The 60,446-nt window shown below is 38.9% G+C and overlaps 2 protein-coding genes across 4 annotated transcripts in view; both read left to right on the forward strand.

The window, feature by feature from the left end:
- The first annotated feature begins 1,059 nt into the window (after nt 1-1,059).
- LOC110539757 (lipase member K) lies at nt 1,060-28,434 on the forward strand. 3 transcript variants are annotated; one of them, XM_060367640.1, is made up of 12 exons: nt 1,060-1,242; nt 2,252-2,308; nt 7,807-8,061; nt 8,547-8,659; nt 10,222-10,339; nt 12,158-12,356; nt 13,002-13,111; nt 14,131-14,267; nt 17,812-17,958; nt 19,976-20,047; nt 23,656-23,727; nt 26,964-28,434. In XM_060367640.1, exons 4-12 carry the CDS (start codon nt 8,558-8,560, stop codon nt 27,201-27,203), a joined length of 1,197 nt encoding a protein of 398 aa, XP_060223623.1. In that variant the 5' UTR covers nt 1,060-1,242; nt 2,252-2,308; nt 7,807-8,061; nt 8,547-8,557; the 3' UTR covers nt 27,204-28,434. The 3 variants fall into 3 exon arrangements, with proteins under 3 accessions (XP_060223623.1, XP_060223732.1, XP_060223676.1); XM_060367749.1 differs by lacking the exon at nt 19,976-20,047; XM_060367693.1 differs by lacking the exon at nt 7,807-8,061.
- A 17,400-nt stretch (nt 28,435-45,834) lies between these two features.
- Lipn (lipase family member N) overlaps nt 45,835-60,446 on the forward strand; it is a 17,228-nt gene continuing 2,616 nt past the window's right edge. Inside the window, exons 1-9 of the mRNA XM_021657975.2 lie at nt 45,835-45,921; nt 47,068-47,183; nt 47,701-47,818; nt 50,028-50,226; nt 51,888-51,997; nt 54,355-54,491; nt 56,549-56,695; nt 58,227-58,298; nt 59,144-59,215. Coding sequence (XP_021513650.1) covers nt 47,076-47,183; nt 47,701-47,818; nt 50,028-50,226; nt 51,888-51,997; nt 54,355-54,491; nt 56,549-56,695; nt 58,227-58,298; nt 59,144-59,215 — 963 coding nt within the window. The 5' untranslated portion in view covers nt 45,835-45,921; nt 47,068-47,075. The remainder of the gene's footprint in view (nt 45,922-47,067; nt 47,184-47,700; nt 47,819-50,027; nt 50,227-51,887; nt 51,998-54,354; nt 54,492-56,548; nt 56,696-58,226; nt 58,299-59,143; nt 59,216-60,446) is intronic.

The following is a 60,446-nucleotide window of genomic DNA, read 5'->3' on the forward strand; positions in this document are numbered from 1 at the left end:
TATGTTTTTACAATGACATCCAACTTTTTTGTTTGTTTTTTTTTAGGCTTTTTATTTTTTTTTGTTTTAAGACAGGGCTTCTCTGTGTAGCACTGGCTGTCCTGAACTCTCTTTGTAGACCAGGCTGGCCTCAATCCATCTGTCTCTGCCTCCCAAGTGCTGAGATTAAAGGTATATACCACAACTGCCCGACATCCAATTATTTTAAGCTACGTTTTATTTTTAAAGTAACTCAAGCTAATACAGTCGTTAAAAAATATACAGTCCATAAATTGATAGAAAAAGAAAGATCACTTTATCTAATAACTAATAATTATCATCATTTTAGAGTGGTCATTCCAGTCTTTTTTACAATCATACCTTTTTATTTATTTGCCTTTGACAATTAAAATAATAAAATTTTATTAATATTTGCAACAGCTTATTAAAATTTGTTTTTGTTCTTTTGTTTTGTTCTGAAGTGATATTTTAAAAATCGTAGTGCTTGTTCAGTTTTAAGATGGCATAACACTCTTTATCATACTTGTAAATATATAGTAGGGATATATGTTATGATTCATTGTATATCTTAGCAATTTAAAATTAATTAGTTACACTTTATTTTCTGTGAGAGCAGTAGATGGTAATTTGACACCTCATATCTTCTACTAGAAAAATCTTTTTATTTAATAGGATGAAAATTTAATAGAAATTTTAGACCTGCCTCTTTCTCAATGAAACAGATTTTTTATTAAATTTTTTACTTTCAGAATATATGCGAGTGGGGTAAAGCTATGCTCAGATAGTGCCATTTACTTACTTAAAACAGCTCTTTCTGCAGCTGTATCATTATTCACCTAGGAGTGCATCAGTAACACGTACTTTTATGCTGGGTACAGCGGTGAGTTTGAGGCCAGCCGGGGCTATAGAAAGACAAGGAAGAGGGATGGGATGGAAGAAAGAAGACAGAAAGATTATCTGTATTATCTGCCTGCTAACTGGTAAAGTACCTCTCCATTCAGCCTTTCTGTTAAAGCAAACAATTGGAAACTGATTTGCAGAATAATTTCATTGGAAAAATAGTAATTATTACACAGAAATCTTTTCTTTCCCCAAGGTAAACTTTCAGGATTATTTCATTTCTTAGAGCATCTCAGAGGATTTTGCAGTTCAGAGTGACTGACATCAAGATAAAGAAAAAGAGTGACTGAGGCAAATAGATTCTCATCTGGTAAAAGTTGTGAACTTACTACTGGCTTTAATGTAAGTTATATTGCATCAGCTATATAAAGCCCTGGGCCTAGATTCTTGCCCCATGGTTCTCCCCTTGGGGACAAATACCAGAACACACAGAAAAGGAAAATATTGACCATCTCTGGGAACAAAGGAATCAGAACACCAAAATATCTTGGTTCACACACCAAAAATATCACCAAAGTGGATATAAAGCAGAAACTAGTTTATGCCATAATTTTCTTCTGATTGTGTCTATCTGGGGAGAAAGAGATGAAGGAGACTCACCTGCATTTCTTGATGAAGTACTACAGGCTTATGAGAAAGGACAAGTTGACAATAGAAAGGCATATGGGTTTATTTGATCAAATTTTAGTGTGACAGAAATGAAGACCCCCAAAGGCCAGTTAGATGGTTCATCAGTTAGAAGGACTTGCTGCCTGGACAGGTCACCACAGCTCAACCCCTGCACTCTACAGAGTGCCAAGAGAGAATGAACCCCATAAGCTACCCCTGACCTCCACACATGCACCTTGGCATGTTCAAGCGAGTATTTGAAATTGTTTTACAAGAAAAATGTGAAGAGTTCAGTACCTGAGAAAAACTGTTTATATCCCTGATGATAAATGGGCATCTGTGTAAAAAGGTGTTTTGACACAGGGCATGATGTAATGGTAACAAACTGAGGAGGAAAACCCCAGGAAAGACTATGTAACATTCTTTTTCGCTTCTCTGCATCATTCTCTCCTCCCAGCTATATGGCAGGGCTTCTCTGGACTAATCATCAACACAGGAGGGAGATGACAAAGTAGTTTTTCTTTATGCCCTGTTTGACAGAGGAATTCTAATTTAATGGCCTGCCATAGGCAAGAAGAATTTTGGTTTCTCTCTTTTGTTCAGGGTAGGAAGGAGGTAAGACACTGAGAAAAAGATGCCTTTAGTTATATCAGACTTCATGTCTTCCATAGGTCTATAATTAGATGCCTGCATATAGGATTTCTTTGTCCTATTGATGAACTGACTATTGTCTTCCATACAGACTAACATTGTGACATATCTTGAACAACACTTTGTCTAGAAACCTGTGTTATCTGAAGTAAGTATTCCCACTTCTTTAGAGCTACTGTTTTAGTGGTGTGCTTTCTTCCTTTTCCCTTTGTCTTTTTAAAATTCATTAATTTCTTTAAATTTATTACAATTTATTCATGTTGAATTCCAGCTGTAGCCCTCTCCCTCATCCCTTCCCAATTCCACCCTCCCTCCCTTTTCTCTCCCCATTGCTTATATAAATCAGGCCATTGGGCTTTACTTTTAACATAGTTTAACTATTTTTTGTAATAATCTTTGATTACTATTGCTCTCTCCCAAGACTAGTATCTTATCATTGTTCCTGTAAAATTATATAAATTCTTGGTTAGTTTATTTCTCCTATTGTATGAAGTTACAAAAATGAAGATGCAGTTTAATCTGTTGAAAATTCACTTAATACAGTATTGCTATGTGCTTTCTGCTAATATCTCCTGGGAAAGACACAGAAATAAATAATTCAAGTGACCTTTGTGTCTAATGTCCATTTACCTAGAGCTAAACTTGGGGATCACTCAGACATAAACAAGCCAAGAACTGAAATGAAAACAGCACTGAGGCTGCCTACACTTTTGTTGCTTTCATACAAAAACCAATCCTTCCTGCCTGCATTCTTTCCTTACTTTTCTTCCTCGCTCCTTCATTCCTTTCTTTCCTCTCTGTTATTTCCTTCCTATTTCTTCCTTATTCCCATCCTTCCTTCCTCTTTTCCTTCTTTCCTTCTCTCTCTCTCTTTGAATTACCTTTTCATCCTAGGGATAAAGATTTCTCATTTTTTTATGGTTCTTAACTCATCAATCAATAAACTATTAATCAGGCATAGTGGCACACACCTGCAGTCCAAACGCTTAGCAGAGAGAAGCAGTAAAAACTTCTCAAGTTGGAGGCCAGATTACTCTAGATAGTGAGTTTCAAGATAACCAGGGATGTGCTGTGAGACTCCTCTCAAAAAAAAGTGAGAAAGGAAGACAAAAATAAAAGGAAGGGAGGGAGGGAGGGATGTAAGGTGTCAATGACTAGATGACTAGGAATATCTAATTATTGTTTCCTTTTACATACACCTAATGTTCATAACAATTCTCTCAACTTTCTTGGGCTATGAAAATGTCATACATATACCTGATTTGAATTTGCTTGTGCATGTTCAGAGTGGCCTTGTTTTAATGACCTAACTACAAGGATGTTTTCCTATTTCTGAGCCCGATCTCTTTCAGTTTTCTCACTGATCATTTTACCCTCAAACCTGTTAGGATAACCTTGTTCCTGATTTGATCATCTAAGGTGTTGTGTTGTACAGAATCTAAAATCAGTTAATATCTTGAGAATAGTTTTATGAGTAAGACTCAGTTAAAAGAAGATAGAGTAATCTTGTCCAAATGCCAAATTAACACTTATTAGCTCTGGAAAAATAATAATTATAATGATTTAGATCAATACATGTGTAAAATTATAAGTTAAATAGGCAAGATTCTCTATATCATCAAAATGAAAATTATTGTTAGAAGTAATAAGAACATACAGATTCTTAATTCTTTTCATGATCCTGTTCAGAAGTAGTAATATTACAAAATGTGCAGCCCAGTTGTGTTTTACAATTTATTTGAAAGAATTGAGCAATACCCAGTTTCAGGAAGGCTAGAAATGCAAAATGTAACATTATAATTACAGATAAAGTGTGTACACTGCTAACACTAGCTGTCAACTGGGCACAGCCTGGCGTCACCTGTAGGAAGTCTCAATTGAGGGATTTCCCAGCTCAGACTGGCCTATGGCCATGTATCCTCCTACTTTACTTTCTGTCACTGTGATAAAGACCATAAGCAAGAACAATTTGGGAAGGAAAGGGTTTCCTTCATCTTATAACTCCCAAGTGGTAACTCTTCAACACTAAAAGAAGTCAGGACAAGAACTCACAGCAACACACTTGGGAACACAGGCTTAAGCAGAGGCTGTGCAGGAATGATGCTTACTGGCTTGCTTTTCACAGCTTCTTTAGCCTACATTTTTTTTTGTTTGTTTTAATAAAGAAAGAGTTTATTGGGGTTTTTCAAGTCAGTGTGTGAATCTGTGACCATCACTGCTAGGACCATGACAGCAAGCAGGCAGACATGATGCTGCAAAACTAGCTAAGAACTTGCATCCTGATATTCAAACTCCGGAGTTGGGGTTGGGGGATACAGACAGCATAATTGGAAATGGCACTGGCTTTTTGAAACCTCAAAGCTCACCTCCATTGATGCACCTGCTCACTTTATATCCTACAATTGTATACCTCCCAGAACGACCTGGTCAATGTAGCACTACCCTCAGTGAGCTGGGCCTTCCCACATCAATCGTTAACCCTAAAGAAAATTGGAATTCCCTACAAAAAAAAAAAAGATCTGATGAGGACATTTTCTTAATTGAAGTTCCTCCTTCCAAGTGATTTTTAGCTTGTGTGAAATTCACAAAAAAACTTCTAACCAAGACAGCATGTTTATAGGGGATTGCCTTTAGTGTTAATTAATATAAGACACTATTCCCTGGGCAAGTGGTTCTGGGCTGCATCAGAAAACTAGCTAAGCATGAGACTGAATGAACCAGCAAGAAGCATTCTTTTATGATTTCTTTTCTAAACACCTGCCTGAGTTTCTGCCCTTCTTCTCAATGATGAAGTATGACCTAAAATTATAAACCAAATAAATACTTTCTTTCCTTAAGTTATCCACTTGTTTGTCACAGCAAAAGAAAAGAAAACCATACTGGTTTAAAGGTAATACTTGCTTAAGAGGCCAATAAAGTGGCTGAAGAGCCAAAATACACAGAGCTGAAAGAATCACTGAGTAAAATAACAATAGTGACCACTTTTTGAAAGCCAAGCATTGTTCAACGTTTTCTAGATATTATCTTTCATCTCTGTATTACATCAGGATGCATTATCTTAAGCCAAATCTACATGTAGGTATTAACTATGATCCTGATGGCATAGACAAGGGAGTTAAACTGACTGGAAGAGTCACATGTTAATAGCAACACAGAGAACCAATGCATTCTCTCTCAGGTATGTACCTGAAGTCAGCGCGGGGATGGACTGAGAGCCCAGTAGCCATGTCTAATGGCCATCCCTGCTCTCTGAAGCCGAGTCTCAGATCTAAAATTTGTAGGCTGCCATAACCACTGAGAAAAAGAGCCAGAAAAAAAACTTTTTGTGTGTGTGTAGAATTCATCATTAGCTTCCTTTGCCACTGAGAAAGCCATCTCCTGGCTATAGCAGACAGAGAAGACAAATAGGCTTTCTTAGCAAAAGGATATCTTTGGGCAGTGTGGGCCAGTCTTATGTTGTTATAGAATGTTACCAGAGGTAGCAGTTCTGATTTTTTTTTCCAATAAAATTCAAGTAGAACTGTTGGAGCTGCCTGAATAGTGATGTCTCTACCTAAAGCAACCTGTGAATAATGGGAGTTCTTATTTGAGAAGCCATACTTACATTTGATCTTTTCTTTGACTATACAGACATTTTTAAACAAAATGAATTTATAAAGAAAGAAATACTAAACTAGCTTTTCTGCACGTTACTTATAAAATCTGTTATAGTATGATGAAGTGGCATAATTCAAACAATAACATTTTAAAGACAAATAAAACTACAGAAAAGTAAACAAAGTTATATGGTATTGTGATTGCAAGAGTCTGTCTAGCTTTAACACTGTAAGTTATGATGATCAAGTAAATCAGCTTTATGGTATGCACCTGTGACACTCTGATCAAGTTATAGCATTATATGTGATATATATATATATTGCACATATGCACACTTTGTGGAACACTGTTATAATCCAGCAGGCCCTGGCGATTATTCTCTTCCAATTAGAGCGGCTTTAACCCTTATAAGAGACCCTTGGAAGACTGGGTTTCTAACACCCCCTTGTAAAAGAAGAAACAAAAACGAAGTTCAGGAGTTAGGGTTAGGGGTTCATGAAGAGCGGGACTCAAGGGGTTAAAGAAAGCTCAGGAGGCGCTGCATGAGAGACCCACAGGACAGTCATGAGGGACCATGACACCACTGACAAGAAACTCATGAGGGGAGATGAAAGGGGTGTGAGAGCGTCACAAGCAGCTCAGGAGTCAGTACCTGAGATACAGAGGTTGTACGAGTAGATAATGACTGCTGGGGAGAGACCTCTTTGGTGGTGGAACCACATACAAACAGCCCGTGTTCCTGAAGGCAGCCTCCATCTACTTTCCTGTAAGAGCCTCATGGACTGAATCCAGGTTGTCAGACTTGGTACTAAGCCATCTCACTGGCCCCCTGTGGTGGGTGGTCCTGATTCTAGTCTTTAACAGCTCTCCACATGAACCTCACATTGGCTTCACTCATGGATTGTCTCTCTGTGTGCTGTTTCCCCTTAGCATCCTTACAGAGTTTACCATCATTTATTTTCTCAGTGATGGCTGCTCAGGCTTAGGTAGCATGGAATCCATGTGTCGTTTTGATTTTTATTTACCTAACAGTTAAGGATATTGAGATCTCTGTATCTATTTATTAGCTTCTTGTAGAAAATTGTCTGATCAATTCATTCGTTCATTTACTGAATTATTTGGGAGGTTGGTAATTGGTTTTGAGTTTATGTATTCTGGATGTTAATCCTTTGAAGGATGTACAGCTGACAGAGATTTACTCACATTCCATAGGCTGTCCTTCTCCTCTATTTTCTTGGCTGTGTAGAAGCTTTTTTAGTTTCATGTAATCTCATTTCTAATACTTGCTGGCAATTGAAACTTTTTTCAGAAAGTTTTTTTTTTTTTTTTTTTTGCCAGTTCCTGTAACTTCAAGTGTTTTTTTCTAGCAGTTTCAAAGTTTTAAAACTTATATTAAGGTATTCAATCAGCTTTAAATTGACTTTTAAACATTGCACTTTATGGCTGAATAAATTTATTCTTCTTCATTAATAATTTATTTTGCTAATCTTATGTAAAATTATACTGTTAAATACATCAAAAAGTATATTTAATGCATGGTACGCATATTCCTTATCCTTTCTTTTAGTTATATTTTTAAATAAAATTACTGAGTGAAAGAATAAAATGTTTTTAAGTGTGTAATACGGGTTGACAAACTTATTTCCATAATGATGTTGTCAAGGCTTACTAGTACATTCAGGAAAATGGGGGAAAAATAATACAAAATAATGGGACCAGAGTAACTGTGATAGAGCTGGAAGTCAAATGGCTTTGAAGTGGAAGGTTTTGCTTCCTTTGCAAACTCGGTTGTGATGTGTGAATACGTGCTTTGTTTCGGTCCCACGTGTGGGATGTGCAAATGTGTGTCCACCGCCCTCCCTATGGAAAACAACCCCATGGAAAATAGCCCCCATGAAAAGGGGTGTGATGTTTGTCAGCTGGAAACCACCTTCTTTGAGGGGTGTGGGTTTCTTGAGCTGGAAAACATCCTTGTGAGGACTCGGAGAAGGGATAAATCAAAGCCCACAGACAGCGAGACAATGCTTGTTCCGTCTCTGCACTTTGCAGCTGTTCACGTCGCTTGGCTGGTTTCCGAAGAGAGAAACATTCCAGAGAACTTTTCGTGCTGCTTTGGTGGAGTTTTGGCATTTTGGCAGACCTGGGCCATTTGGGTGGAGTCTTGCTGCTTCTGCTGAGGGGTGCCGCCACTGTTGCTGTGGTTTGCTGCTTTGCTGTTTCACTGGGCTGCTGGTATCCTGAGGACCGAGACTGGGATATCCCCAAAGAACCTCACAACCCTAATCAGCAGAAAGCAGATAAAAGGTCTACAAGTCCCTTTTCCTACTAATTTACCTACGGTCGGGGGTTGGAAAGGGAGGTAGAGAAAAGGCTGGAAAGTAGGTGTTTGAAAAATATAAGCCTACATGGCTTCATAAAAAGATAAAACAAAGTAGTTTATCCAATTCTTAGAAATAATCGATGTTCTATGAACAACGTATAAGTCAGTACAGTTTTATCTAGCTATCCATCATTTCTGCCATCCAATTACCTACTTAAGACTTGATAGATTATTTTTCTCATATCTTTTCCCTTCCTTCCCACCCCTTTTTCCCTACTTCTTTTTCTTATCTAAGGTTACTATTTGACGATTTTTATGGAATGAATCCTTAATAACTCACTGCGTTGCCTGTTAAAATACAGCCTAGACATCTATATTGCTCAGCAGTCCTATTTAAAAAAAATCACACCAATTTTTCTTTTGCAAAATTTCTCCTTGATGACAACTGCATTGATATTTCCTTTCCCAGGCACACTCCAAATGTGGTGGCTTTTGGCAGCAGCGTGTTGTGTGCTTCTCCATGGACCCATACACGGCTATAAGCAGAGAAGCATCACAAATCCGGAAGCCAATATGAACATAGTAAGTCATTCATTGAAAAGAAGACACTAATACAATGAATTATTCATTAATCACCATTTTAGGTATAATTTGTATATTAAGATTTTCCCTAATTCTAAATCTGGACTTTCTCTTTTGGTCCTTACCAAAACTAATTAATCCTAGAAATTGAAAGTTTTGACCCACATTGGAGCAACAACCCTTGCAGTCTGAGCTCACACCTAGCGGGAGCTTCCTGAAGAGAAAATTCAAGATTCATTTGTGATCTCCTGCACATACCCTTGAATTTTTTTCTGGGGCTTTGTGTAATCCGCCTTATGATTTTGTGAGCTATAGCAGTGTTCTTTTGGGATTCAATAAGCCAAGATTGGTTTGCATATCTTTAAGTCTAAAGAAATTCCTGCCGGCAGTGAATTGGAATACTGATAGGTTAGAAAGGTGGAGGACAGATGTCCGCTCTGTGCTGCCTGATAGTGGATTAATGAATGGAACAGCGCACATACCATGCCATGCAGTGTGTCTTCAGAAACTGGGCTTTTAAGCTCTTCTGAGTAACAGCATAACTTACACATGCACTGTGTGGCTCCTACGAGAAAATGTGTAACCCTGTGATAAAAGTATTGACTTTGCAACTAAAATTACTGTTTCATTAATCAGTCATTCATCTCTCCCTAACATTATCTTGGATAAATCACTAATTTTGCTGATCTTCAATATCCTTAACTATAAATGTTTATGAGCTCTATCATAAACACTCCTCAGCAGGATTGATGAAGTAGAGTAAGCATATACCTTGTAGCATTTGTTTCTTCTTCCATGCATGACTGTGGATAGGGTAGTTTCCGATGACCTTCTAACTCATACTGTGTTTCTTTATGCTTTCCTTTCTGTCCAAAAGGCTGGCCTATAAGGAATACATCAAAACCTCCCTCAAACTTTGTAAATGTGTATATATCTATATCTATCTATCTATCTATCTATCTATCTATCTATTTCTCTCTATATATATATATATCCATATCCAATTAGCCAATGGAAGTCCTGAGCATAGGGTATAAAGAAAGAGAAGAGTAAGATCAAGGTTTCTTATTTCTTTGTTTGTTTTTGTTTTGCAATTGTCCTTGCTCTATTCTTGGGTAGTTAGCTTAGTCAGCCATCTCCCTTGGTATAGTCTTTCCCTTTACCTTCCTGGATTCTAATGACCACTTCCTTTCATATCCCTTTGCAGTCAAATTGATAGGAGCTGACTTGTCATTAGCCACAAGATGCTTCCCAATTGCCTGCAGTTTCCCTCCTTAGCCAAGTATTTACATGTCGTGTTGCCAAAACATCTTGGGAATGAACTACTTGTGGTTGAAGCACTAAGCCCACAAGCATCTTAAACGCTGGCCTGAGGATGCTAAATGTTGAGTCCCTCCACCATTATGTTACCCCTTTGTCTCCAGTCCTGTCCTGAAATCTGAAATACTTCCCAAGCTGTCATGATTTCTCCTGCTTTTTGCTGTTGTCTAATGCACACATTGGGGAGCAGTAGGTTGATAGTTATGGGAGAGAGAACTGAGTTGTGGGTATATGCTTTTCAGAGTCAAATTATTTCTTACTGGGGCTATCCTTACGAGAAGTACGATGTTGTAACAGAGGACGGTTATATCCTTGGAACTTACCGGATTCCTCATGGGAAAGGAAGCTCAGAGAAAACAGGTACGGTTTACTTTGCTTTGAAATCAAAAGGCCTGAGATAGAAATGCCTACATGTCCTGGAAAGCTTTCACCTGATGACAGGTCATAGTCCTTTCTATCAGAGAAGAAAATGTGTCCCCACCTCTATTTAATTCACACAACTCTTAAAAACCTTTTCCCGTTTTTATATATACTGTCAAGCAGACAGCATATATTCTGTCTATTTTATATAGACTGTCAAATGGACTTTCCCTTTCTCCATGCCTTTGTCACTCCAACAAAAACAAAATTCCCAAATGAAGAGAACTATGTCCTCATCATAATAGCACCTCTATAGTTTAGAAGCTCAAGAGGCATCCTTGCCTTGTTGTCTCGCTGACATCCTAAAAGCAGTCACCAAAATCTATCAGTTTGCCTTCCAAACCAAAGCTTTAATGAGATTCAAATCCAGGTTTGGACATAATCTCTTCCATTATAATACATGGTAACTGAGGTCAACTGTATGTAAAACCACGTCTCCATGCAAATCAGTGTGCTTTTATTCTCTTAAGAAAATATGATCCACTGATAGTGGAGGTCCTCCTCCCCTTCCATCTGACCCTAGCTTATCAGGTCTCAACAGGACTGGCTGCAATGTCCTCCTCTGTGGCCTAGGAGGATGGGATTGGGAGGGAATGAGGGAGAGGGCTACAACTGAGATACAAAGTAAATAAATTGTAATTAATATAGAAAAATAAAAATTTAATTGAAAAAAAGAAGAAAAGGGAAAGCATGATCCTTGAACTCAGTGGCTGGCTCTTTGATCACTTCCCTCTGAGGGGGGAGCAGCCTTACCAGTCCACAGAGGATGACAATGAAGCCAGACCTGATGAGATTTGATAGGCTAGGGTCAGATGGAAGGGGAGGAAGACCTCCCCTATCAGTGGACTTGGAGAGGGGCAAGGGAGGACAAGAAGGAGGGAGGATGGGTTGGGAAGGGATTAGGGAAGGTGCTTCAGCTGGGATACAAAGTGAATAAATTGTAATTAATAAAAATAAATACTTATAATTTAGAAAAAAGAAAGGGTGATCCTATTAACGCTGTCCTCACACTTCATTGAGGAGCCCTTTCCAGCTCTCTGCTTTGTGGAAAAACACTTTACTGTTTCCAACGATAATAAAACTGCCATTTATTGAACACGTGCTGAACTCCAGTCAGCTTTATTATCGTTTGGATTATTCCAGTAAAGCCTAAGAGTTTTAATAAGATGCTTCTTTTGATTAAATGTATTTATTTTAATTTTTTATATATGAATATTTTGCCTGCAAATATGCTCATGCCCCTCACATGTGTCTGGTGCCTCTAGAGGCCAGAGGATAGCCCGATTACCCTGGTCCTGGTGTTACATGTGCTTGTGATCTGCCTTTGTGGGTACTGAGAATCCAACCCCCCCAGGTCCTCTGCAAGAGCAATCAGTGCTCTGAGTCTGAGCTCTAAAAATCCCTATCCTCCAATACTGAATTCTTAAATCTCCCCTTTGAGAGGTCATTTGCTATTATTCTTCAACATGTAAATAATGCGAATAATTTACATAGCAAGGTAGATTTTGAACCAGAAAAATCTGGCTCTAACGAACACCTATGACACACTACTTCATTTATAATCTTCACTTTGTAAATAAGGTAAGTACGATATAGCTGCATATCCAAGGAAAGAGTCCCTGGAAGACTGGATTCTAGGCTTACCTGGGGCAAAAGTCTACCTCTTAACCTTGCTCATGTGTAAAGAAGTCAGAAAGCTGAGTTTGTGAGCGGGCTGAGGGGATCAGGTAGGAAGCCGTTGTTGTCTGTGTTTTTCAGTTCCGAAGGCAGTCGTGTACCTGCAGCATGGCTTGATTGCATCCGCTGGTAACTGGATTTGCAACCTGCCCAACAACAGCTTGGCGTTTCTTCTAGCAGACAGCGGTTATGACGTGTGGCTGGGGAACAGCCGAGGAAACACCTGGTCCAGAAAACACCTGACACTGTCGCCAGACTCACCTCAGTACTGGGCCTTTAGGTGAGAGGAACCTGTTCGTGAATGAAATGTTCACTCACTTAGAAGCCTAAATTCTTCTTGGTTCCCCTTCTCTGTCCAAATGCACCCCATGGACTCTGCAAAAAGCAAACTAGAATTTCCTCGCCCATCCATCTCAGGAGAAACGCTCTAGTTAGAGCTTCGATGCTTGTTTTTAAGCCGTTTCCTTCCTGGTGTGACTGACGAGGGTGGGGTGGAGTGGGAGCGTGTCCCTGTGGACTGACCGAAAGGTGGCCAAGTGGCAGAGAGCTGCTCCTGAAGCCTGAGGTGCTGAGTCACGGGGCAAGGCTTGCACTTCCTCCATGGAGATCACTAAGGCCAGTGGTTCCGTGGCCTCATTCCTGAATTCTTTCTGGGAGCCAGCATTTCCTAAATCTTCTCTGGGATACGTGGAATGTGACTGAGCCTCACGGAAACATTATCAGCAGGCTTTGGCATCAGACTCCTCTTATTCCAGTGACCTGACAGCGTTGCCGTTGCAATGAAGACGGCAACATGAGAAGTTGTCCTGACGTGCGCTGCTCTTACCCTCTCATGTAGAGCCAAAGCCGAGTGTCTACAGCTGCAAGGATTGTTTGCAAACAGCCACACATCACTTCTAATTCCGTTGTTCCTTTTCTTTGGCAGTTTGGATGAGATGGCTAAATATGATCTTCCAGCCACGATCAATCTAATCCTAGAGAAAAGTGGACAGAAGGAGCTCTTCTATGTGGGCCACTCACAGGGAACTACCATAGGTGTGTTTGGGGGCAGATGCAATCAGAGTCAACGATTTCCTTCTGTGTTTGTGTGTGAGGGGTCGGGTTGTGTGTTTTGCTCTAGTTTGGTCTGTAGTCTCTAGTTTGGGAGCTTTGAGAAACCTCCAGGTAGGTTCTGAAGAGCAAATAAAACAAGGATGACCATGAGAAATTTGTCCCGACACTCAGTTTAGAGGTTGACAGGACTTAATTTGTGTTCCCAGCAAACATAGAGATCCCGAGTTATATTCTGAAGAAACAAAGATAAACATGGAGCCCTTTTCCTCCTGGAATCTCTCACAGTCAAGAGAAGGACACTGAAGCAAAAACGTAGGATTATGGAACTGATTTTATGCTGTAATCAGTGTGGGTTTTTTTTTTTTTTTTTTTGCTAGGGAGGCAATGAGTTAAGATAGAGAGTATGATGAAAGAGCAATGAGACATCTCAGGCCTCTCACAAACATTTGAGACTGTAATATCCATATTTCTTAGATTATTAAATTCAGGAGATTTTTTTTCCAAATGGTGAAAATACCAAGCCTCACTTTAAGATTCATTTTTATATTTTTCCATGTAATATTTTAATGCATATGAAACTATGTAGATGCTTACATAATCTCATATATATCATAGAACAGTCCTTCTCTGTAGATTGCTATCCTCACTTACATAGTGAAGAAAATGAGGTTCATAAAAGAAGGTAACTTTCACAGTTAATGAGTTAGATGCCAAGATGGTAGCTTAGTTTTATATTGCATCAAGATCAAGCCAACATGGTCCCTCAGGTTTAATATACATGCTCCACAGAATGTCACCGAACCTCCCAACACTCTCTCTACACGCACTCTTACTTTCCACAAGAGTTGGGGCTATCCGTAAGAAATTTAAAAATTCTTCCCCATAAATAGTACTCACATTTTGTTTTCTTTTGTTTTGTTTTCAATATAGCTACCTTTAAGTGATTTGCAATGAAGAGATAACTGGAAGTTTGTGTGAACTAATGCCTTCTTTCCCTGCAGCATTCATAGCATTCTCTACAAATCCAGAACTGGCTAAAAAGATTAAGATATTTTTTGCACTAGCTCCAGTGGTCACGGTAAAATACACTCGAAGTCCTATGAAAACATTAACCACCCTTTCCCGGCAAGCTGTCAAGGTATGTGGACTCTTCAGGTTTAAAGGGGATGGATCTATAAATCTCCCTGTTTCCATAGATAATGGGAAGAGAAGTGTGGCATGTTTAAATAGATATTCAAACAGTGATGTAAAAGGTGATCGAGGGGTGCATGAAGGTTTGCTGACGGTGTGCTGTCCAATCAGCGGACTCAGGGTCCTGATGCCTTCTGCCCCAGTGTCTTCATCTCTGTCTACAGAACATCTCTCCCAATCACACAGCTAAAGTGAGACCTGACTTGATATTTCTGAGGAATTCTATTCCCATTCCAACTTCAGTTCCCTTTTCACATCTTCAGTGGCTCTTATCAGTAGGACTGTTGATAAGAGGCTTTCTAACTATCGTGAAGCAACCACCCGTCATTTTGACATGAACTGCAGGTGGGTTGGTTCGTGGACAATTTTGTGGAGTTGGTTCTCTCCTTCCAACATGTCACGTGTTACAGGGATCAAATTCAGGTCATGAGGCTTAAATAACAAGTGCCCTTACCTGCTGAGACATGTCGCCAGACCAATAATATGTTAGTTTGGTAGGCTTTTTTTTTCCTGCTGTTGTTTGTTGCTGCTGTTGTTATTGTTGTCTTTCATTTGTTGATCTGTTATATTATACCTTTTTCATCTGCATATTTCAGCCCATGAATCCTTTTTGATGAATTCCATTTAATTGATACAAATTATCTTTTCAATGTGTTGTATTTGGTTTACTAGGCTTTGTACTAAGGGTAATTCTATCTTTTCATCAGGGATATTTGTCTGTAATTTTCTAGTTTTGTTTCCTTGTCTGTTTTGGGTGATAATATTGGCTTCATAGAATGAATTTGGAAGACCTTCTTTTTCACTTTAAATAATTTTAGAAATTTTGGTATTACCGCTTCTGTAGATGCTTAGAATTCACCAATGAAGGCATTGGTCATGAGCTTTTCTTTGATGAGAAACTGTTCTTTTTCAGTTTCTATGGTTAGCTGTTATTGACCTGTTCAGGTCTCTATTTATTATTCTGTATCGATATTCTGCATCAATGAGCTCACTCAATTCTTTTAGGGTACCAATGTTGGACATCTAGTTGTTTGTAGTTGGTGATGACTGATCTTTGTATTTCTGACACGGATCCTGGGAAACAAATTCACTGCCTCTCTGTGTGCTCATGACCACTGAGCCATCTATCCAACCCAAGAATTTTCATCTTTAAAAATTCAGAGGTTTTTAGTTGTACCTACCACATGATCTATTCCAGAAAACGTTCCGTATAGTGACTTTTCATTGGCAGTATTTGTTCTTGGGATTGCTTCATTGTTCTCATTCAATTTAGTTCCATCCACTTAAAGACAGGTATAAGGATTAGAGCTGCATAGAGTTAGGCATCTGCTTCCTGCCCTCTGTGGCTGTGAGTAAGCTATTCAGTCATCCTAAATTGTGCTTTTAACGTCTGTAAAGTGGGTAGAATTTGCCATGCTAGGATGTTCATTGAGATAATATGTGCAAGCATCATTCCTGGCCAATAGCAGGCTCATCACATATTGCATAAGATGTTAACGTATTAATCAAGCTTACTTTAGATGTCAGTGCATAGCATTTGGCATTCAGTTACTGCTACTCCCTTCCACATCCCACCCTGCCTCTGGGCATTTTTTTTTCTTTTTATTCTTGATTCTATACTTTCTTTTGAATCTGCAGTTTATACCTGCTTTACTCGATTGCTAACGTTGTTTTCATTTCTTAAAATAAAAGCTTGCATTCAGATAAGCTGAGCAACATATCTCAAATCATCCTGCTATTAGACACTAGAGCCAGAACCTCAATATTATTCTTATTGGACAACTAAAGGAAGGTGATGGTTTTTGCTTATATTTAGTGATTACTGTTTGGATGGTTGTGTTTTGTCTGAGCTTCTCTCATTTAAAACTGAAGTCCACACTGTGAATACATGTTGCTACAATTATTAAATAATGATGGGGATAGGGACAACTAGTTATGTAGAGTTACAGTTTGGTAAGTAGAGTAATTACTATTATTGCATATTAATCATGGCAAAGTGAAGAACAGGACAGAATGAACTAGATGATATCTGCAATGGCCTATTATTGCCTGAAAAATTGAGAAACTTGAATGAGTTTAACTGAATGTCATTCTTCCTTCTCTTTCATTCCCTTCTTTCTCCTTCCCCTCCTCCTTCTCCCCATCCTGCTCTAATTCCTCTTTCTTCTCCTCCTGCTCTCCTAGTTCTCATTTCTTTCTCCTCTCTGTCTTCCTCTTCTTTGACAGAAAAAAACATATTAATTTGATTATGGTATCTTATATATTATGTTGAGGTTTCAAAGACTAATAAATATTCTATTAAGTGGGAATTCCCTTCAATTCTTTAATAGAAAACACTTTTTTTTCAAACTCAGAATTAAAGTAAGTTATACCATGTAGAAATTTACTGAGCTTATAGGACATTACTGCAATAAAAATAAATGTGCATTGTTATTGTTTTTATTGTTGTTGCAATAGTCAGTGAATAAATGATTTTAGAAAAAAGGTCTGTGCCAGTTTTTTGTTTTGTTTTTGTTTGTTCATTTTTTTGTTGTTGTTTTTGTTTTTGTTTTTTCCTTTGTGGTTCTCTTGGTTTTTGTTTTTGTTTTGTTTTTGAGACAGAGTTTCTCTGTGTATCCCTGGCTATCCTGGACTCTCTTTGCAGACCAGGCTGGCCGTTAACTCACAGTGATCTGTCTTGCTCTGCCTCCCTGAGTGCTATGATTAAAGGTGCCTGCTACAGTGCCCAGCTTGTGCCAATTTGCATAGTCAATAGTTGTTTCTAAAACTTTTAAGAACTAAAATTGGTCTTTTCACCTCCTCTGTAACTTAATGATACGGAATTCACTCTGATGAAATCAAAGCAAAATCTGACTAACACACAGGGATTCAATATTTTCCTTTGTTGTGATATGATAGATTTCTAGAATGCAACAGGTATACTCAACAAACATATTTGCAGCCTTGCCTGAAATTTCATTAGTAGAGTTTCACTACTTATGGTAGAGCTTTTGTTTCTGGGGGAGTGTTGAAAGGTCATGAAAAGAAAGGCTCATAGCATATTCCAGTTACTACTTAGTAAGAGTTGCTGTTCCGAAACTGTTTGCTACATTCTAGGAACTCCATTAGGTGTTCCTCAAACGTGACCTAACTTCACAATGATTCTGCTTAGGATGTGCCAATTTTTTTCCATTTTACAGTTATGAAAATTTTGGGACTAAACTGGAAAATAGGAACTAAATTCTTCCTAAGTTGTAAGAAAGAGAGTCTAGAACTATGTAGGACTAATTTACCAATTCCTGTGCCAGCTGTTCTCTAAGGGGACATAATCTCAATATCCCAATGAAAGATTGTCATAAAAATTATCAGGACAGTAGGAGTACTGCAGAGACAAAATTTTACAGACCTCATGGTTTCACCTCCTGTGTAGTCCCTGCCTAAATGAACAAGCATTCTCTACTCTTGACATCTGTGTCTATCACATTTAATGGTCCTTTACACCCCTCTTGCAGGTATTGTTTGGTGACAAAATGTTCTCCACTCACACATTGTTTGAACAATTCATTGCGACCAAAGTTTGCAACCGGAAGATATTCTATCCTGCATGCAGCAACTTCCTGTTTTCTCTCAGTGGATTCGATCCCCAGAACTTAAACATGGTAGGTATAAGTAATCCCTTCCCAGAATGCAATGGTTTTGCTGCATATGGGGTAAGAGTTCAATTTGGATTTTATGGAAACGACATTAGATGGCCTCTTGTTTTGTCTTTTGGAATGTAATTAGTATCCTCCTGGCCCCAACCAGGATTGAGAGTTGACTACAGTCTATAAAAAAAAAATTAAAAAATAATGTTTTGATAAAATTGCTTTGCTTTCAGAGCTTCTAATTCTTGCTGTGACTAAAATTCCGCCATTAAAAAACTCTTTATTTCTGTAAGAGTTAGGACTATTTCAGAACTACTGAAGTGGAATCTCAGAAACTGGTTTTAGAATCTGCATATTGTATTTGTTCTTAATAAATTTTCCATATTCATGGGAAATTTAAAAATCCTTATCTTGTCATCAACCCTAATTGAAAGAGATAAATTTGGCTTTTTAGTGACAGCTACAAACTAAGCATTCAAGGGTGCTTAGATGAGTAGTTACTGGGGTTCTTTTCCTCTCTTCTAGCATAATTGGGCCCTTCTCCTTTCAAACTATAAATAGCTAGCTTGAGGGATGAGGAGGGGAAACTTCAGAAGTCACTCTTCACTTCCTAGCTAGACATGGACTGTGTTTGAAACCAGAGGTGGCACACAGCCAAAGATGATCCCCATCTGTCTCACAGAGTTCTGCCAAGAACCTGCTCTCCCTCTATTTTTTTTAAAAAGCAGGTTCTCGCTAAGTTTCCCAGGCTGGCCTTGAACTTACTATGTAGCCCAGACAAGCCCTGAACTCATGAAAGTCAGGTCTCAGCCTTCTGAGTATTTGGAAAGTAAAGGGCTGGTGATCAGGCTCAAAACTTTTTATAAAGGCTTGTTTTATGCAAAGTGTGCTGCCTTTCCATATCCTCAACTCAATTCTTCAGTGAAACTGAGCTTGCTAATCATGGGAATATAAGAATGTCCTGCAGATGAAAAAATAGGCAGAACTAGATTAGGGATATTGAAACATCAGGAAGAACAGTGAAGCACAACCACAGGTCCACTTCAGCTTTCGTGGATCTTCAGAATAATTCTGTTACTAGTAATACAGATGTTCTGAACTCAATTCATAAAATTTTGACTTTTTTTCAATTGTTTTGGCTTTCTCATAAATAGATGTTACTTTTGAAAAGTGTTAAAATGTTTTTGATACTCACATTGGTAGAAAAATAATTCCTGTATTTAAAAATGAATTTAAAGGTGGGAATAGCAAAGTGAATAAACTGTAATTAATAAAAATAAAATAAAAATTTAAAAAGTGAGAAAAGAAAGGTAGTCTTATCTAGAATAAATCTATTAGAGAAATTGCATCCTACAAACATTCAAAGGCCCTACAGAATATTTGACACATTTTTTTTAATCTAGCAATGAATGAAAACCTGTAGGTGTGTTTCTAATGTTATGTAAGCAAAGCTTTCTCTTAAATTCATTTTTTTCAGATTTATTTTTTTTTCATTTTATGTATATGTTTGTGTACCCTGTACCCGGAAGGGGGCGTCAGATCCCTCATAACTGGCATTACAGACAGTTGTGAGCCTTCACCTGGATGCTGGGACTCAAACCTAGGTCCTCTGAAAGAGCAGTCAGTGCTCTTAATGATAGAGCAATCTCTCTGTCCCCTCAAAGCTTTATCTTAATGTCCTTTTATATGTACAAAGTAAAGAAGAGGGCCACTGTGAGGCTTGAGTCCAGGAAGAAAGGGTACATAGCCTCCCGCATTCCACCAGTCGGACGCGGTCTGTGGGCTGAAGGACATCATTATCAAGGACAGAAAGCAAAGCTGCGGGAGGAAAATGTTCCTCCAGATGGACTTTGGTTAATATGTCCAGAAAGATATAGAATGTCTTTTTCCCTGAAGAGGATATAGTGTTACAAATAGAATGATAGTATTACAAATGATACAAATAGACATTATAAATAGAGAGTTGAAGCATTCTTCACGTGTCGGCGCATGTGTTGTGAGGAGCCTCAGATGAGACATGATCTCTTTCCAGAGCCGCTTGGATGTTTATATGGCACAGAGCCCTGCAGGGACGTCTGTTCAGAACATGCTACACTGGGCCCAGGTACATCTTCTCTCCCTGACTGGCATACCCAAATGTCTACAAAATCTCTGAGGTGTGGTCCCAGGGAGCTCCATGCAGGCTGTGCAGGTACCTGCCTTTCATGGGGATGCTTCTTCAACCAACACCGGCTCCTCCTTTTGATTACCTTTGCTCCCTTCTATTCTCCCTGTCCTCAGTGCCTGGATTTGGAGCTTGATTCCCACATAATCTGAATGAATTCCCATCCTTAGGTTCCTCCCTCGCTCCCTTTGAGGAAGACCTGTATTTCCTCTTCTGGGAAATCATTAGCTTCGATACATCTTTATGTAAAACAGTACAGCCTATTCCAGAAAGACCTGTTCATCTACCAGTTAGCCCATAGGCCATTTCAGAGTGCTGAAAGAATGTTTTACTCTGGACAAAGGAAATTCTAGGGAGGGATTAAAACAGATGAATAGTTCGTGGGTTTGCCCACAGTTACATTTTTGCTTGATAAAGTTACTCAATATTCAGTAAGCTCGAGATAAACCAGGTTCATTATTAAGTTGTATAACTTTCTGAGCCACAGCATGCATGTGTGTGTCTGAATTCTTTGTGTAACTTCCCCTTCATTATTGATTAGTCACTTTAGTCTTTTTGTCTTTTCCCTTTAAAGAATTGGCCAAATTAAGCATAACCCCATCTATCTGTGTACGAGAGGAAGTGAGAGTAATTATTCTTACTCTCCTTGCATTTTAACACATGTACTAATATCTTGTATATGCTTTAAAGCTGCAAATGAGAATCAGTTAAAGATAGTATGAAAACCATTGCAGATTTCTGGAAAGTTTGGAAGTTTTACTTCTGGGGTGATAGAGTTTGTGTCCCTATGAGTGAAGACTGGTCTAACCATGGGACCTGCTCCTGATGAGGACATGGGTACAACCAATAATGGTCCTGGCCTCCCAGGAAATGCAAAATCATGTTCACAGTTCTTGAGCACTCACTACATGCTCTTCTTGCTCTTCATATATGATTTCTTCCACCTTGCTCGATTCATACAAAAAAATTTATTAGGGCATTTACATCCCCATTCTACAAATGTTGTAGTCAATGCCTTATGCATCCACAGTGAGACTCTTTTGCAGAAATAAGGGATGATGGTGACACAACATTTGTCCAAATGTACAGAATACTAAGACAAGCATGCTGATGCTGATCTAACTGTTGAATTATTTATTTACTTATTTTTGTTGTTGTTGTTGTTTTTAAGATAGAGCTTTTTTTGTGTGACCTTGGCTGTCCTGGACTCATGTTGTAGATGAGGCTGGCCTCGAACTCTCAGAGATCTGCCTATCTCTACCTCCCTGAGTGCTAGGGTTATAGGCACGTACCACTTTGCCCAGCTTGGTTGAATATCTTTAATCCAGCACTTACACTAAAAAATGTTTTAGATTCTAGAGCAGAGTGGATTGGTATATTCAGATTAGGCATGCTCAACTGAAAAAAATTTCATGCAATTATTACCAAATTAAAAGAAATATTTTTTAAAGTTTCTGAAATCAAGGGCACATCTGGTTTTAAGCATTTCAAACAAAACATACTTGACTTGTAGTGATTCGGATGAAAGGCGCTCTGTTGCACACTGCCTGAGGTTGAATGCTTTATTCGCATCTTTTACTTAACCTCATAATCCGATTAGAGGAATGCTGGCTTCACACCTAACAAATACCTTGTCCTGCATAGCAGATTGAGTCATCAATCAAACCTGGTATAAAACAGTCTTCTGAGATACTAGACTCCAGATTCTAAATAGTACATTCTGTTGTTTCTTACTTCTAAAATTCCATGAGTTTTGGTTTGGTTTGGTTTGGTTTGGTTTTGGTTTTTGAAGACAGGGTTTTATAACACACACACACATGCACATACACACACACATATTACTTCCATAATTGTCTGTATATATATTTTAATAATGTTTTATATATAATATCATAATGGGTATATAATGTTATGAAAGTAAAAAATTAAACTAATAGGATTAAAACTATGAGTGAAGAAAAATATAAGATACAAGCTAAAGAAAAAGAAATTCTTCTGAGGGTAATTAAATTAAGGGCTTGATATAAATCTGAAGTATCTGCCTCCTTAATTCAATGGGGATAACAGGTGGCCAATAACAGAATCAAAGAAACTGTAAGTGTTTGAATATAGTCATATATTTGAAGTCTAAGCACCAGAGTGTAAAGCCATTCAAACTGTTTCCAGAGCTTAGCTTATGGTTCTAAATCACAGCATGACACGTGGCTTGCTCCTGCATAGAAGCAGCAAGCAGTCCACATTTGCTGAGTTTTTCCCCCTAGTTATGATAAAAAAAACATTTAATAACAGGGAATGCATTTTTTTATATTTATATTTATATGCTTATTCAGCACTTTTCACAAAGCTCACAAATAGTAAAGATAAGTTTTAACATAATTTAAACAATGTGTAAATTATTAACACATTGTTCCCCTCCTATAAATATAACATAGTTTTTACCCAATTTACTAATATTTACTCATTAATTCTTTATCTTTTGGGATTTTTTTTTTCAATGCAGTTTATTCAGGAACCTTGAACAATCATCTGACCCTGGGGAAAGCCAGCCCACAGCTTAAATAGCCTCTGGGTAGCCAACCCCAGCATGCCATATGGGCAATGCAGATAGGTCCACATACATGTAAGCAAGCCAGATCCTCAGCCTTAGCCAAATGTGGAATTGTTCGTGACAGAGAACACTCACCATCGGGAAGGTGGAAGGCGGAAACCAGCTCCATCTTTAAGGCACAGCATTCCGCAGCTCTCTACAGTTCCCCCTTTTTGTTTTAGACGCATCAGGCAAGAGTATAGGTCTGATCTCTGATATTAGAAATAAATTGGGACTTTGTACTGATGTTCATTTAGGTGTCATCCACCCAAAGAGCATCAGACCCGTCCGATACCTTTTTCTCAGAGGCGGGACCTGGGGCATCAACCCACATGCAATCAGACATGCTCTTCTTTGGGTCCAAAGCAGCTAACCCTGAGTGCAGTGCTTAGCCTCGCATCCTGAGCGTAACATTTTAGCTTTTTATGGTAGCCAACCATGCTTGGGGAGACTGTCCTGCTTCAATGGCTGTAAAGGCCTAAATGGTCATGGCTGCATTACGCTGTTGTGAGACTCTAATCTTGCATATATACCACAGGCAAACCAAGGAGACCAACACCAGAAGGCCTGCTAACGCTCAGGGAATGCATTTTTAACAGCATAAGAGCACTTGCTTATGGACAGTAAAGTGCCAAGTTGTTTAATAACAGCCTTAGTCATTTTTGGTGATGGAAACGTGTGGCCAAAACTTCTGTATACAGATGCAGATATAAACTCCTGAAATCCAATGTGTAATGTTGCACTTGAGAACATTGTTACCTGCAGGTTTTCATTCAAAGGTATGGGGCCAGGACATAAAAGTTTCTATCGGTTTTATGAAGCAGTATCCGCTTTTATTACTTGGTTCCTGTTCTAATGAGTGGGCGTAATATCAGCCTTCTTTGTGTATTTCTTGCCCGCCACTTTTAAATGTACATTTTTTATGTCATTTTAATGTGTTTTAACTTTTGTTTTATCTTAGGCTGTCAATTCTGGTCAACTCCAAGCTTTTGACTGGGGCAATGCTGACCAGAACATGATGCATTTTAACCAGGTAAATAATACTAACATTAATCACCGTTAGTGGAGTGCTACAGTGAACTTGTGAGAACAGCCTCCTCTCAAATATTTAAGTAGTCATTATTTTCCTTTTGCCATGATCTGCGCTGCTCACTGCTGCCAGCCTGTGGTGCTTCCTGGGTGTTACCATGTGCTGAGTCATTGTTCTTAATTCTCGAAATGGTCCCTTGAGGTAAACTTTGTTTCCCTTCTTTTTCTAGAAGCTCAAGGAAGTAAATTGCCAAATAACTAGAGTATGATACAAGGATTTCTGGATCTAAACTGTATTTCTCTATTTTTTCATTACTCATTTTTTTACAGGAAAAACAAAACAAAACGACTCTCAGTATTTCATTAACACTGTTTTAAAGATAGAATTAGAAAGCATGATCCCATTTCTGAAACAGATCTTCACCTAATAAAGCTAGCATTGCTCTAATAGATCAGGATGTCCTTTATTACTTTTAAAAGACCCAGTATATGGATCATTTAAGGTGTATCAATCAAAAAAAAATGGCATTTCTAGGGAAAACTGACACTCTCAGAAGGGTAATGTAATATTAAGATATGTCTTAATATCATCTATGTAAATGATGATAATTTAGTGAAGATCTTACACTGAAAACTATATATGCTGTTGGTTGCTGTTAATTTTTCTACCTATATTGGGAGAACCAGTAATTCTTTTGACTTTCTGATGGCAGACTGACCTAAAGCATTGTCTTGGTCTTTTCAAAACTGCAAAGAATAAATAGAATCAATATAGAAAATTTATGTTTTCAATGTTTTAGAAAATCTGGTTATCTTCTCAAACTTATAGTTGAGTGTTCATGGGCTTGGGTGCAGGGGTACATACCAAACACACATTATGGCAGACTGACATGTCTCTGTTAATGACTGCCTTCCTTGTTCCACCAAGTTCATGCTTTGTTTGCTGACCTCACCTTACGAGCTAGGAGTCTTGGATGAATGTACGGTCAGACCTATCAACTTCATCTTTGTCCTTACAAGTGGAATAAAAATCCAATGTATATGGTTCAGATATTGTCCCTTACTTGGAACGTTTGGTGGAGACTCACACAGAAGATGAACTATGCCTATTTAAAAGCCAGTAGCCTTAGTCGCAACGACACTTAATGACACTATAAATTATAAGGGTGTAATTACCGACATAAATCACTAGTGGGCCTATGCTGCTAAGGAAGGATGATTTCTAAATAAATACATATAATTTCTCACTGCCAATTTAAAAATAAACTAAAAAAGTCCTGGCAAATGTTACCAGATACCCTTTAAAGTCGGATTTTTATCTTCATTTTCGACTTGCCACCTTCTCAATGACTACCTTCTTAGCAGGGTCATAGCTTCACTGGAGGAAAGGGATTCCAGCTTGAGGGGACTTTGAGCTGACATTGATCCTGAAGGCTTGCCAGTGTCTTGCAGGTACCAGCCCATCAACTGAGAGTGACACAAAATATGACTTACCAGTGAGCTCTTCCTGAATATTACTCTCTGAAGAGAACTTGAGAGTCACATTCTCCTTGTCATGATCTTCACCAAGCAGAATTCTATCGAGCTAAAATTAAAAAAGCTTTCATAGGGGTCTTCACATTTGTCCATGTTACCTAAGTGCTGGAAGTAATGTGCTCATGGTAAAGGTGCAATCAAGGCTAGATTGTAGTGAGGGTTCTTTTTCTGGCTTAAAGATGGCTGTCTTCTTAATGTGTGCTCATGTGGTCTTTACTCAGTGTATTTTATGGGAAGTGAAGGAAGGAGGAGGGGGGTAGGGAAGGAAGGAAAGAGGGAGGAAAGGAGGGAACAAAATTTTTATGACCAAATATTCTGTAGAGTTAGAAGGTGAGAAATGCTTGGAACATCACCTAACCTTAATTATGCTTACATTGGAGATTATTGATTTAATTTTTTAATTTAAGGAGAAGAAACTTCATTCTACGTCGTGAATAATGAGAAACAACTTACAGTAGCTGGCATTCATTTTCAAGTAGAAACTAACTCCTTTTACATTTAAAAAATAAAGCTCTGGAGCCAGGCATGGTGATGCATGCCTGATTTCCCACTACTCAGAAAGGCATTGGTTTATGGATCAGCCTGGTCTATAAAGTGAGTCCAGGACAGCCAAGACTATAAAAAGAAACCCTGTCTGGACAAAACAACAACAACAAAACAAAACAAAAGTTCTGGTTTTCTGCAACGTCATCAGACTTTCCCTCTACTCTGTTTTTTACAGCTCACTCTCAATTTTGCTCAGAGACTTCTATTTTCATTCATTGGCTCTTTGCAAAATAGTCCTTCTATGGAGGCTTATCTTAAACAGCTCTTGCCATTTCAAAAATCAAAGGAGACATATTTTCTCCATAGCTAAAGAGCAAGGTACCAGAAAAAAATTTGGCCCAGTTTTAGAGCTGTGTCCAGATGCTACCGAATAGCTGTGGTGAGTCTTCTGACTAACCCACCCAAGACTAACTGGAGTACTTGGTCATTTAAAAGAGGAATGCATAAGGGAAGGCTTGCTGGGTGTTTAGCCCTATACCACACTATTTCTGTGTGCAGATCAATCTCTTTACGCATATTTCAAGTGGTCCTGTTTATGTGTTGGTATAAATGCTTTCTGAAATGCCTGCTGATGCACAAGTGTCAAAAGAGCCACTGAGCCCAGTTTCCTGCATGTGAGGGAGACATTTATCCTGCCCACCAACTATTGAAAAAGACACACTCTTTGGTCAAGTTCCATCAGAAAGAGAAACCCTTTCTTTTTAGAGAAACACTCTTCCTCAAGTATCTGTTCCAACATGCAAGTTAGGAGTGTATGGCAGTTCTCTATTTTCATAATGCATTATTGCATTAACATACTTTCTCTGATCCCTGGCTATCATGATTAGGGAGCCTTTCCTCTGTCGTGTGCTTCTGCCATGATGCACTGACCCATAACAGGCCTAACAGCAAACTAGCCGTACAGCCAAGTACTGTAGTCTCTGAAATAATGAGAGCATGTCGCTCTTATTTTTTAGTTGTTATTCTAGGATATATTTTCACAGCAATAGAGAACTGACTGTACAATAGTTTAATGTTTATGTATCATTAAGTGAATCCCAATATGAAATATTAGAGTTCGAAAAGTTAGCTCAATATTTCATAGTTTACTAATTTCCCTAACATTGTTCTCTCTATTTCTTTCCCCATCCTACTTCCTTTCTCTCCCACTTCATTTAGCTTACACCTCCTGTGTACAATATCAGTAAGATGAAGGTCCCAACAGCAATGTGGAGTGGAGGACATGATGTTGTGGCAGATTCTAGGGACACTGTAAATCTGCTGCCTAAAGTTGCCAACCTTATTTACTACAAGGATATCCCACACTACAATCATATGGATTTTTACCTCGGACAGGATGCACCCCAGGAAATTTATCAGGACCTAATTAGACTGATGGAAGAATATTTGCAAAATTAAAGATGCTCTCTTTCTGCAAGCAGGTGGATATCTTACAGTAACAATGAAACTGCCAGACCCTGGGGTGACACCTCAATAATTCTCAGCTCTTTTTTATGAAGGAAAAAAAAATGAGTACAGTAGACAGCATTTGAAAAGTTGATAGATGCCATACCTCTTTCTAGGTTATTCTGCTTACCAGAAGTGATGGGATACAGTTACCTTGTTACATTATAAGAGATGGCATTTTGTTTAAGCTGTCTAAAACAAGTGTTACTTTTGTTGGCTTGAAACAAAAAGATGTAATAAGGAAGCCACATTGCAAGGAACAGTGGATAGCTGTTCATATCTGAGGATGGTCTCCGGAAGATGACCAGCAAAAACCAGAACCTTCAACCAATCTACAGCCACAAGAAAATAAATCCTGCCTCAACTCTGCTTGAGTGTAGAAGCCATTCTTTTGGACTCGTGCTTCTTATCATGAAAGCAGCCTTGAATTGAATGCAACCTGTAAAACCTGGGGCAGGAGTAGAGGTCTGATCTCTGATATTAGAAATAAATTGGGACTTTGTACAGATGTTCATTTAGGTGTCATCCACCCAAAGAGCATCAGACCCGTCCGATACCTTTTTCTCAGAGGCGGGACCTGGGGCATCAACCCGCATGCAATCAGACATGCTCTTCTCTGGGTCCAAAGCGGCTGACCCTGTGCAGTGCTTAGCCTCGCATCCTGAGCGTATCATTTTAGCTTTTTATGGTATCCAACCATGCTTGGGGAGAATGTCCAGAGATCAGACCTCTACTCTTGCCTGACGCGTCTAAAACAAAAAGGGGGAACTGTAGAGAGCTGCGGAATGCTATGCCTTAAAGATGGAGCTGGTTTCCGCCTTCCACCTTCCCGATGGTGAGTGCTCTCTGTCATGAACAATTCCACATTTGGCTAAGGCTGAGGATCTGGCTTGCTTCCATGTATGTGGACCTATCTGCATTGCCCCCGTGGCACGCCTGGGTTGGCTACCCAGAGGCTATTTAAGCTGTGGGCTGGCTTTCCCCGGGGTCCGAGGATTGTTCAATGTTCCTGAATAAACTGCATTGGCAAAAAAAAAAAAAAAAAAACACAAAAAAAACCTGGGGCAGGAGCCCCCCGGCTATAACATGCCTACATTCCTGAACTCCAAAACAGCGGTACAGAAAATGTGTTTAGTTTTAAATCATTAGCTTTGTTCTAATCTGTTGCCCACAATTATAAGCTACCAACCACTAAAAGATACAGCAATATAATAAATGTAATATTTGATTCTATTAATTATATAATATTAAGTATATACCATAATTTAAAATAGTACAATCTTATATCATACTACATTACATATAACAATACATTCATTGCAGTATTATACGTTGTTATGTAATTGCTTGAAATACCCTTATCAAAAATAAATACCCTTATCATAATTTCAACCAGTACCCTTTGTTATAATACACTTCCTTGAGCATTTGTTTGTAGATTTTTAATGAATGAATCATTCAGCATGTAATTATTTGAAAAAAAAAAGTCTTTTTGCTTTTATTTCTAGAAGACTTTTTTCTGAGGATAAAATTTATATTCCCGTGTTTGAATTTTGCTACTTTTCAGTCTTTCATTTTAACTTTTATTCTTCTTTTGTATATTACACCCCAACTGCAGTTTCCCTCCCTCCACTGCTCCCAGTCCCTCCTTCCAGATCCCCTTCTCCCCCAGATCAACTCCTCCTGTTTCCTAAAAAACAAAGAGCAGGCCCCCCAGGGGCATCTATCAAACATGGCCTAAAAAGATCCAGTAAGACTGGGCACAAACCATACATCACAGCTGGACATAACAAGACCGTAGGAGGAAACAGGTCCCCAGAGCAGGCAAATGAGTCAGAGACACCCCCTCTGCCATTGTTAGAAATCCCAAAGAATACCATGCTGCAAGGTCCTATATGCAAAGGACCCAGCTCAGACCCATATAGGGTCCAAGTTTGTCACTTGAGTTTCTGTGAGCCCCTATGATCCCCTGCTTAATTGATTCTGTGGTCGATGTTCTTGTGGTGTCCTCAACCACTCTGGCTCCTACAATCTATCCTCCCTGCCCCCCACTTTTATGGGGTTCCAACGACTCTGCCTAGTGTTTGGCTGTGGATCCCTGCATCTGCTCACATCAGTTGCTGAGTGATACCCCTCATAAGAGAATATCATTAGGAATCATTTCATATCCTTTTTTTTTTTTTTTTTTTTTTTTTTTTGCCGGTTATGTTTGGTTCTATGCTGGACCTCTGTGCTGTCCGGCCTCTGGTTCCCGGCTGGCCAGGCAGTGCCAAGCACAGGCTCCCTCTTGTGGTCCTATAGCCAGGCCAGTCATGGGTTGGCTGGTCCCACAAGTTCTGTGCCACCATTGGCCCAGCGTGTCTTGCTGGCAGAACAGATTGTCAGTCAAAGGGTTTGTGGCTGGCTTGATGTCTCAGTCCCACTGCGGACGCCTTGCTGGATTATAGAAGATAGGGGGATTTTGCTGTGCATCCCTCATTGCTAGGATACTTTGCTAGTGTTACTCTAGAGGACTCCAGGAGCTCCCACTGCACTAGCTTTCTATATCACCTTTCCAAACCCCCCCCATTCCAACCATCTTTCCCAGTACTCTCCTCTTCCATGTCTCCCACTTCTCTGCCTGATCTCTACCTCCACCCAGTCACCCACAAGATCTATTTTCTTTCTCCTTCCCAGGGAGATCCATACTTGGCCTTTGAGCCCTCCTTGGCATATATATATATATATATATATATATATATATATATATATATATCCTCTTTGTATCTGGATTGAAGTATGATCCAGATACAGAGTAAGAGCTAATATCCACCTATAAATGAACATATACGATACCATGTTTGTCTTCCTGGGTTACCTCACTCAAGATGATCTTCTCCAATTCCATTCATTTCCCCGCAAATTTCATGTTGTCATGACATTTTTAACAGCTGAATAATACTCCATTCTGTAAAGGTACCACATTTTCTTTATCCATTCTTTGGGTGAGGGACATCCAGGTTTTTTCCAGCTTGTGGCTTTATGAATTAAAGCTGTAATGAACATCCTTGAGTAAGTGTCCCTGTGGTAAAATGGCGGATATCGCTGTTGTTTTGTGGAGAGCGGCTTTCTCTTGCTGCTCTGTCTTGGATAATCAGTTTGTTGTATGATGTTGAATATGTCCAGCACCACAGTGTTATCACTCCTTGTAGCTTTATTGCTTGTGATGAATGACTGGACATCGTAAGGATGGTTCCATTGTTGGAGACAGCCACTGACCCGGCAGTTCTCATGGAAGCAGAACACCATAAGTGTGAATCAGCGTGGCTTATCAGGAACACCTTTTGTGCTTACTCATAACATGAGAGTGTTGGCTGCTACCCAGCAATGAGGGTTTCTGTCACTGACTATTCCAGTCAAAGGGCAGGCCTGAAACCTTTACTTTCTGGTTAGACAATAGCTCAGGTCCAGATGTTTCACAGGGAGAGGTGGCAGCTGGAATCATAGATCTACCCAGCCCTATCCTCTGACTTCACTCTCAGACTTTGTCAGCAGCGTATGTTAAAACAAGGTGTAGCAATAGAAAAAGAAATGTGTTATTTCCCTCAGCTGCTACTGTGTGTTGTGTGTGTGTGTGTTGTGTGTGTGTGTGTATGCTCTTGTCTGTCTGTCTGTCCAGAGGCAAGACTTCAGATCCCCTGACCCCTGCTGTTAACACTCATGTCACATGTCACTGGAGCTTTTCTTTTCCTGAATATTTAAGCTTAAAGGTCTGTCTAGGCTTTGAGTTGGTTTTGCTGTTGCAGGAGTAGGGGTAGGAGCAGGAGTAGCTAAAGCTCAATGAAGAATTCCCAGCCAAGTGTGTAGGGCCCTGTGCTCTATCCAGAGCACCATGCACACCAACAATAAAAACCACTAATCACAGAGCAAAAAAGCAACAAAAATAACAGAAAAACAAAATCTAAGATAATTTCTTTCAACTGAGGTGCCTATGTTGTCTACATCAAGGAAGGATACTCTTTGTATGTTGTTATGTAACATTATGTTATGTTATGTTATGTTATGTCATGTCATGTCATGTCATGTCATGTCATGCCATGTCATGTCATGTTATGTATTCACTACTGTGCTATGTTATATATTTACTATTTTGTACTTCGTATGGTATGTTATGTACTACAGGGCAGGAGAATGTCTGAGAATTCCTCATCTCCCCTTCAGCTGTGGACTCACTGGCTATTGAAAAAAGAGGTCATACCAGAATGTTACAAAAATGTTCCCAACTCGGCTGCTTAATAAAAGAAGCAAGCTAATGGAATATAAGCAGCACCAGGGGAACTATCACTTAGAACTTCTTGGTCTGTACATCCCAGATGTGGAGCAAGGCTTATTCAAGAGGTTTGTTCAAGGCCTTCACAGATATCTCGGAGGCAAAGGAATTACTATAGCCGCAAAGTTCTACACCTGAAAAATGGCAAGAGGAACTTCATGACCCAGTGACCTTAGTTATTATAATGCTCTTAACCCTGTCAACCAAGCAAAATCAAATTTGGCTGGCCACCCCCTCACCCGCAGTAAGTGAGCGCCCTAATCAATAGAGATGGTATCTTCTCCCCTCCAAATACAACTCCTACTCTATACCATGCCGCACTGGCACCAAGTTTGTGTCAAAGTCACTCCACCAAGACACGTGAGCAAAGTCTCTCTTTCTTATGGAGAGGAATCTCACTGAGGCAGTATGGTGAAGGAGTCCAAGAGATGGGGCTGTTCGGGGGCTTCTGGACCTCAAGAATAGTCTTTTTATTTTAAGCAATTAATTTATTTATTCACCATATATCCGAATAATATCCCCTTCCTCCTCTCCTCCTGACCCTACCCCTGGTCCCTCTTCCCCCATCCATCCTTCCCTACTGCTCAGATAAGGGGAGCTCTTCCCCCACCCACTCCAGCTCATTAAGTTGTCTCAGGACTGAGTGCATCATCTTCCCCTGTGGCCTGGCAAGGCAGTCCCGCTAAGGGGAATCCATGTCAGAGACAGCCCCTGTTCCTCTTACTAGGGTCTTCAAGTCTGCGACTTGTAGTACGTCTATCCTAGACATTTGCTCAGCTATGTTCATAGCAGATTTATTCATAATAGCCAAAATCTGGAAACAATCTAGATGTTCCTCAGACAAAGAATGGATAAAGAAAATGTGGTGCATTTACACAATGGAATACTACTCAGCTATTAAAAACAAGAAAATCATGAAATCTGCAGGCAAATGGATGGGACTAGAAAAGAGTGAGTGAGATAACCCAGACTCTGAAAGACACACATGGGTATGTCCTAACTTTTAAGCAGATTTTAGCTATAGTCCAGAGTAGTCTTAATCTACCCAATAGGTTCCTTCACAGTACACCTCTCAGCTACTGCATCTTGTGCACGAGCTGGGAGATGCAAATAATCTCTCCAAAGTCCCTCCCCATGTTCCCTCCTTTATTACTCTGATCTCGCTCCTATTCTACCCAGTCATTTCTGTTCCATTATCCCCTATTCCTTCTTTTTTAATTTTAATTTTATTTTTATTAATTACAGTTTATTCATGTTGTATCCCAGCTGTAGTCCCCTTCCCCATCCCCTCCCCATCCCAACTCCCTCCCTCTTCTCCTATGTTCCTCCCCCAGTCCAGTGATAGGGGAGGTCCTCCTCCCCTTCCATCTGACCCTAATCTATCAGGTCTCATTGGAACTGGTTTCTTTGTCTTCCTCTCTGGACTGGTAAGGCTGCTCCCCCCTGAGGTGGAGGTGATCAAAGAGCCAGCCCATGAGTTCATGTCAGAGAAGGTCCCTGTTCCTTTTATTGGGGAACCCTCTTGGACACTGAGCTGCCATGGGCTAATTCTGTGCAGAGGTTCTAAGTTATCTCCATGCATGGCCCTTGTTTGGAGTATCAGTCTCAGAAAAGACCCCTGTGCCCAGATTTTTTGGTTCTGTTGCTCTCCTTGTGGAGCTCCTGTTCATCAGAAGGGCTAAGATCAAAAACTCAAGTGACAACACATGCTGGAGAGGATGTGGAGAAAGAGGAACCCTCTTCCATTGCTGGTGGAAATGTAAATTTGTACAACCCTCTTTCTTCTTCATATCATTTGTGCTTCATCCCTCTCCTTTGAAGTCCCCCCCACTCATTGCTCCCAACCAGTTTACTGATCTCCATGGGTGCTCAACATTAAACACACAGATCCAAAGTTTCAGAGCTAGCATCTACATATAAGAGAAAGCAGGCACCATTCGTCTTTCTGTGCCTGGTATGTCTCACTCATGAACGATTGTTTCCAGATGCATCCATCACCTGAAATTTTCGTCATTTTGTTTCTCTGAGCAGCTGAATGATATTCTAGGGTGTATGAGTAACATATTTGCATTATCTACTCATCAGTTTATGGGCATCTAGGCTGTTACTATTGACTGGATATTGTGAATACAGCACAAATGAACAGAAATCAGCAAGTGCTTCTAAAGTAAGACATTCACAATTATGGTGATATGCCCAAGAGTGATATAGCTGGATTTTATAACAAATATGTTTGTAGATTTTTGAAGCACATGCAAACTGATTTCCATAGTAGCTAAACCAGTTTTCACTCCCACCAACAATGAACAAGTGTTTCTCTTTCCCAACATCCACACCACTGATTTTTCTCTCTCTCTCTTTTTTTAAATCTTACTCATCCTGACTAAAGGAAAATCTCAAAGTAATTTTAATTTGTATTTCCCTAAGGATGCTGAATATTTTTTAATGTTTCTCAGCCATTCTTTTTAAAAGAACTTTGTATAGTTCCAATTTTTAGTTGTTGTTGTTTCCTTAGTATTTAGTTTCTTGGTTCTTTGTATTTTCTAGATACCAACCCCGGGTTACAGGTATAGTTGTGATGTGCTTTTCCCCCATTCTCAAGCTGCCTCTTTATTCAAGTAGTGGTATCTTTTGCAATAAAAAAAAGGTTTTGTTTTTTTTTTTCCAATTTCATGAGGTCCATTTGTCATTTTTGTTTGTTTGTTTTAATGGCTAGCTAAAAATATTTTGTTCAAAAAGTCCTTTGCTGTGCTAATAAATTGAAGCATATACCTTTTCTGCATCAGATTTGGGGTATTATGAAGTCTTTTTTGTTTGTGTAATATTTTCTTATTGATTTATTTTTTATTACAGTTTATTCACTTTTTATCCCAGCTGTAGCCCCCTCCATCATCTCCTCCCGGTCCCATCCTCCCTCACTCTTCTCCCCCTATTTCCCTTGCCTATTCCACTAATAGGAAAGGTCCTCCTCCCCTTCCATCTGACCCTAGCCAATCAGGTCTCATCAGGACTGGCTGCATTGTCTTCCTCTTTGGCCTGGCAAGGCAGCCCCTTCCCAGGGGAAGGTGATCAAAGAGCATGCCACTGAATCCATGTCAAAGACAGCACCTGCTCCCCTTACTAGGAAACCCACATGGAGACAAAACATTATTACGTCTTATGTTGAGGTCCTTGATTCTTTTGGAGTTGAGTTTTGTGCAGGATCAAAGATATGGCTCTGTTTTCATCCTTCTGCATGTAGCTATACAGTCTGACCAGCACAATTGGTTCTCCAATCTGTGGTTTTGGTCTTTTTCTCAAATTTTGAGTACTGTTGGAGTGTGGACTTATATCTAGCCTCTCGATTATAGTTAATTGAGATAATGTGTCATTTTTTATGTCAGTACTATGTTGTTTTTAATCACTGGAGCTCTCTAAAGTAACAGGGATGAAACAGGGATGGTGTTGCCTCCAGTCCTGTTTTTATTGTTCAGAGTTGTTTTGCTCCCCTGAGTCTTTTGTGTTTTCATGTAAAATTTAATCCAGGTGTCCCCTCCTGGACACAGCATTTTGAGGAGTGATGGATGGATTGCAGGCAGGAGTTTAGGAGTTTTTGTTTTGAAGAGAGTCCTTCATTCTTTGTTGTTATTTTTTGAGTATTTTGCCTACATGTATGTCTGAGCACATTTGTGTCTGGTACTCTCAGAGGTCAGATGAAGACACCAGTTTTCTTGTAACTGGAGTTACAGATAGCTGTGAGATACCATAGGGGTGCTGGGAATTGAAACTGTGTCCTCAGTAAGAGCAAGAATGCTGTTTACTGCTGAGCTAACTATAAAGCCCCATTCTTAATTTTTCACTTTTTATTTTTCCTTTTTATTTATTCTTCTATTTATTCTTTATTGTATTCATACAGTACACACTGACGACAGCCTCTCCTCCCCCCACTCTTCCCAGTTCTTCCTTCTTCTCCTTCTCCCCTCTTCCCCCAGATCCACTTCTCCTCTGATGTCATTCAGAAAGGGCAGGCCTTCCAGGGATATCAATGGAACATGACATAACAAGATGCAATAAGACTAGGCACAAACCCTCATATCAAGACTGCATAAAACAGCCCAGTATGAGGGAAAGGGTTCCCAAGAGCAAGCAAGAGTTGGAGACACTTCCACTCCCACCGTGAAGAGTCCTATAAAACCCCAAGCTAAACAACCACAGCATGTAAGCAGAAGACTTAGGGCAGACTCCTGCAGCCTCCGTGATTGTTGCTTCAGGCTCTGTGAGCTCCTAGGTGTCCTGCTTAGTTGATTCTGTGGGCCATGTTCTCCTAGTATCCTCGGCCCCTCTGGCTCTTACCATTTTCTCTCCCCCTCTTCAGCAGGGTCACTTTTCCATTTTGTGAATTTCTCCCTGATCTACCCTTGTACTATAGAACTCTCATGTTCTGCCATAGTCATCCACTTCAATGTGTAGTGACATCCTGGTGGCTTTAGTTTTATGCCACAGAGAAAGGGACAAGAGCTGGTTTCTTTCCCTCTGGCCACCAGACCTCTTTCTTAAGCAGGTTTGTATTCCTAAGTCTTTCTAAGTTCCTATGCAGGGATTTGCCCACAATACACATTTAAGCCAAATGAATTCTAACTAACTAAATTATGATGTTATATTTACCAATCAAGTAGGATTTTTTAATTTTATTTTCATTGCTGGGGATGTGAGAGAGACAGAGTGCATGCATGTGAATGATTGGAGACACCAGAGGAAGGTCCTGGTTCCCCTGGAGCTGGGATTTTAGGCAGTTATGACCCTGCTGATGTAGGTCCTAGAAACTGAGCTTGGATTCTCTGGAAGAGCAGCAAACACCTTTAAACAAAGAACCATCTCTCCAGTCCCTCATGTATGATTTTATCTCTATTGCCGTATCTTAGGAAAAATTTTTTTCCTTTGGTTAATAGTATATTTTCAAGCTTGTTTTGGTGGCACATGCCAGCGGTCCTAACATCTGGGGACTGAAGCCGAAGGATAACTGTAAGCTTGAGGTTAGCCCAGGCTATGTGATGAGTTGAAGCCGGCTGGGGCTACCCAGCGAAATTCCGTCTTGAAAAAGAAACGCAACAGAAATACTTTCAATTTTAGCTCCATGGTACATTATCATCACTGTCACCAATCACTTTGTACTACTTGACCCTAACCTCAGGAATGGCTTAAGGAGTCAGACGCCTCCTTAGTGATCTTTATAATCTCAGCTGAGGGACTGGCACAGCTCCTGAAAGTTATGTCATTAATTGTTAAATTCAACATGACACCTTTACTGTGTCACTGGAAGGAGATGTGGGTTGAAGGGGGTGAAGTGTGGGGCTTGCCTTTTGTTATTTGCCTTGAGCCCAAAAGCTGGCTGAGAGGTCAAGAAATTGTAACTGTAATAAAATTAACATTGCTTGGGGCTTATGATCCCTAAACAGTATTATATAATTAAAGTTGAATACGCAAGAATTACTATCAGATCTAGTTCTAGAACCCAAACTTCCCTGAATCCAAAGCCTAAGCTCCTGATACTTCCTTGCATTATCTCTCCATATAAGGAAGCCAGAAAACACTGTCCTAAGTGTTCTGAACACTTGGTTGTTAAAAAACCTCAGGGCTGATCATCTTACCCCAGGTCCTCTTTCTCGTTTATCTTCTTTAGGTCTATAGATTTCATTATGTTTGTCATATCTTATAGGTCTATATAAGTGAGTATATACCATGTGTCTTTCTCCTTCTGGAATACCTCACTCAGAATGATCTTTTCTAGATCCCACCATTTGCCTGCAAATTTCATGATTCCCTCGTTTTTGATTGCTGAGTAGTATTCAATTGTGTAAAAATACCACAATTTCTGTATCCATTCCTCTGTTGATGGACGTCTGGGTTGTCTCCAGGTTCTGGCTATTACAAATAAAGCTGCTACAAACATGGTTGAGCAAATGTCCTTGTTGTGTACTTGAGCAAATATTGGGTATATGCCTAGGAGTGGTATAGCTGGGTCTTGAGGAAGCACTATTCCTAATTGTCTGAGAAAGTGCCAGATTGACTTCCAAAGTGGTTATACCCGTTTACATTCCCACCAGCAATGTAGGAGGGTTCCCCTTTCTCCACAACCTCTCCAGCATGTGTTGTCATTTGACAGGAACTCAATGGCAGGCTCTTTGACCTCCTCACCCCCCAAGGGAGGAGCAGTCCTGCTAGGCCACAGAGGAGTACTTTGCAGCCTGTCCTGAAGATACCTGATAAAACAGGGTCAGATGAAAGGGGAGGAGGTCCTCCCTAATCAGTGGACTTGGAAAGGAGATGAGGGAGGGAGAGTGGGGGTGGGAGGGAATGAGGGAGCAGGATACAGCTGGTATACAGAGTAAATAAAATATAACTAATAATAAAAATTTAAAAAAAGAGTTAAAGAAGAAATTAGCAAACAACAACAAAAAAAGAAAAGAAAAGAAAAGAAAAGAAAAGAAAAGAAAAGAAAAGAAAAGAAAAGAAAAGAAAAGAAAAGAAAAAAGAAATCCTCAGGACATCAGTAGAGTGAGCAGGAGCAGAAGGTAAGATAGATTCAGAGACAACAGACACACTCCAACTAAATGTCACAAGAAATAGAGAGGAAGGGAGTGGCCAAACCAACCACAAACAGAGGCTGGGAAAGGGATGGGTCTTGCCAAGACAGACACACAGAAAAATAGGCACATACCTATGTAAAGTAAGAAACCCAAGTTCTGAGTCAAGCCAGGTTGCCTGGGAGCAGGTCCAGCTTTGTGGGTAGTCATCTGAGAGATCTGTCAACGGGAAAATCATGGTAGCTTTTCTGTAGCCACAGCACCTAAGATAAAAGCAGTCATCTTCCCTCAACTCAGTGAGGCTGTGCTCTGCCTCATTGGAATGAGTCTAAACCTCGAGGGAACACACCCCTACTTCTATGCAAAACAGAATCTGCAATTTTCAGAGATCTTATCCTGTTTATGATAAAGCTGTTGCCTCATCCTCACACCTAATGTTCCTTATCATCTGTGCCTAAACATTTCACACCTTTTGAAAGGTTTTTTATCCAATTCCAACATGTGAGTCTTTGTGTTATCATGTGATGTTACATTATTATATTACATCAATTGTATTATAATCCCTTAGAAACCTGCTTGTTTTCTAATGAGAGACAGAAAAGGAATGGATCTGGATAGGAATGCAGGGGCACTAGGAGGAGTAGGGGGAAGGGAAACCACAGTCTGGATATATTATATGAGAAGAAAACTCTATTTCCAATAAGATAAAAAATGTCAAAAAATTTACATATTGTAAGTATAGATTTTGATGGGATTTAACAAATTTAAACATTTATGTAATGACCTTCCAAGACAAGATGAATAGTTTCATCTCCATAAAGAAATCTTTTTGCCAAGCCCAGCATTTTCAACGTTGGTTGCCGCTATTAGTGCCACTGCCAGGAAGGTGTCAAGCAGACACAGTTAGAGCAACACAATAAACCAGATCTTTGTGGAGACTTCCTTTTGAAGACATGACAGGTTCTACAAATAATGACAGGGATTATGCTATAAAAAAAGTTCCTGTTTTTATGCTGTCTCCTGATTCCGCCAAAGTGATCTCATAGGCATTATTACTTCCTAATTTTATTGGTTACAATGTAAGGACATCACTAGATATACATATTTGTATCTAAACAATGGAAACCTCAGATTAAGTTCTATCTTTTATTACTCGGTGACTGTGGAAAAGCAATGTTCTTTTTAACATAATAATGACATCCACATCTGGCTCTTACATAAGCTGCCATGAGGATCGAAAATGAATATGAAGGATATGTATATAACCTAACACTTAACAGTGAGCTCTGCAGTGAAATAAGTTTGAGTTCTGGCACCACAATATTTATACCCATAAACAAATTATTTAATAATTCTAATTCACAGTTTTCATTCTCTAAGATAAAGATAATACTTGCATGACTATTATTGAATTGCTATAAGATAATGCAGTGAAAGAATTTACTATATTGCTAATTATATCAAAAAAGTCAACAAATATTATTATTTCAAATACTATGTAAAAATAATAGCTTAGTATGTTTCCACTGTAATCACAACTCTTTAAGGGAGAAATTTTTAAATTATATTGGAGCAAAATAAACCATAGTAGTAACTGAAAAACACAAACCCATTATCATGAAATGTGTCTCTTAACTTTCTGGAACTAAGACATATTCTTTCTTCATAACAATAGAAGCTATCTCTATATGGTTATGCACTAAAAATGTGTCATCAGGAGGAGACAGTTTGACTAACATAAGTGAGACTAACATAAGATGCTCAATCCAGAGCACCTCAGAATAAATAAAAATAGCAACAATAAAATGTTTGACAGATACCAAGCTAAGTACTTCTGTATGTTAGCTCATTTAATTCCCATAGGAGCCCTGCAGGCATTCTGCTTCCCTAACTTTACATGTGAAAAGGTGTAATGTGCAGAAAGTTACAAATCAAAGATGTTTCACTACAAGACCCAGCACTCTTGTTCCATCACGATGATATCCTGCTTTTTAGGGTGCAAGTTTGAGCATAGAATATTATTACAAGTCAACCATTTGTTCCTCGTTTGGTTCATGGTTCTAGTATTTTGTTCAGAGCCATTCTGTGTGTTGGTGGAAGAGGAAGGGAAACAGTATGGAGTATGTGAATGGAAATGAGATATTAGTATTTATAAAGTTGCTACAATGTGAAAAATTCCATACAAGGCACACATTGTCACATCTGGTCTTTACCAAGTTTATGAGTTGCGTATTTATAACTTGCATAGAAAAAATAAAAATACCAAAAATATTGAAATAAGGGATTCAGACATCAAAGGACAAGTAACAAGTTCATTGTTCTAGCAACCCAAAGACTTTCTATAAATTCCTATGGTTGGTTTCTAGGCCTGATAGGACCATATGCGTGGAAAGGTAACAGGATAACAATGGATACTAACAACAGACTAACAGACTGCATGTGAGTGTGTAGACAGGTGTTGTGAATGCTACATTTGATGAAGGCATGAAGAGAGCGTAGAAGGTTGAAGGATCCAAGAAGATATTCCAGAGGAAGTAGAAGATGCACTAGGTGGTTATAGGAAGCTTTGGAGGGTCAACCAAAAAAAATTTTTTTTTAAATGACCAGATAGGGTAAAAATTGTCTGCCTCCTAAGAAACTTAGGTGGAAGCTCTACTTGACTGGCAGCACCATCTATGTCTTGTAACTCAGTTACATTTCTCCATCACCTCGGTGCAGAGTCAATGATCAATAAATAATTAAAGTGGAGAGCATCCTCCTGTTATGAAGTGATGGGTTAAGTTCCATGGGAGCTGGGCAATTTTATGACATGTAATTAATACATCTTTGACAAATACTCATTCCTCAAGAATTTCTTGGCATAAATAAGGGAGCTGCAAGTATGATCTCATACATGAGATATGATCTTGGCAGGATAAGGCTGCCTGGACAGGAACTGAAAACTATACAGAAAGGTTCTCCTTTTGGGTGCAGTTGGCTTATCAAAGGAATAAAACTTGATAGCAGCCATGCTACTGCCTCAGAAATGATTATATGTGTGCACATGCTGAGTCACCCAGCTGAATTCATAAGAGCCACAGAGCATAAGCTAAAAGACCCACATTATTTGGAAAAAAAAAAGTAAAAGTAAAAGAAAACTGGTACATGATTAAGCAACTTCCCTAGAGCCCTTCTTATAGTTTAGCTTCTTTAGGACTATAGATTTTAATATGTTTATCCTATCTTATATGTCTAATATGAGTGAGTATATACCCTGTATGTCTTTCTGCTTCTAGGTTACCTCATTCAGGATGATCTTTTCTAGTTCAATCCATTTGCCTACAAATTTCATGATTTCTTTGTTTTTAATAGCTGAGCAGTATTCCATTGTGTAAATGTAGCACAATTTCTGTATCAGTTCCTCAGTTGAGGGACATCTAGGTTGTTTCCAGATTCTGGCTATTATGAATAGAGCTATGAATAGAGCTGAGTAAATGTCCCTGTTGAATGGTTGAGCATCTTTTGGATATATGTCCACGGGGGGTATAGGTGGATCTTAAAGTAGCACTGTTTCTAATTTTCTGAGAAAGCACCCGATTGATTTCCAAAGTGGTTGTAAAACAACAAGGAGGACCCTAGGGATGATGCTTAATCATCATTCAGAAGGGCAAACAGACATAGGAAGCAGGAGAAGACAGAGAACAGTCTCTGAATGAGTCTACCCAGCAGGGTATGGAAGATGCTGAGACTCAGCCAAACTTTGGGCAGGGTGCAGGGAATCTTATAGAAGAAGGGGAGATAGAAAGACCTGGAGGTGACAGGAGCTCCACAAGGAGACCAACAAAGCCAAAAATTCTGGGCCCAGGGGGGACTGCACAGACCTATGTACCAACCAAGGACCATGCAGGGAGAGGACTTAGACCCCCTGCTCAGATCTAGCTCACAGACAGTTCAGCCTCCCTGTGGGTTCCATAGTAGGGGGAGCAAAAGCTATCTCTGGCATGGATGGACTCTGTAGCTGGCTCTTTGATCACTTCCCCCTGGGGAAGCAGCCTTGCCAGGCCACAGAGGAAGAGGAGGCAGTCAGTGCTGATAAGACCTGATAGGTTAGGATCAGATAGTAGGGGAAGAGGACCTCTTCTGTTAATGGACTAGGGGAGGGGCATAGGGGGAGAAGAAGAAAAGAGGGTAGGACCAGGAGTAGATGAAGGAGGGGCCTACTGCCAGGATACAAACTGAACAAATTATAATAAGTAATAAAAAATAAAACAAAATCAATCTTTTTCCCATGTTAAAGACAAACTGCATGGAAGTTCAGACTGTGTCATAATTTGGATAATTTGGAAGTGAATAGAGAGGAAAATGATGCTGTTAAGTTGTAGTCTTTCACTGTAGTAGTATTTGAGGCAGGTTATTAAAATGGTGTTTGTTTTGTTAAAACATACAATTTTTTTTGTTTGTTTTTTGTTTTTTGTCTGGACTGTAAATTTTCCCTCTCCGGTTAAACATGGGATAATGTTAAGAACATTTTTCATCAAAATGTTTAAAAGCAGAAAGATTCAGAATTTATGGCTAAGGTGGTAGACTATCAAACTAAGATATGTGACCCATAGTAAGTATTCAATAAATCATAATCTGTTTTTATTGATAGTCATTAAGTCTCCTATTACTCCACAGAGTTTAATAATGCTGGTGGTTAGAGAGCGATAAAATGGTTAGTCTGACAACGAAAATGCTTATTTCTAGAGATGGTCAGGACACTTCAAGGCGTTCTCTCAGAAAATTTACAAAATAAAATACAAACTTTCGAAAGATAAAAACATATAACAAAGAAACTAGTGTTTTCTCTCTGCATATATCATCACAGTTTAATTTATCACCAAAAGGGGGTGAGTCTCTAAACTAAACCATACTCAGCCAAAATTACTGGCTAAATATTCCATGTGCTATGATGAGGGGTGCGGGGGATTTGCATTTGAATACACCGCCTACAAGAATTCAAATGTAAATGAGCTGTAGAGAATGCCACACATAAATGGTATGCATTAAGCAAGGCAGGTTGGTGAACCTGCTCCAGCGGGAATAGCTCTTCCTCTCACCAAGCTTTGACCTTTGTCGCAAAAGCAATCCTGAACCTACCATTGCTAAGACCTGGGTGTTACCAATCTCTTCCACCAGCACTTTTGGCCCTAACTCCTTTTTAAATGTGAATTTTCCCCTGGGACCGTATATATATGGGAATGGATATGTGCTCAACTAGATTATGCTACAGTCTCTTCAAACAGCATTAACATTTTTTACGATTTGTGATCAGCCTGTTTATTTGTTGTTTCTTTCCTCTCTTTCTTTTTCATAGCTGTACTATTTTTGAAGATGTGTGAAATTTAAAAATGGAAAAACAGATACGTTGTTACTAACATTTTTTTTTAAAAAGGCATCTTTTTAGGAAGCCTCAATATATCCCCTTTATTTCATTAATCACAAACATTACCAATTTTGCTTCATGTAAGGAATGGAAAGTGAAATTCTAACATGTAATTTAAAGTGTTTTTCCACTACCTAAAGTGTACTAATTAAGCATCTATATGCATACACATGTCCATCCACCCATATCTATGCTAATATTGAGCCCTCACTGATTTTTAGGATACAGAATAAATAAGCCAAATTACCCAATTAAAAAAAGAATCAAATACAACTCTAGAGAAAATTTGTATCAAAGGCATTATGTTTCATATTAAAATTTCCAAAATTCCCATTTCTTTCTACTGTGTTATGTAAATGAGATTTAAGCTTTTAACCTTGAGTTATACCCAAGATACATGTACGACCATTTGAGGAAAAGTAATATGTTTAAAAAAAAAAGAGAGAGAGAGAGAAACTTTTTAGGTGGTTAAGACAGCCATGAATTAGAGGCTAGCAGATTCCCTACTCAAAAAACGAGAGAGAGAGAAAACAAACAACACACACAGACACACAGACACACACAGAAAAAGAGAGAGAGAAAAAACTTGTCAGGACATTTTTGGTCCAAGATACACATGTTTTCAGCAGTTTTGATCAAAGAATGGGCAGTGCTCCTTAAGCAGTTTGCTGGGTTGTTTTAGGATTCTTTGATAAAGTTATACATTTCTCCCTAAATACAGAAATACACTTCTTCCTAAATATTGTTGCTTAATTTACATTTTTATCTCTAATTCCTTTACAGCTTTATTATCATCTGACTGTAGTAAAAGCAAAAGAAATGACTGAACTTCTAAAGACCAGAGGCTAGCTCCTGTTTTGTGTTTCATAGGGTTAAGGAAGATGTTTCAATTCAGTTCATTTTAATCAAGCTCAATATGATGATTGAACAATCTAACTATATTATGTAGTACTCATATGATTACATTAATACTTATAGGGATATCATAAGCACTACTAAATAGCATATATACTATTCAATTGCATATTGAATCCTTACGAAAATAGCAAGCTTTTTTTAATAAGGGTGATAAATTGTTACCAAAAAGATTATCCTTATTTATTTGGAATAATACTGTTTCTGTACAAGCAAAACAACAAGAAGAATACCTCAGATTATTAAAATATAATTCAAATTGGAAAATATTTTGAAGACTAGTTCAGACTGGTTTGGACTTTTTGAAAAGTTCTAGGAAGCACAATGGTGTTGTTACTGGTGTTATTTGTTCTTACAAGTCAAGACAACAAATCAACACTCATAACAGCAGCAATGCGTTTCCTGGAACTTTCCAAAAAGTCCATAAAATTTTGTCAGAAGTATTGTTTAATAGCCCAAAGCTATGAGCTGTTTCAAAGAATTGTGCATACCTCTGCTATCAATCAGAACAAGGCATGTTTAAATCTCTCAAGAAAGCCTAAATAAATGAGGAGTAGTAATTAAGTTCTTCTTGTTCCAACAAGCTGAGACTCACCTTTTGTGTAATTGGTGTGAAACTTCCCATGCAACTGAAATGGATCTTAGGGTTTGGACAAATGTGAATTTTAGCTTCATTTCTGAAAGGAGTTCAGGGTAAAACCAAACAGAAATGCCTGTCCAGTGCTGGCACCTTAGGTTCTCTGTAGGTTTACAAAAAGGCACAGGCGGTTGCAGCACAGGGACCTCCATTGTGTGTTGCTGATGTGGAATTTAGAGCTGAAGCATCTTCACCTTTTTAGGCCTTCGTCTCTGCCTTCTTTAAGAGAGAAGTTGAATGGCTTCTAGATCCACAATCAAATTGATTGCTGCCAAAGTTTACTAGCGGTCAAAGCCCTTTGACAAGTGGGTGAGTTTGCTCCACCACACTCCCCCTGGTCTTATGTCAAGAACTGGATTGCGTCTCACCTGACTCACCTGCTCCCCCACACACTACCTAGCTGACACCGGTACTTTCATACATGGTTTCTGTGGATTCTTACCATGATGCTGTTGGGTTTGGAGGGAAGATCCTGTTATCTCTGATTTTGTCCAGTTGGATTCAGAACACATTCTGTTTCCCCATTTGAATCACTGGTATGAAAATGTTCGTGATTCCTCCCAATAATGACAGACACAAACTACAAACATTAGTGACTCAGCCAAACTGATTACCTGGCATCATGCAGACCACTATTTCCCAACCTACAAGTGCATCATGCATTTGGTGTGCCAGGGAGACGCCTTGGGCGTGTCATAGTCCAAGGTTTCCTCATTTCCACCAGCTTCCTGTTTGTCACTTCTCTAGCTTCTAACTGTCACTGCAGTCACATCTCACACTTCAGCCTGATGGAAAAGCAAAAGTCCGGACGTCCTCTGGACAGGTGAAGCTCACCTAAGTAGGTAAGATGGGTTCATTGCAACTAGGAGGCACATGAAAGCAGCCATCAGGTGCAAGGGCTCTGTAGTGAGGCAGTCTGCATGCCCATTATAGACCTGTCACCTGTTGGTTCCGTGACCTTGGGCAGATCCTAAGTGTCTCAAAGCCTAGTACATGAAAATACTATTAGTAACAAATTTATGGAGATTTTTATATTTAAGTAACATAACTTAAACATTGAAGACTGTCTTAGAAGTTTTCAATAGATACTATTATCAGTTCCAATTTTTAAAAATTATATATAACATATGCAGATAAAAATTTAAAGTAGATGTAGCATGTATGAAAAGCCATATGCACAAAAATAAACTGCTTTTAAAATTTAGAAACTAATTGGATATAGTAATGGATTTCTGGTATCAGCCTCTTGCTCGTTCTAACAATGAGAAAAAAATGGTAAAAACTTTCCGAAAGAATTCACATTGTACTATTATTATTATTTCATTTAGTCCTCCCTGTCACACTATGAGAAAAGTCATGATGTTATTATCTTAATGCAACTAACAGAGAGCTAAGACGCAAAGCGATTAGCGCCCTAACCCACAGTCAGGAGGCTTGCTTGTGGAGAGGCTGAGCTTCCAGTGCAGGCTGGCGGACTTGAAGCAGCAGCCAGAAGCTGAGATCACTTGCTCAGATGATGCTGGCAAGGCAATGGAGTGTGACTGCGTGTGAAATGTGCAAGGCTGGACTTTGGGAAGAGTGCATGGGAAAGCGTCGCATCTCTAGAAACTTACTGCAAGTGTGATGACTCAGTGGAAACTCCATTTGTTCACTGTTCCTGTTTGCTTTCTGGGATGAAAGACCGGGATAGAGGCGGCTGCAGTGTTTAATTTGCCATGATGTTAAAACTTGTCTTCTGAACTTACAGCTGAAGAAAGACAGGGTCATTAAAAACTCTTAATTAAAATAGAATTTGAAAGGCCGCCTATTGGGTTAAGATCATGCCATTAGATGACTAACGCTCCAAGTAACTTTCACTGTATTTGTTTCTTCCATAAAACACCAGCGTTCTCGATGTCACTGGAATTTTCAGCAGGGTGCTATTTTCATTTTAGTCGTCAACACAGATGGAAAAGATTAACCCATGAACATTAAATGTTTTATGGCAGGCATTCCTATGATGTGGCTATTTTTAACAACGGCTTGCTTCATATGTGGAACTTTGAGTGCTGTTGGAGTCTTAGATTTGGAAACTAAAGTGAATCCTGAAGTGTGGATGAATGCTGTAAGTCTTGGTATAGTCCAAAGTACTTGTCCTAACATGGGTTAGTGGGTGGTGGATTGTGAAGGGCCAGCCCTGCTATAGCAAAAATCTCAGATGAGAGAAACAATTTGCAACATTTTTGAAAGTGTCAGGCTGGTAGATTGTCTCCTTTGACTGAATACTATAAAAGACAGAACATGTTACGTCTTTTATATACATCAATGGGCCCGTTAAATTCATTCTTTCAAAGCCACTTGGATAAATCATGACAGGCATGGAAGTTTACCATCTCTAAAGCCTAGAGGAGAGTCAAAAGACATGTAACAAGGAAATACAACCTTGTCAAGAAAATCAATGCTAAATATTTAGCAGCATTTTGTTTATTTTTTATGATGACTGTATGTAATAAATTTAATTTTATTTAATTAAGTACCTATGGCTATAGATTTCATATAATCTACCCCCATTAACTCGATAGTCCCTTTGTCTGGTTCTTTGTGGTGTCACCTGAGAGGAGGAATAACTCTGTCCACTGCAGAGTGAGCTCATCATCTACAACGGCTACCCCAGTGAGGAGTATGAAGTCACCACTGCAGATGGGTACATTCTCGCCATCAACAGGATTCCCCACGGGAGAGCACAGACCGGGCAGACAGGTAGAGGAGATGTGGCTCCTAGGGGGAAAGATGCATGACTGAAATGTAATGCTAATTGTTGACTGGGGGAGAGAAAGTTGTCCTAAAAAGTCAAAGTTACTGCCACGGTCTTTTAACGGCTAACAAGCAAGCTCTTTCTTTTCCTTCTAATTCTTTAAAGACTCAAAGGGCAAGACAAAAACTTTCTGAGGGAAATCATGCCCGCTCCTTAGGTGTAAATTCCAAGGTGGAACTGACTTTCCTTAACTCATTGCTGGCTTCTTGGGAAAGCCGGTTTTTGCACATTTAGAAGAAGGATTGCAAGGCCGAATAAAGTTGACTCCAGCAGGATACCCAAAGGTGCTTCCTCTCATCTCCCTAGAATCAATCTTTTCTCTTACCACAGGGTTTTGAAAATTTCTCTAAGAATGCAAAAGAACATTCAGGCAGCCATGATCAAAGGCACAGTTTGTGAACTGGAAGAACATGGTGTTTTGATAAGGTCCAGATTCTAGAATAAGGAATTAAACATGTAAAAGCATAGAAACTACTGCACCTAGTGTGTGCAGAGGTTAAAACAAGTATAAAGAAATGATTTGCAAAATATCAGGAAAAAACTATCCATTGGCACGTGCTTATCCTGTGCCTGAAGCCTCTTTCCCACCACCCATCCTCTGTGGCAACGCAGCCGCCACGATCACAGTGGTCTACGTTCTCCCTAAGAGCAACGCATGATTCAGGGGTTCTCAAGTCAAAGCTCAGAGTGGTATGCGGGCAAGTCTCCCATAGAAAATAAAGCTCTGCAAGTTAGAGCTAACTGTCATGTACACAAGAAACACATTTTAACGGAAGATCTATCCTAAGAGGTGGCCATACTACAAATAATGTACCGTCACCTTGGATCTTGGAGGTTGTTTTATTTTTTGTTTTATCTTTATTAAATCAGGCAACAAACCTGAGAGAGAAAAAGTAATGGAGAGAAGAATTTTATTTATAGAAATAAATTTAAGGAAAGGAAAATTTGCAAAGATCAGAAGCATTTGTTAGCTGTGTTGTTCTGCATATTTTTATCACTTAAAAAGCTCCCAGCAACACTAAGCACCTCCATTTCAAGATGATGAGTCCAGGCAGCTTATGAAACAGGCACAAAGTAAATAATAAGTGACAAAACCAAAAATTAAAATTGGGCAGCCTGACTCCAGGGCCTGTATTTTTAGTCATTAAATTACGGTGCCAGTCATTAAATTTGGTGTCGTTGTTTTGTTTTGCTTTAATCAGCAACCCCAATTCCTCTCACTTCACTGAACATGCACTCTCTCATAGTCTGGGGACCACACAGAAGGATGGTGCATTTATTCTGCGTTCATAGTTTACAAATGCTTCCCAGTGAGCAAAAGCTGGGAACAGTGTGAAAGTTTGTCAAGGAAGTAACCTGTTCCTGTTTGCATGTACCTCCTCTTCCTCCCCCAAACTGATACAGAGCTCTATTAACCATCAAAAATTTTGCATCTTTGTAAGCCACTTCTAAGACATACATGATGGTGTTAATCAATATAGAATAAGATTATGCATTAATAAATCCAATGTAAATTAAGAAATACCCTGAGGAAAAAATTGTTTAATACACCTAAATTAACTAAGTATAGTTCAAAATTAGAATGCACTGTAGTGCTTTGCACTTCTGATCCTGATGGCTGTCTAGGAGGTGAAGCTCAAGTCCGCCCTGTGTACCATCTAGAAAGTATACAATGTTGCTCCTGCTAGCCCAAGAAAAATCTACAGTCACAATCGAAGTATGGTTTATATTGAACGTGTACTGATTTTTACCATGGTATGGTTAAAAACTTGCAAGCCAAACCATGAAAAAGGGATGACTATAAATGCACGCAGGGAACAAAGCAGACACCAGTGTGTGCTTTGACATGAGACTCAATCAGTTTGAAGTTTCTGCTTGGAAACTTGTTACCAAGGAGGCCATTTAGAAAAGCTATTTAATTATCCAACGCTTGGTTTGCACATCTGCAGAATGTTCCTCAAAATAGAAGGTACTTTTAAACTGTGCTAAGTCAAAAAACTGATGTGTCTACACCAGGCAGCTAAACACCATGATTTCATATGTTCCAGAGGCGAAAAGAGAGGAAAGTAATGCTGTGTGTGTGTGTGTGTGTAATGTTGTAATGTCCTGGGCTATAATTTCTCCTGCCTTCTCTCTTCATACCCCCTTGTCCAGGTCCCCGGCCAGTTGTGTACATGCAACATGCCTTGTTCGCAGACAATACTTACTGGCTTCAGAATTTTGCCAACGGAAGCCTGGGCTTCCTTCTAGCCGACGCGGGTTATGATGTGTGGATGGGAAACAGTCGGGGGAACACTTGGTCAAGAAGACACAAAACTCTCTCAGCAAATGAAGAGAAATTCTGGGCTTTTAGGTAAACCATATCTAAGTAAAATCTCTGGGAAATCGGAGGAGATTTCTTTAAATGTAAATTTGTAGCTAAGGCAAAATATTAGGGTCATAACACCCTGTGGCTTCTAATATATCCAAAAGGAAAAAGCAAAGAGAAAAATTAATTCTACTGATTTTGTTTTTTGTTTTTGTTTGGTTGTTTTTTGTTTTGTTTTGTTTTGTTTTTTTGCTAAATCTTTTCTCATGGGCAATACATTTTGCAAAAATGATGCGTATGTTATATTTATTTAAGGAAACTGTAACTGAGATTATATTACATATTGCCAGGCATTCACACTTTTAATGTCAGGACTGGGGAGGCAAGAGGATTTCCATGAGTTAAAGGCTAGCCTGGGTTATATTGTGAATTCCAGGGTAGCCATAGTTAGGTCCTTGTTTAAACACGACTGTACCTCAAATAACAAATAAATAGCAAAAAGATAAAAGAAAAGACTGAGAGAAGGGAAGAGAGAAAGATTATTTAGCATACCATTTTAAGAAAAACTTCAATATGATGTTTTAAAGTGTTAATGAACAGTTAAGAACTTTTTGGTGTTTTGACAATTGATTTTAGTAAAACTACTTTCTGCTGACACTAATGGACAGGTTTGTCTCTCATAGACTTCTTTTCCCAAGGACCTATGCACCAAGTTGACGTGCATCCTGCTGTTAGAATAGAGAGCACATCATTTTTATACCAATTAATTGTCATCATTCCCTGGATAGGGTTGGAAGAGAAAAGGAAAGGGGTAAATTGTTAGGGTTAGTGTAGAAGGAGCAAGACTAGAGAAACATTTTGTATCTCTAATCTTCGGCAGGAAGCGTAAGGCTGTTTCCATGTGAGGTGCCACTACAATTCTCTCACAGTTGGTTGTACCAATTTCCCCTCACATGTGAATTTTACAAGCCCATGGAGTACTTGATCCTACTGAGTAAAATATAGTCCTTTTTGTTCTCCTGTTTGGGTACTAGATGAATATAGGATTTTGGGCATTGGTATTATAGGATACCAAATATATACATATATATATATATATATATATAATATGTATACATATATACTAATATATTATGTTTAATATGTTATATATGGGTATATTATATATGATATATAATATATAAAATATGTGCTACATATATTATGCACTAACAATGAGAAGATCAAATTAAGCAATTCTCCATCTTCCATACAGTCCAAGCCTCATTGCAGCTCTATACACCAGGGACAAACTGTTCATTTCCCAAGTGGACCTACTTGCAGTCATAACATTTAAATAGCTTTTCTAATGTTACTCAGTTAGCAAGTGATAGAATTGTAAATGATAACAGCGATGGGTACTGAAAAAGAGTCATCAATGCCATGAAGAAATCCAAAGCATAAAAGAGGAGTACAGAGAGTGAGAAGGCAGAAATTGAAAGAGTATATATTAGCCCTGTAGCAATTCCTGCTGTCAGAAAGTAAACAGAATAAATTCATAAAAAGTTGCAATTGTCTAACTTAACTGGGTACATAAGGATATGCACACAGTAGGTATGCATAAGTAGGTGGTACAGAGTTTCTATGTGAAAAAGAAAAAGAATTAAGCAAGTGTCTGAGTTTTAAAACCATAATTGTATGTATTTATATGTTGTTTCATTTTACAGCTTCGATGAAATGGCCAGATATGACCTCCCGGGGATAATAGATTTCATTGTAAATAAAACAGGTCAGGAGAAACTGTTCTTCATTGGACACTCACTAGGCACTACAATAGGTATGTTTACAAGGGCTATGTTACCACACCTTTGAACTGGAACGAAGTAATTGCTTGCTATTCGTGATGCTTCTCATTCTCTGTGCTGTCAGTGCTAAGACAACCTTTCTATCCTGTATATCTGTGAACCTGTAGCCCAGAGGCTGAGTATGAAGGGCCAACCCAACCCTTCTCTCATTTCGGGCCATAGCCACATACATGTCATGGTGACATACATTTGCAGAAATGGTTCATGTCCAAAGTTCAGTGAGATAATTCTAAAGACGAAGGTACCAAATGCCCCTTTTAACCTGAGGGAGAGAGCAAAGCTTAATGAAACGGGACAAATTGGAAAAAAGAGTAGATTTTATACCCATCATACCTGCCTCACAACCTAGATGTAATTTAAATAAATTAAAAGGGAGGGCCTAATTGTTATTTGAGCAAATGGAAACTACTTGGTCACATTTGTTTGTTGGTTAAAACACAAATGTTTGCTCTAATAAATCAACCAGCCTTATTTATTTATTTATATGATTTAATATTTACAAAACAGCTATAAGATGAATAAAAATTAAAAAATATTTTAACTTATATATTTTTAAAGGTAGATGTTATGATTTCCTAGATATTTGGTTACTTTTTTTTTTATCTGCAACACTGGGCCTAGAACTCAGGACCTCAGCTACTCCAGGCAAGGACTCTACCACTGAACTACACATGCATCCCAAGCCTTGCCCAGACATTTTGAAAAGAAATTAACACTCTTTTCCCAAATAAAAGTTTAAAGAAAATGATACTGGTAGAAATTTGAATTTGTTACTGATCTTCCACTTTGGTTACCAGTTTTAGGACACTCATTCACGGAGCTGTGACATTTGAGGTTTAATAAAACTACAAGAAATAATAAATCTTGTAATAGTTCCATATTGCATAAGTATTTCCATTACTGTCATTACTGCCAATCACCAAAAAGAGATGGTGATCTGTTCTTTATGCTGATAGGCATTTTACAGGCCTGCCTGAGAGAGGAGGTGAACAGAAGAGAATGTAGATCAAAAGATTATCAACCTACCAATAAGAGAACCCAAAAGAAGCCAGACAATCACATCATAATTATATCATATTTAATACTTCCTGATTTGTATGTTCAGGGATCTGTGTTCAGTACTTTTCCTCCCTCCATCTCCCAAACAACCCAACTGATGCAGGACATAGAGTCAAAGCACATTGGTTGGACTGCGCCAATGAGATATATAGGCACTGGAGAGACAGGGTAAGGGATGGGGGTGGGGGGACTTGACCTGCATCTGGGGAACAGGACTAACATTCTTACTGGTCTCCAAAGAAAGATGAGACCATCGTGCCCTGTTACATTTGCGCGTGAGCATGTTTCACTGAAGACTCCTTGCATTTGGTGCAGAAACCTTTTTAGATGGGGGAAGGATCCATTGTTTGGAGGTTGTGTATTAACTCTGACTCCAGCATGTAAATATCCATGAAGTGCACTGTCAATGTGACATCCAAAAAATTCACATCCACACATTTCCAAACATCCTCCGAAGGCGAGCTGTCTACCTGGCAGAGTCAGTTGCTCAGCTAATTTCCATGACCCGAACAGTGTTAACATTTCAGTATTTCTGTGTTTGTGAGTATATCTCCAGCAGAGACGCAACAATGCATCTTGGGAAAGTAAACTACCTAGATACCCCCTATCTAGGTATCTTCCTCAGGTGCCATACTGACCCCTACCCTTATCCTCACAAGGATATAAATGGGCACCCTGTCACTGCTGGAAAAACAAAAGCAAAAACCAAAACAGCAGAGTAAATGGAGACGCCTAAGCCTTAATCACTGTGGATCCAAGGGAAACATTTTCTGGGATTCTGAAAATGATGTTGGGCATCTGAATATCCAAGAAGTCACCAGGGACGATGACAATGAAATCTTACTCTATAGCAGACAGCTGCAGAGAGAACTGTTTCGTTTTTGTCCACTGAACCGACTTTACTTCTAGAAGCTCTGTGCCTCGCCAAGCATCCTAGAGTTCTTGCTGGCCAATAGACTTACGTGCTCAGGAAGAGTTCCCCAGGCGGTAACTGCTTTACACATCATCCCTCACTCTCCAGCCACTGCCACTTCCCCTAAATGAGTTAGGGTGTCTAGCAACAGTATGAGGGAGAGTTAATGGGTTTGTGATGAGCTAGAACCTAAATCAGGTTATCTTGGCAGAGAGTCAGAGTCTTTCCAATTTATTCCCAAGATCACTGCAGTAAGAAGACAAAGTACAATGCAGAAACCCACTCACTCCCACTGACTGAAATTTTGCATAAGTATATCAAATTTTCACAAGATTGTCTTGTCTCCTATTCTCCCAGGGTTTATAGCTTTTTCCACCATGCCTGAACTGGCACAAAGAATCAAAATGAATTTTGCCTTGGGTCCTGTGATCTCATTCAAATATCCCACAAGCATTTTTACCAGTTTTTTTCTACTTCCAAATTCCATAATCAAGGTAGGCTCCTCGTTTTGCCAAATTTTATCTCAGGATCTCATCTTGTACTTAGATCCTTATTATTTTTTTAGTCTGTATAAAATGGAAATAGGATCTTTAGACAAAAGCCATCGAAATCAGAGTCCATGAGGGTATACTTGAATATGCATATGTGCCTATGTTTCTATCTGTGTCAGAGCATCTTTAGGTACCATATACAATTTACTAAATTGAGTCATTTACACAGAGGCATGCATAGACTTTCAGCTGAGCTGAGTTCTATACCAGTTTATTGTCTATTTATACATTTTAATGGTCTGTTTTGCTGGGCAGGTCAATGAGTTCATAATGTCTAATTATGAAGACATTCTTCAAATTGCATATGATTATGAATGTCTTGGTTTGACATTAAAAAACCTTCACTAAATTTACATTTTTCTTATGAGAGCTTACTCTAATCTATTAAAGCACCTAGCTTTACTCCAGCACCTTAATACCTTATAGTTCAAGTATTCATTTAAATAGTTACTGGTAATTTTTAGTTAGTAAAATAATTGTTCAATTAACAATTGTGACTTTGGAATTCTATTCACCCAAGAGTTGTTTAGGTTTATCTTCTGTTGGCTTCATTTTCTCTTTTCCATGGCCACAAATAGCATATCTTAAAGCATAGTATTAATACGTTGTTGCTACTGTCTTTTGAGGTTGGAATAATGGAATGAATTTTTGTGAAAGCCAAAAAGCCAATTAGAAAGCCATAATAATTCTTATAAAAAGAAGACAATACCCTGCTTTGGGACAAAATTGTAGAAATGAAAGGAAATGTTAGTGAGCTACAAAGAAAGAAGTATTTACTGAACTATACAAGGAAGATATTTTTTAAGGCCAAATAGGTTACACAGTAGTTTCATTGTCTTGTTTACTCTGAACAGAGGTAATGTAACAACTATCTGTTTCAAAATGTGTTGTCACTGGTTAGTTTTGATCACTATCTATATCTAGGCAGGGTTGGTTGAATTAATTTGTTCCTTGCCTGTCCATCTTCATTCCTTCCTTCCTCCCTTCTTTCTTTCCTCCCTTCTTTCGTTCCTTCCTTCTTTCCTCTTTCTTTCCTTATTTCCTTTATTTCCTTCCTTCCTTCCTTCCTTCCTTCCTTCCTTCCTTCCTTCCTTTCTTTCTTTCTTTCTTTCTTTCTTTTCTTTCTTCCTTTTTTTCTTTCTGTTGGTATTTGAGACCCCCACTAAATAAGTACCATAGTCATTGAGCTTAAACAATCCTCCTACTTCTAACTCCTGTACCACCACACTCATCTGAGTAAATTGATTGTTTTTTTTTTTAATTTGGAATATATGCATCCATCTATAAATACATCAGTTTTGTAAAATGCATTGGTCTACTTTCATACATCATATGTCAGCCTGAAAATGCTTGTGTCTTATCACTGTGTGCATTTCCAATTGTCAGAGGTATCCTGCCTCTTTAAGACCTAATTCTCTTATTCCCTCACCACTGTTTTTCTTTGCAGTTTCTGGACTCCACTGGAGATCTGCCCAAGCTTATATTCCCAAACCCTAGGCATTTTATTATGATGTCCTTGTAGCATCATCATGTATTTGATACCCAGTGTTAAGTTCTCTTTGGTATTTCATTCTCTACTTTTCATCATGAAGAGTGGTTGTTTAGGACAGTAATATACAGCCAATATGCACATGAAAAATTTGGGGGGAAACCCACGTTTCCTTCCTTTCAGTGTAGTATTCCGTTTTAAAGTGAAAACCTCCTTCATGCTTCTTGCCACTGAGTGAGAACTTGGTAATCACTGATTAGAAAGATTACTTCTCCATAGTGGAGCCCTCCCTGTAATCTGGAGAAGTAAACTTGTATTCACAGACTCCGTACTATAATGTATGACCTTCTATATTTGGAAATTGATACCTACCACTTCTGCTAAGCAACCTCCTCAACTAAGGAAAATAAATGCAAGTAAAAATAGATTCCCAAATTGGTTCATTCTTATAATGAAGGGAATATCAATGTACTTAACGAGCCATCTTTAAAAGTTTTTTTTTTTTTCACAGCATGTATTTGGGACCAAAGGTTTCTTATTAGAAGATGAGAAAGCAAAGATGTCTTACGTCACAATCTGCAACGAAAAGATACTCCGACCAATGTGTAGTGAATTTATGTCCCTGTGGGCTGGATTCAACCAAAAAAATATGAATATGGTATGTGTAATGACTATGTGGCCATTTGATGCTTGAAGAAATTCCACCTTTCCAATGATTTATGTTTATCTATTATACTAGAAAAACGCGTGGGTGTTGCAAGCCCATACATACATACATATCAAGTACATATGAAGGATTAGGTTTCTCAACAGATCATGAGCATCAGATCTGGGGAAGGAAAGGTTCCATCCTTGGTCAACTCTAGGAGACTGAACACTTCCTAATGACTGTTAACTAGATTCTCACATGTTTGCAAGTAGCTACAACTTATGGAAATTTCAGTTTACTACATTTTGGTTCATTTATTTAAAAACAAAATTCTAGGAAAGGATAAGTTTGAGTAAGCAGTCTATTTACAGCATGTGAGCAGTCATTAATGTGCGAATTTGAATCTGAATAAAACCCACTGCTTATTGTGGAAAGTCTAGTACAGAATGGAAGGAAATGAAGTCCCCGTCTTAGGAAGAAGTCAGGGTTCTGTTTTATTAGCAACTGGTTTCCTGTTGTTGAGAAGTCAAGAAGGAGAAGGAATCTCCATTTGAAGAGTTGAATGGTTACATAGCTATCCCTCACCAGAACATGGAGGTCACTAAATAGAAGGAATACAAGACAGTTAAAATGAAGCCATTTCCAAAAGAGCTGGTCACCATCCCATCTCATCCTATGCTTTCAGAGGCTAGACCCACGAGAAACTACTGATCAAGTATTGCTTGTTCAGAAGTTATGATGTTTAATAGTTTAATTGAGTCATTAAGATCTAAAGTACAAGCACAGGCATTATTTGACCCCTATTATTTTCACATCTATGATCTCCATGAATATGTAAGTGTCCTTTGGAAGGAACTGATTTCCTACTTTATTCTTGCACTATGTTATCTCTCCACAAGAACCTAACAGGTTAGGAGCATGATTTTTAGTGCGTTCATTTCTTTGTTGTTATGGTTTTCTGAGACACTGCCTCACACAGTAGCCTAGATTGGCTTTGGACTCATGGTAATCCCCCAGCCTCTGCTCCCTATCCTTACCACCTAGTGCTAGGATTAAAGATGTGCTCTGCCACGTCTACTAGGTTAATATATTTATTTTGTAGATTTAAAAAAATAAAAGTAAAACTCAAGCTGTTAAATAATTTGATCAAAGTCAGAAAGATGATAACTAACAACATATGGACCTGAAATTCAGGCTCTGTAATCTATCTGTAACCTGCTTGGCACATACCATCCTTGTACTTGTATACACAAGTCCTGTGCTTGCACATAGCCCTCCCCCTGGTTGTTCTGCCCCACACCAAGATTCAGACCGAGTGTAGTTTTTGTTTGTTTGTTTGTTTGTTTGTTTTCTCTCTCAGTAAACCCATTCCCGATTCACCATAGGTCTGCTCATATCCAGATGTTTCACATAGACGTATATCTGTGGAGACGGTTTTGCCGTCTTATTCAAAGCCCCGTTGTTTGTTATAAATTCTTGCGTGTTCTCTGTTGCTGAGGGAAGTAGCGCCTGTCCTTAGTGACTGTTTTTAAATTCCTAGAGTCGATTGGATGTGTACTTGTCCCACGCACCCTCTGGGTCTTCAATACAGAACATTCTGCATATAAAGCAGGTAACATCTTTGTCATGGGAAGTCGGCCTCACTCCTGTGTCAGTCAATGCCGAAAGTTCATCCTCGCAACAGTGGCTTGTCCCTAGAAGCTTAGTGCATTGTCTCCATTTGGTCCTGGTTGCCTCTTCAGGCTTTGATTTTCCTGGACTTCAAGAGCAAGTGTGTGACACAAATCAATCCCATTTTAAAACTAGAGCTGGTAAAATAAGTCCTTGGCTGAAGTAAAGGGTACGCTGATACAGCAAGATACAGATTTTGAAGTGTACAAATTCTTTCTTTCTTTCTTTCTTTCCTTTCTTTTTTTGTGGTTCAACTGCCTATTTATTTTTATTAATTAATTTGTTTATTCAATTTACATCTCAGTCATAGGCCCTTCCCTCCTCACCTCTTATCCCACGCTCCCTCCTGCATCCCCCTCCCCTATTCCTCAGAATACGTGAGCCCCAGATCCACACACCCTAAGTCATCTAGTTGCTTGAGGACTGAGTTCATCTCTTTCTCCTGTGGCCTGGTAGGGCAGTCCCATCAAGGAGAAGTGATTAGAAAGCAGGCAACATCGTCCATGTCAGAGATTTCCATGGCTCCCCTCACTGGCGACCCCACATAAAGCCTGAGCTGCCCATCAACTTTCTAAGGGCTTACTTGTCCATGAACTTCTCCCATTAAACCAAGAAAAACCATCTTAGTCTCTCTCTGTGTTGGACAGCCTTCTCCGTATTGATGTGACTCCTGCTTCCTTCTGGGGAAACCCAATGCTCTTTTCCCTCCTCACCTGATATTTCTCTAGGACTAGCCATGCTTCTCATGATTCTTATGCTGAATAGTCTCTAAAACATTAATTTCAGCTTTACCGATCTGACGAATTCAGAGCTTATGACTGGGGAAGTGAAGCTGAAAATATGAATCACTACAACCAGGTGAGCCCCTCAGAGACTGCAGAATAGAGTTTTGAGAAATTTTGATGAGCAATTTTTTGAGTGAGAACAATCCTGTCGATGATTGCTGACATTGGTGCTGATGAAGTTTTTTTTTTAATTATTAATCTTCAGATCTTTGCGATATGCAGACTTTGTAGAAATAAAGAAGCATATACAAAGGAGAACAAATTATTTTGCATTCACTCTACCCAGAGGTGTTAACTATATTAATATTTTGTTTTATCTCAATTTCCCTAGCATATATTTTAGCTTTACATAATTGTTATTCTTGCTTCTTTATTTCAAATTACAGTAAGAAATAACCAATGTTACTGAATTTTTTTAGTTTTTTTTTTAAGAGTGAATAATGATGGAAATTGTTTCACAGCAATCTTAGCTAACATCCTGGTTAAATATATGCACAGTTTTGATGGAAACACACATTGAATTGCAGACACATTTAGCACTGGGCCTTTAATATGCCCTTAGCCACTTTTCTCTTCTCCTGCTTAGGACTGGACTTCTAAATGTGCAATAAACACACTGAAGTTAAATTTTGAGTTGACCTTTTCTACAGTGTGAGCCATGACGTTTTTTATTTCATTTCTAAATGTGAGGACCTCCAGTTTTCCCAGCACCATTTATTGAAAGGATTGTCTTTTCTCCAATGCATGGTCATCAGTTTCTGGATCTTCTATTGTGTCCAGGTGGTCTACATGTCTGTGTTTTATTTATTTTTTTAACTTTCTAAAGTATTTTATTGTGACAAACAAGGAGATGCAATCAAACAGACACATAAAATTATGCACTTAGTACTTGATAAATGTCTAATCATTTTGACAAAGTTACCTTGCATGATGTTTTAAAGATTTATTTATTTTTATCTCATACATATAAATGTTTTGCCTGTATGATATGGATGCCATATATGCACCTGCTATCAGTGGAGGTCGGAATAGGATATCAGGTCTCTTGGGACTGAGTTACAGTCCGTTGCAAGCTGCCATCTGAGTGCTGTAAACCCAGGTCTTTTGCATGAGTAGAAAAGTTTTGTTTTAAGTAGTTTATTATATTGTTTTTTTTCATTCAATACATTTCTACCGCAACTGCCTTTTCTTCTCCTCTTTCCATTCCTCTTTCCCCTCTCCCCCGGATCTACTGCTTCTCTATTTCCCTTCAGAAAAGAGCATGCCTCCCAGTGATACCAACTGAACATGGTATAACAAGATGC

Source organism: Meriones unguiculatus, chromosome 1, assembly GCF_030254825.1.
Source record: "Meriones unguiculatus strain TT.TT164.6M chromosome 1, Bangor_MerUng_6.1, whole genome shotgun sequence".
Classification (NCBI taxonomy): Eukaryota; Metazoa; Chordata; class Mammalia; order Rodentia; family Muridae; genus Meriones; species Meriones unguiculatus.

Coding starts and splice junctions, on each gene's coding strand:
- LOC110539757 (XM_060367640.1), top strand. CDS start 8,558: ATGTGGTGGCTTTTGGCAGCAGCGTGTTGTGTGCTTCTCCATGGACCC. Junction 12,357..13,001: donor CCTCAGTACTGGGCCTTTAG/GTGAGAGGAACC, acceptor TTTCTTTGGCAG/TTTGGATGAGATGGCTAAAT. Junction 23,728..26,963: donor ACATGATGCATTTTAACCAG/GTAAATAATACT, acceptor CACTTCATTTAG/CTTACACCTCCTGTGTACAA.